Source organism: Thunnus albacares, chromosome 9 (assembly GCF_914725855.1).
Source record: "Thunnus albacares chromosome 9, fThuAlb1.1, whole genome shotgun sequence".
Lineage (NCBI taxonomy): Eukaryota > Metazoa > Chordata > Actinopteri > Scombriformes > Scombridae > Thunnus > Thunnus albacares.
In genome coordinates this window covers 867,601-930,298 of record NC_058114.1, presented here as the reverse complement: position 1 = coordinate 930,298, position 62,698 = coordinate 867,601, and the positions used below count along the sequence as shown (strand labels likewise).

General features: G+C 41.8%; 2 protein-coding genes and 1 long non-coding RNA gene across 4 annotated transcripts; 1 reads left to right on the top strand and 2 right to left on the bottom strand.

Moving 5' to 3' along the window:
- Positions 1 to 4,701: 4,701 nt before the first annotated feature.
- On the bottom strand, positions 4,702 to 6,069 carry LOC122989399. The gene is made up of 3 exons (XR_006405041.1): positions 5,615 to 6,069; positions 5,264 to 5,443; positions 4,702 to 5,177 (listed from the first exon to the last, which is right to left on the bottom strand). It is a non-coding gene; the product is annotated as an uncharacterized LOC122989399 (long non-coding RNA).
- A 5,403-nt stretch (positions 6,070 to 11,472) lies between these two features.
- Positions 11,473 to 13,066, bottom strand: LOC122989396 (growth arrest and DNA damage-inducible protein GADD45 beta-like). Its single transcript, XM_044362256.1, has 4 exons — positions 12,832 to 13,066; positions 12,535 to 12,636; positions 12,204 to 12,426; positions 11,473 to 12,094 (listed from the first exon to the last, which is right to left on the bottom strand). The coding sequence occupies exons 1-4, from the start codon at positions 12,873 to 12,875 to the stop codon at positions 11,981 to 11,983; spliced, it is 483 nt and encodes a 160-aa protein (XP_044218191.1). The 5' UTR covers positions 12,876 to 13,066; the 3' UTR covers positions 11,473 to 11,980.
- Positions 13,067 to 18,866: 5,800 nt separating this feature from the next.
- wdr18 (WD repeat domain 18) lies at positions 18,867 to 53,961 on the top strand. Of its 2 annotated transcripts, XM_044362237.1 has the most exons (10): positions 18,875 to 19,172; positions 21,182 to 21,292; positions 22,717 to 22,850; positions 24,853 to 24,994; positions 30,192 to 30,335; positions 34,308 to 34,372; positions 36,973 to 37,097; positions 51,646 to 51,809; positions 52,110 to 52,178; positions 53,775 to 53,961. In XM_044362237.1, the coding sequence occupies exons 1-10, from the start codon at positions 18,963 to 18,965 to the stop codon at positions 53,901 to 53,903; spliced, it is 1,293 nt and encodes a 430-aa protein (XP_044218172.1). In that variant the 5' UTR covers positions 18,875 to 18,962; the 3' UTR covers positions 53,904 to 53,961. The 2 variants fall into 2 exon arrangements, with proteins under 2 accessions (XP_044218173.1, XP_044218172.1); XM_044362238.1 differs by lacking the exons at positions 51,646 to 51,809; positions 52,110 to 52,178; positions 53,775 to 53,961 and adding an exon at positions 49,579 to 50,992 and having other exon boundaries at positions 18,867 to 19,172.
- The last annotated feature ends 8,737 nt before the right edge of the window (positions 53,962 to 62,698 follow it).

Sequence of the window (62,698 nt, the reverse complement as noted above, 5' to 3'; positions counted from 1 at the left end):
GCTAAGGTGTTTCCATGTGTTGTTCAGCTCCAACATGTACGGATGGATTTGAGAAGTTGACATTTGGAGTAAAGAAGGAGAAAAAGAAGTGAAATCCTGCTACTATAGTTTGTTTACGTAGCCTCCGGAGCCGGAGGAAGCTTCCTGAAAGCTGACCAATCAGAACAGAGTGGGCTCATCAGGAGGCGGGGCCTTAAAGAGACAGGACCTAAAACGGCCTGTTTCAGACAGAGGCTGAACTGAGGGGCTGCATAAAGGACCAGTAGAAGATCAATAAGGAGTTTTTATTCCAGTAGAATATAAATATAGAGGCTGGACATGTGCAGAATATGAGTCCTTTAAAAAATCTTACTTCACAGATTTGTCCTGAAAGTTTTTTGTATGTTTTCAAGACCTGGAAATCTGCTCTTCTATTGTTTCTTTGTTGTTTTTTTATTGTTTTTTTGTTGTTGATGTTTTTCCAGAGCAGTCGGTCAGCAGGTCTGAGTCGCTCTGGTTTGTGGCCTGCAGGGAAAAAGCAGCAGGAGGAGGAGGGAGGGGACGTTTGGTTTGAGATCAAAGTGTGGTTCAGGGTGGGTGGGGTTAGGCTGGTGGTGGGTGGGTGGGGGGGGGGTTACCTCAGCACACGGCCTGTAATTGTGGGCTCGTCCACACAGAGAAAGGAGGCTCTGTGATGTTTAGATGAGGCTCTCTGATTGGTGGAAGAAAGGAAAGTGTGTTTTCACTTTACTGTCGAGTCAGCAGAAGAAAATGTTAACAATCACGTTGTTTCTGTTCTTTTAACCTTTAAAACTCCTCAAACTAACTCACAAACTTTCATTCAAACCCACACCAGTTTATTTTGGAGTCTGGTGGAGATCCCAAAGTTTCCACAGTAGAAGTCCTGAGATATATATTTAGAAGAAGAGACTCCCGGAACAATACCAGAAAACTGAAACAGCAGATTTAATATTGTGAAAGGGTTGTGTGTGTGTGTGTGTGTGTGTGTGTGTGTGTGTGTGTGTGTGTGTGTGTCTGTGTGTGTGTGTGTGTGTGTGTGACAATACTGTTAATCCACAGAGAAGAAGACACATCTGACTGTTGTTTAACTCTGTTTGTCTTCTCTGACTGACAGATGAGAAATTATTAAAATTAATGATTTTGTGTGTTGAAATATTCTCACGACACTAAAAGTTTTGTTCACTCATTTTAAGAAAAATCAGTTTTTAGGACTCAGTTACTTTGATTTTTATTTATTTACTGCAAAAAAAAAATCTCCTCATGGACTTTATTTTGTATAATTGAGTCTTTAAAGTCTTTAAAGTCTTATTTAATGATCAAACCAGTCGCTCAGTGGGAATATTCAACTGGTTTTCAGTGAAAATCCAGTTTGTTAATCAGGTTTTATTTTATTTTCTTGTTTCCAGACATTTCTACAAAGTTCTTGAAGTAAATAAACATTTATTCTCAGATGAACTTCAGACTTTCTGCGTCCTGAAACAAACAGTTTGACTCTTTTTTCTCTAAAAGAATGAAAACTCAGCTCTGGTTTGGCTTCTGGACAGCGAGGAGAGTCTGGGGAGGGGGGAGGAGGGGAGGAGGGGAGGAGGGGGGAGGGGGGGAGGGGTGGGGTTATTCTGCGGTGGGACAGGCGGGGGGGAGACGCCCGGCTCAGTAAATTTAGCCTCAGCTGGGATAAAAATAACCGTCGGCGTCCAGAGAGGAGATATTTATAGTGGAGGAGAAGAAACGGCTCTCTGTTCCTCTCTGACTCCGTTTACTCGCCGCTGATTCTTTTCACCAAATATTAATGACATCATGTTTTATATTTACAAACAGTCTGTTTATTGAACGTGTCTCTCTGGGGTCAGATACTGTTTCATACAAACAGCTGTGAGATCAAATCTTCCTCTGAATGTTTCACTGTTGTTGTTCAGTTTAACCAGGATGAAGTTTTACTCCTGAAGTTCTGAGAGACAAACTGGTCACTAAACTAACTTCTCCAGGATTTACCCCGAGCCCAGACCAAACAAACCTTTGTGTTGTCTTTGACTCAGAAGCTAAAAGGCTCCTGTTTGTCTGACTGTTTCTGTCTGTGAGCAGCGTTCAGGCTGAAGTTCAAATCAAAGTAGCTTCATGTCGGTTAAAGAAAATGATTCATGAATTCAAAATATCAAAACAACAAACAGTAATAAAACATTATTAACAAACTTAGAAGCTTGTGGTTGAAAAAACTGCAGCGTCTCATTCAATGAATCTCTGCACATGTGACCATGACGACATCACTGGTATCAGTCTCAGCCAATCAGCTACGGCCAGAATAAACTCAAACAACGTCTCCAACGTCAGCAGTCGGAGGCGTCGAGACATTTAAAACACTGTACAGCAGTTTGTAAAACTCACAGACAGGATTTAATGACTCTAATCTTTGTCATGACGACGGCGACGTAAACAGTTCATCACCAGGGATGTGAGCTTGCATGTCTGTGATTGGTCAATGCAGTGTCTCACGTTCATCTGAACCGACAACACGTCATCCAGCAAGGTGCTGCGTCAGCCAGTCACATACTGGTACCAGAGCACACTACTGGTGTATTACTGTTAACATGAATACCATGAACACGGACCAGTTAGTGGTTACTGGTTTGGCTGTCTGGCTTCCTCCCAAAGACCAAAAACCCTCCCCAGACCAGAGGCTACGTAGCGGAAGCGGAGGGACCACTTTTCAAACTGGAAATGGTGGCCGGGTACGTTGTAACTACAGTTATACATGTGTTTTTAGCACCACTGTACTGTTGTTGGATTGAAGCCATCAGGATGTTTTTTGGGTTCATTTAGCGGTCTGTAATGATTTGGTAGCGCGAACGATAACGCGAATGCTAACGCTAGCTAATGCTAATTTGTGATCGTCATTTCCGGTAAGTGCACAACGGTCATGTTTGATTTGAGACAACACTACCCTGCGCACTACACCAGTAAGTACACAGTGTACACAGTGTACACAGTGTACTACATGAACATGTACTAACAGCAGTATGACAGTCTTACTTTGGGTTTTGTGTCAGTTTGCATATTGATTTTTAATCAATCTGTTTTAATCTGTGCAGCAGCCTGCTTGTTGACATGATGTTGATGTTTGAACCAGTTTCACCTCCAGACAAATGATTATAATTGATTGTTTTCCTGATATTCATGAACTACAACTCCCATGAGGCTTCAGGACATCAGAGATACTTTGATGTTAAACAGGTAACTCTCACCTACAGTTGGACTGTAGATCCATTCAAACAATGTGTCAGCCGCCCCGTTACCACGGCGACAGTCAACAGAGCAGCCTTGTGTCACAGACACACCTGCAGCTCAGAGAGGTTGATATCAGGACGGCAGTAATAAAGAGCCTCAGAGTTCCTCCTGCACAGGAGCCCATAAAGGAGAGAGGAAGGCGCCTGATTGGCTGCTGCTGTTTGATCTGGTTTCAGGTGATGAGGCTGTAAAACTCACCTGCTGCCTCTAATCAGCTGTGCTGGTGTCTGTAGGTCAGGAGGCATCTGACACTCTGTATGCTGCCTAATAAAGACTTCTGATGACATTCAGAGCAGCGGAGATCTGACTGAATATATAAAGTCACTTTATATGTTTAGATTCTTCTCGATGATGCAGCAGCATCGAGGCGTCTGATGCTGCTGCTGCAGGACAACGAGAGTCATGAAGAAGCATCTTCATCAGCCAGAAGAACGAGGAGTCCTGCAGCAGATATTCTGATATATTGATCTTTATAAATAAACTTGACTTGATTCATGTCAGCTGCAGTGTCGGGCAAGTTACTGATTACATATTACTCATCGTAAAAGTAATCACATGACTTTTCGTATTATTACTCGTTACTTTTGTTAATCAATAATCCTCCTCAGCAACACGCTGCAGCTTCTGTATCAAACATGTGGAAACAGAAAATGAGACGTTTACGGTTTAACAAGCAGACAGGAAACAGTCTGGAAGGATTTACTGACCAATCAGCAGCTAGCGTTAGCGTTAGCATTAGCATAGCCTCAGTGATGCTCACAGACCTCAGCTGCATGTTTCACACACCTGAACTCTCAACTAAACCAGCGTCAGGTGACCGCTGCATGCGGGTGTACCGGTGGCTAACGTTAGCACGCCAGCTAACAACACACATCACGTCTGTCAGCTGATCACAGAGACCACAGTGATGCCGACGGTAATCTGATTACTGAGTCTCCAACTGTAATCCATTACACTACTGTTACTGAAACAAGTAATAAGATTACAAATACCTCACTGCTCAGGTTAATAAGAGACCTGCCTGAGATTTTATATAGAAACTAAAGTGCAGGTGTTTTTATAATATGGTTGATGATGATGTTGGATACATATCAGTTTACAGAGCAGCTGTTTTAATCCACACAGCAGCAGTAAAAGCCACCAGTTCAGTGCTTTATATGTGAGGAAGCAGCAGTGAGAAATGTAACATTAGAGTAGTGAACAGGAAGCTCTGAGGCTGAGATCAAATTACAAACTCTGCCTTGTTTCCCTCCTGCTGGGAAGATAATCTGATCCCAGCGCGGGAACTAAGAACTGAAAGAACTATATACAGGGAATGTAATATATTGGATGCAATATATTTAATGGTTATTGTTGAAAAATGCAGACCATAAAATAGCCTCAACAACAGGATTATGGTTTGAATTTCTCCTCCAGTGAGCAGCGTGGAGTGGAAGTGGTCGCTACCTCACAACGGCTGACGACACTTCCTGTTTCTGAAGAATGCATGAACAAATCTCTGGGATAATCTGTGCAAAGAAAGAGCTGTGCTGCATGCAACGTTTTTTAAAATCTACTCATATATGTGCTCATGACACATGATATTTATTCTTTATTGACTGAATCTTTCAATATGAACGTTCTGTGTTCTTCAAACAAACAAACATCAGACTGAACACAAACAGGAAAAGCGTGAAGTGAGATAGAGAAAGTGAACTTCTGGTTTCTCTTCCAGTAAAGCCCCCCGTACACACACACACACACACACACACACACACACACACACACAGGAAGTGGTGGTTTGTGTGTTCATGTTGCTGCAGTCTGTGTTTCTCGGCTGCTCTTCGTCTCTGAGGCTGAATCCAAACGTCCAGACTTCAGAATCACAAACTGTGACGTCATCACGTCTGTCAAGTCTGCGAGGAGATAAACATGAGATGTGACTTAAAGCAGGTTCCCAGTGTTCCCAGTGTTCCCAGTGACTGTTGGTTTAATGACTCACTTGATAAACTGTGAACTCGTCGTTTCAGACCTGAAGTGTTTTCATGAGGATGAATTGAAATTTCTGACTCTGAAACTCTTTTCAATGTGTTTTTCTGAACAGTTCTTACATGTGCAGAATGTTTCTGTTCACATGAGCTGAAGAGCTTCACACTGCAGACATGCAGGACGCAGCCTTCACCTGCAGATTATAATAAACAAATGCAGGTTATAAAGTCTGAGACAGAAACTAACTTACACAACAAGAATGATAAAGCATCATTATGATGCAAATGATTGTTTTTCTTTTAAATGTTTCATGTTGTTGTGGATTATGATTCACTTCCTGTGAGTCACTGCTGCAGCGCCACACCTCCGACCTGCTGGGAGGATCAGGGCCGAGGTCAAAGGTCAGCGTTTAATCTGCATCGACCGGCGTCCTCGCAGCCTCCTGCCCCTCTGCTGTGATGACATCACACGGTTACAGCCAATAGGGATGTGAGGAATCAGTTTGACATTGAACTTGCTGATCCATATGTGTAATGATTGATCAGTTAATCAGTTAGTCATTCGACAGAAAAATAATTGATTGAAGTATAAATGTTCGTCATGTGTGAGGATTTTATCTTCTGTAAGAATAAATTCAATATTTTTTATGTGACTATGAATAAAATAATCTGCAGAAGTTTGACAAATAAGAATTTAAAGGACAAAATATTCATCTGATCATTTTGGTAGAAAAGAGAAAATAAAGTGAGACAGAAAAGTCTGAACATGTTTGTCTTCCTTCTCTTCTCCTCTCTTCCTCTTTTTCTCTCCTCCTCTTCTCCTCTTTCTCTTCTCTCTTCTCCTCTCTTCCTCTTCCCTCTTCTCTTTCTCTTCTCCTCCTCTCTTCCTCCCCTCCTGCCTTCCCTCCTCCTCCTCCTCCTCCTCCTCGGTGACTCATCTCTCTGATGCTCGGTCCTGATCCTGAAGCAGCCTTACATGGTCAGTGACGTGGCGGCAGGATCTCCCCACGTAGCGCGCCGACGTGTCACTCCGGCTCTGCCTCTGCTCGTTATCACATAAAGACGAGCTCGGCTCCCACCGGCCGCCCTCCAATCCGCGGGCTCCGTCTGTTTCCATGACGACGTGACGCACGGCTCTGAGAGCAGGGGAGCCTCGGTGCGGCTTGCGGGACAGGAATAGCTGCCGGAGTGACACACTGAGCTGCTTCTCATTCCTCCCAGAGTGTTTCCTCTAAAAATAAAGCTGCTATTCCTGAAGTGGCTGTGATCTACATCCTCTGCTGGAAACACACACACACACACACACAGAGGATCATCACCGTCACCGAGCGCACAGCCAACAACACGACATGCATCCGTTACAGCTGAGATTTTACACATCAGCTGTTTGAACCGTTCACACTGTTTTTACAAGATTATTTCAGCATCTTTGAACAGCTGTTAGCTTCAGTCTGCAGCTTCAGGGAGGAAAAGTGACCTGATGAAGGTTCTAGATGTCGATCATCTGGAGAACATAAACACATGAAACCATCCAACAGTCAGTGAGATATTTCACTCTGATTATAGAATCTCATATCATTCAGGAGGTGAACTTGGAAACTGTAGTTTACAAACTTGTACATTGTACAGTAGTACTGAACATTTTTATCACACAGTTTACCAGCTTGTGTCTGAATGCACACAAACCTTCTACCTGACTGACAGCATCTGTAGCAACACAGTCGCCAGAAGAAAACCACAGAAACGTTGAATATCTACGTTTCAACATGTGAATTACGTATCATATCAACATTTCTACAAACGTAGCATATTAACATTTCTACTTGTTGAATAATGATGTTTTATGGTGTGATAACGCTGTGGTTAAGGTCTGGTTAGGGTTCGGGGGAAGCGGACATCGGTCTCTTACTCCACCTGCTCCTCCTCCTCCTCCTCCTCCTCCTCCTCCTATACCGGACAGATCAACTCATATAGATCACATGAACTAGGTCACTTTAGAAATGTTGAGATGATACGTATTTCACGTGTTGAAACGTAGATATTCAACGTTTCTGTGGTTTGCAGAAACGTAAACTGCCAACGTTTTATTCTGGCGAGTCTGTAGCGGCTCAAAACACTTCCTGCTTCCTGCTCCAAGTCACTGTTGACTTTTTTAGTATTTAAAGACTTTTCCTCAACTTTTACCAAGAGCTGAAATAAAGTTCATCAAGCTATATTTGCTATGAGTGGATATTATAGCAAAACAAATGTTGTCAGTGAACGTTTTTACATGAAAGTCAGATTAGTCGTATAGAAACATAATTTGTAGAAGACGTTTTACTTGAGAGTCTTAAGATCTTTAAATCAAGTTTTCATTGTATCATCAGAGTGAAATGAAGCTGTTTCCAGTCCTGTTAGCAGCACGGCTGTCAGTCTGCTGGTTGGTTCAGACTGAAATATTTGAAGGATTGATTGAAATCGATTAGCTAGGTTAGCAAGCTAATGTGGTAGCTGCATAATATTAGCTCAGTAGAAAACAGAGGTCTGAATTCTGTGATTCTTGTAGCCAGAATTACTCAGTTTGCAGCAGATTGTCCAACTTTTTACTTTTGACGTGTGCAGCTAGCAGTTTCCCCCTGCTTCCAGTGTTTATGCTAGGCTAGGCTAAACATCTAACTCACATCCCTCAATTGGCTCAGTTAGCAAGCTAATGTGTTAGCAAAACAATGTTAGCTTTCAAGCTATCAAATGATAGCTCAATACAAACTGAAGTCTGTTTTTTTTAAATCACCATGGCCATAAAATTACTAAATTAAAAGATATTAAACATGGTAAACATTAGCTTTTAGCTTCAGAGCAGCCTCACCGAGACCCAGAGATACAACAGACAACAGTCATATTTACCTAAAACTAAATGTAAAATATGAATCTGCAAAGTGACCTTTAACTGCAGCTGTCTGAGGAATGTAGAAAGTATCAGAACTGTAAACTGGAGTACTGCAGTATCAGTACTGCAGTATCAGTACTGTATCAATACTGCAGTATCAGTGCTGTATCAATACTGCAGTATCAGTACTGTATCAATACTGCAGTATCAGTACTGTATCAATACTGCAGTATCAGTGCTGTATCAATACTGCAGTATCAGTACTGTATCAATACTGCAGTATCAGTACTGTATCAGTACTGCAGTATGAGTTCCTTCCTCAGGACTGACCTGGTTTCTCAGGTTATTACACTCCCTGCACACACAGAAAATCATTATGGTGTGTGTATGTGCGTGTGCAGGTGTGTCTGCAGGTGTGTGTATAGACGTATGTGCAGGTGTATATAGATGTGTGTGCAGGTGTGTATAGATGTGTGTGCAGGTGTGTATAGATGTGTGTGCAGGTGTGTGTGCAGGTGTGTATAGATGTGTGTGCAGGTGTGTGTGCAGGTGTGGTTCATACATTCCTTCCAGAGACGGTCTGTCTGTCACATTAAAGTCATGTGACGTCCATGTTTCTGTTTCTGCGTCTGCGTCGCTGATATCAGCTGAGTGAGGGTGTGAGGTGTTTATCTTCAGCTGTTGCAACTTTACATCCTCACATTACAACTGTTGATATTTATATTGTGTTACCGTGACAACCATCTTTTACTAGCCTTAACCAAACAGCAGGTAGCTGCAATACTCAAACGTCCACGAATAACAGACACATTTATTACTTTTCACTGCGTGTTTCTGATATTTGACCACAGAAACATCTCTCAGGTGAACTACGACCAATCACAGGTCTTATTTATGTTTGATTCTGTCTTTGATCACCAGGCAGGTTTATTTCTAAAGCACCTGTCAACAACAAGGCCAATAAAAGTGCTTTAGTTGAAACATAAAAGAATCAATGCAATATGAAAGGAGAACGAAAAAGACATAAAAACAGGATTCAGGAAAACAAGATACAGAGCAGATCATCTGCAGACGTCGGCTCCTCGTTATGCTGCTGAACAGAAAGCAAGAACTGACTTTATGGACGTCACGAGTGTAACTGTGAGCAGGTGAACTGCTGCTCACAGCAGATATTGATTAACTGTCTGCTGTTTACTCAACTTAACTGATCAATAAAAACTATTCATGAAAGATTCTCACTTTACTTTCACTGCCTAAAACCTTTGCACACTCCTGTATTTCTTACATTTTATCTACTTGACATATAATTATGTTTTGCACGATGATATTTTGAATTGCACAAGAATGCAGAAACAGAAAGTCTTTCCAGTAATAACAAAGAGCTCGTTTCTCCTCAACGTGTGAAGACAGGAAGCCGCCAGAGCACCTGAGAGACGTCAAACCAGAAATGTGTGAAAGAAGCTTCATCACGAAGCCTCCATGATGATAAGAGCAAAAAAAACCTCAGTGAGAGCTCAGATAACGTTGTTTTATTGACATATTGTGATATTTTTTCCTTCATTTCTCATTCCAAACCCTTTATTACGTTCAGGACAGTATCCTGGCAGCTGATTGGCTGAGCTGAGCTGTCCATCACCTGGAGGAGTTTGTGGCCTGGCCTTGACAGCGAGGACGGGCAAGTTGCCAAAACAAACGCGCCCGTGGCGTCAGCAGAGCGGCGCGGAGTCCCCATTACAACAGGATGTGACATCAGGATGTGACATCACGGGCAGAGGCCGCTGGCTGCAGAGCGTCAGTCCCACTCACACACAGACCTCAGTGTTCTCTCTGTTCTATATTAATATCAATATTTAACCCCAAACCTGTTCAAGGAGAACAAGACCAGAACCTAAAATAACCTGCAGAGGTCAGAGAACGAGTGGAGAACTCAGAGGAACCAACAACAAGCTGTTAAATGTCTGGATTTCAGATTGAGAGCAGAGAATAAAAATAAAAAACATCCCAGAAATCAAACAAAGACACAACATTATTTTTAAAAAAAGCAAACATGAGTCAGTTGAAGTGAAATGTTGAGCTGGTGACAGCTGGGACTCTCCCTCCAGTTTCCCCGCCGGAGTTTCACTTTCACCAGCAGCTGACTGGAAAGAAAACTAGACTCTAAATCCTCCGAGCAAGGCAGCACGACTGGAGGTTCAACTCCCACATGATGAGAATAGACTGCCTCCACACACACACACACACACTCCAGGCGTTACCATGGAAACCGAGGCGGTGTGAAGATGTCCACCGACACACATTCCTCATGTAATCATCTATTTTCCTCCAGCAGAAACTCCGACATGATCAGAGATCTTCTAGAGCTGCTAAATGTGACCATCTGCAGTTTGTGTGTTAATGTTCACTAAAGCAGGTTCCCAGTGTTCCCAGTGTTCCCAGTGTGTTAAACCAGCAGTCAGGAGTCTGTAATCATTCCTCCTGTTCATACTGGATATTAAAAGATCCTTCAAATGTGCTTTCAATGTTAGTGATGGAGGATAAAATCCACAGTGTGTCCACACAGTCATTTAAAGTCTGTGTGAAGCTTCTATTCAGCTTCATCAGTCTGAGTTAGTCATATCAAGTGGATATCTGACACATTTACAGTCTTTTTAACTGTAACGTTGAAAGATATCTACTTGATTTGACTCATTTGGACGCTGAAGCTTCATATTAGCTTCAGACTGTGGATTTTGTCCTCCATCACTTCCATTGTAAGGTCATTATGAAGGGATCTTCTAATGGTCAGTATGAACAGGAGGAAACAGCTTTAATGTTCATTTGAAGACTGACTGTTGGTTTCAGTCTGTCCTCATTCAGCAGCATCAGGTCGAGTTCTTCTGCAGCTGATTGTTGTTTTGACCAACAAGACTTCTGAAGACTTTCATACATTTTTTAGACCAAATGATTAATTGATGAATTGTGTCTCAGTAATAAGACACATAATCACGTCTGTGCTTCAGTTCCTGCAGTGAACCTTTGCTGTCACTGTCTGATAGACAATAAAAAACATATGATTTAAAAAAAAACATAACCTTTGTTTGAATATAGTTATTTATAGTTAGGTTGAATAAGGACACTGTTTTTCCTTCTAGTTTTGGTTGTTTTTTTCTTCATCAGAAGTAAATGGACTGAGGTGTCCACATACTTTTGGACATGTGATGAATTTAATCACTGAACACAAAGTCACTGCTGGTATTAAACGCTGTGATGTAACTGTGACTCATCACTGCAAGATGATGATTCACACACACACACACACACACACACACACACACACACACACACACCTCCCGGATGAACCACTCAGAAATCAATAACTTCTTCATCAATAATTTATTCATCAGATCATTCAACAGGTAAATTCAGGTGTTTTTTATATTATAAAATCTCTTCAGTTTAAATAATCAGTCAGTGTGTGACGTCACATAGTCTGTCAGCAGACAGGTGAGCAAACACCTGCCTCACCTGCAGCTCAGTCCGGAGCTTCACGCGCAGCTCCTCACTTCTTCCGGCTGCTGTCACTCAGTCATGTGACACCAGTCCCCCCCCCCCACCCCCACCCGCTACCCCCCCATCTCTGCAGGACCAGGACCCTCCTGCACGGGCCTCCAGAACCCGCCAGGTCCCGGCGGTTCACGCGCCCCGCAAATCAATCACGCAAATCCGGCGGCGAGGCCGGTTCGGTTCGGTTCGGTTCGGTCCGGTCCCCTCTCTTCATTCAAACACCGTTAGTCCTCTTCTGCACGAGGACGGCTGTTTGGACTGTTTCCACTTCTTCGCTCCGCTCCGCAGCGGTCTGACTCGGCTCGGTTCGGCTCGGTTCGGCTCAGCGGGCCTGCAGCTCCAGACAGGGGACCCACTGGTTCCTGCAGCGGCTCTCCTCACAGAAGCTGCTGACGTCCTGCAGGGCCTGGCACTGCATCGGCTGCACCGGAGGGTTCTGCAACAGGACGGTTAACGTTAATGACGTCACATGCTTTCATCACATTACAGCTGTAACAGTCATAATTATATAATATCTGGATATCTGGAGCGGGAAGTGGACTTACAGTGACCAGGATGCAGTGCAGGTCTCGGGGCTCGTTGCCGTTGCTGTCCGCGGTTTCTTCCTCCAGCAGCTGCGCGAGCCGCCGCATACCGGACACCCGCAGGATGTTGATGTCGTTGTCGCAGCAGAAAGCCTGAAGCAGCGTGAAGTGGATCTGCAGCGCGATGTCATCTTCATCCTCCTCATCGGTGGCCAGGACGCACAGAACCACACTGTCCGGGTCCCTGCAGGGCGAGGAGAAGACCCGGTTAACATCATCATCATCATCATCACCATCATCATATTGAGTTATTATTTGAGGTTATTATTAATAAACGCAGAGATGTACTTACACATTCATGAGTTTGGCGGACTCGTAGACTCCCACCGTGAGGCAGTCCTGCCGCTGAGCCGCGACCAGCAGCTCCTCCAGAGCCTGACTCACCGTCTCCATCCTGCACACACACACAAGACGGTTAGAAACGTGACACTCACACTGCACCAAAACCTCACTACAATCTACCAAACATATCAAGAAACTGTCAGAAATACATAAAGAGTCTTTAAGTGAAGATTCAGGATTATAATCTGCACTATGACGAGACTCGTGCAGCCTCGTGCCAGTGCGTAATTACGCGTAAGAAACTTACTTTTTCTCGGTGCTGTTGGATCCAATGACTTCCTCCAGAGTCATGTTGAAGTCAGTAAAATAATCCACAAAATCCAGGATAGTAAAATATATCCACAGCGGAGAGGCTGCTGTCCCGTTATATTCCCGGAATAAAGTCCCAACAGGCGGTAATCCAGCTCGGTACAAAGATCCGTCAGAGTCCGTTTCAGAGGGTCCGTGTGTGAGTCTGAGTGGATCCGAGATCTGTGCTGCTTCACGAGAAACTCGCAGGTTTTATTCTCGCTGTCCGCAGCGGGCGTCACCACGCCCGGCCGCGCGCTCTCTGATTGGTCCGCCGCTGTCAATAGATCCCCCGTACTCTGCGCCCATTGGCTGAGCGGGCAGCAGACGCCGGAGATCCCACGTGGGTGGTTTCGGAGAATCCCCCACTCTCTCCCCCCCTCCCTCCTCTCTTCGTTCTCCTCCTCTATCCTCACTTTCCCAGTTTGTTTACTGGGAGTTTGTTGAAGGAATTTCCAGATCCTCCTCCTCCTCCTGCTCCCAGAAGCTGCTCCTCTCAGGAAAAACTGAGAAATTCACCTGAATCACAAAAAACCCTCCAAACCGACTCTGTGTCCACATGATGCCTCACAGCAAACACACACACACACACACACACATACACACACACACACACACACACACACACACACACACACACACACACACATACATGAGCTCTGTCTTTCATGGAGTCTGATTCCTGCAGAAACTGGAGGGAAGTTGGAGCAGGTGACCATCCGCGTGTCTGAGCACGAGCTGCATTGTGTAACTGAGATCTAACTGCAGCTCGTGCAAGAAACAGTTAAAAAATTAAACTAATTCATCAGAAATTCAGATGATAGTTTTATTTCTCTTTTCATTTCACAGGTGAGTTTGTGTTGCAGAAGCTGCAGCTGGATGATCACAGCTGATCACCAGCTGATCACCAGCTGATCACCAGCTGCAGATCAATAATCAATAACAGATCAAACATGGAAGCTTCATATTCATGGCTGCAAACATGTGTGTGAATGAATAAATAAATGCAGAATCACGCTCATCCTGCTGCTGCATGCATGTTTCATGTGTTCACGCCACATGTTACACACACACACACACACACACACACACACACACACACACACACACACACACAGCAGACAGTCTGCAGGGTTAACCAGGTGTTAGTCGCCCCCCGGCGGCCGCGCGGCGACACTGCAGCAGTGAAACCTGCAGGACGTGTCTGAACATACCGGGACAACCGGCCCGGGACTCTCCGCCAAACCGGTTCCTCGGAGAGAGGGGCTCATGCAGGGCGGGGGGGGGTCCTGGAGGGGGTCCAGGGGGTCTATAGGGAGGTTTCAGGGTTCAGTTAGGGGGTCTTCTGGGTGCTTCTAGGAGGTTTAGTGAGTGATGAAGGAAACAGTTTCTGCTCTGAGAAGAGAAATGATCCAGAAACAAACCTGCAGGTTCAGTTTCCACATTTACATTAAATCACTGTTGACTTTGTTTACATTTAATGTTTTTTTTTTACACTTGAACAGATGAAATCCAACAAATGACAACAAACTAAAGTCTGAAGAGGTTTTTCAGAGACTTAAATTCTGAAATTAAAGTTTAAGGAACTTTTCAGCTCAAAGACTGAAGTTCAGTTTAAACCTTTAAAGTTGTTTAGTCAGACATGCAGGTAAAGTTCAGGTGATATTTAATGTTTCAGATTCATGTTGAAGGAACTTTCGGGACATTAAACAGTGATGCAGGTTGTTCAGTTTAGTTCATGTTGCCTGTAAATGAACTCAGAGGTTCACAGTTTGTTTTTATTTATGAAAACAAACTTTATTTTTTTGCAGGTTTTGAGTTGAAGAAACGTTTTGTTCCTTTCAGATCATTTGTTTTTTAAGTGTCACCAGCTGCTGCCTCAACAGGACATGTTGGTGTTTTGTGGTGCTGCTGCACCGCCTGCTGGTCTGACCTGCTCACTGCTACAAGACTCTTTATTCTATTTAGATATTTTATGATTTTATATATTTTTAATGTTTTATTTTTATTTTATTCATTGAAAGACAGATGAGTGAAATATGGAGACTCCATCATGTTTACTGATATTAAATAACCTCATATTCAGATTAATATCTCCTTAATGAATGTTGTGAAACCTTAAAGTCAGTTAACAGAGTTTATTACAGAGAAATAAAAGATATTGATTTGTCATTATTTTCTTCTCTTTAATCAACAACAAAGAACTTTTAGTTTCATTAATTCACTTTTATTAAACTAATTCAGCAGCTTTAATAGTAACATGAGTTTATGTAAATCTAAAGAGTTTCACATTCATTCAACTTGAAAAACCCTGAAAACCTTTTAAATCTGATCAGGATTCAACGTTGAGCTCATTGAAGTGTTTTCATGCTGATTGATTATTGATTAGAGGATCAGAGGTTAATCAGGGTCAAACAGCAGACTGATGAGTCTGTTAGCAGCCAATTACAGCTCGTATTTATTGAAAGTGTGAAGTGCTGATTGGATATAAACTGATCACATGACCAGAAGCAGCTTTTGATGAAATCAATCAGTGATTCTAATCGATACTTAAATCTTGATCCCTTTAGACTCTCAGTGTGAAACTGCTGATCACATGACGTCGTTAGCAGCTGATAGACTGTCGCACGCTTTATTGATGAGTAACTTTATTTATATGATATAAAGAAGAAATAAAGAAGAAACATAAATACAGAAAAATGACACAAAGACGAGTCCTGAGTGTGCACACTGCTCACTACAGCTGTTCACTATACTGTGCATACTGCTCACTACAGCTGTCCACTGTAGCGTGCACACTGCTCACTACAGCTGTTCAAAAGCCGTTTTCTTATATATGCATGCTGGACTCTGGTGTCTGTTTCATGATTTAAAAAAATGAAGCTCAAATGTTTTTTTCATGCCTGAAGAGGAATAAAAACACTGAAACTGACTCATCATTCATGCATGAAAGGGTTAAAGGCGTCCACAGATCTTCCTCCAACGTTCAGGAGCCACAAACTCAAAAGTTTCCTTCAGTCTGAAGAACAAGACTCAGAGATCTGCTGGAGCCTGAACATGCAGGTTGATCACAAACACTGTTTAAACGGACTCTGATCAATCTGATCAATCAATCTGATCAATCAGAATCACAATCAGTCACGTGAGAAGCTGCCGGAGGTTCAGCAGCGTTTTGACTCGTAAACGATCAGCTGAAGACAGAATTACTGACGATATAAAAGCATTAATTAACATCTCAACAACATCACTAATAGTGTCAAATACAACTTTGAGATTGTTAAATATAATAATAAAGAAGCAGCTCAGTTATTGATTAATTAACCAAACGAACATCAGAGTTTAATGAGCAGATAGAAAAGTCAACGTGATGCTTTTAACATCAGTATTAAAGTAGTTGAAGTGTGTTTTCCTTTTAATCTGACTCTGTATTGATCACTGCTGTCATTAATCAAGTGTCAATAGGTTCATTGATTATTGGATCGTCAGTCATTGATTTATTAAAGCTAACAAATAAAAGTTTAATGAACAGAAAATAATCACATGATATTAAACCTGACCCTGAACCAGAAAAACTACAGAAGAGAAAAATATTCACATAATATTCTTCAAATATCTGAAAGTGTTTCTTGTTCTTCTGTTTAAGACTTTAAACATAATCAGATTCAAGTTTAACGTGTGAGTTTCATGTGATTTTAAGATGTAATATTAAAGTAAGATGTAAAAATACATTTCAGGCATTTTTCACTTTTTAAGGTTTAAAGTTTTTTGGGGGTAAAATTCAGAGTTTTGAGGATTCACGTCTTGAGTTTGTTCACTTTTAAAGTTTAAAGAGGTTTTTAAGAAGCGTTTAGTTGTGAAATTAAACTTTAAGGAACTTTTCAGGTCGAGATGAAAGTTTAAGAGACTTTTAATGCTTAAAAGTTTAAAGATATATTAAAGTGTAAATCAGTAAAACGATCCCTTAAAATAAAGCAAAGTCTTCCTCGTGTTGCAGAATCTACCAGTTATTGTCTTCATTCACTGTTTCCTCATTTTCTCCATAAAACAAAGAGAAATCATCAATAAATCATCACATTTCAGACGCTGGAACTGATTATTTTTGACATTTTTGCCTAAAAAATGACTAAAAAGATGATTCAGTTATCAAAATAGTTATTGATTAATCTTCTGCTGATCAACTAATTGATTAATCGACTAACCTGCAGCTCCAGAGAGAAAATTACATGAGCAGGTAAAACGAAGAAAGCTTGAAAAAAAATTACAATTTTGTGTCCAAAATTTCAGTTTCCCTCCCGACCAATCATCTGACGACCGCTTGTGGGGTCCACTGCTGTAAATCAGGCGTCCTCAGGAGGATTCACTTCTCTGACGCGTTTTTACTTTTAATGTGAAACTTCTCATCAGTCAAAAAATTAAATTTTAAAAATTTTACAGTATAACATACAGCAGAAGGTTTTAAGGTTTAAGAGGGTTTAAATATAACAAATTAAAAGTTAAAGACATTTTCAGGCATAAAATTTAAAGTTTAATAAGATTTAAAAGTATAAAATAGAGTTTTAAACAACTTGTATTTGGTAGGTATCAAATTAAAGTTTAAGAATATAAAATGTAAAATTATATTATATGTGTTAGTGTGTATGTGTGTGTGTGTGTTAGTGTGTGTGTGTGTAAGTGTGTCTGTGTGTGTGTTAGTGTGTGTGTGCGTGTGTGTGTTAGTGTGTGTTTGTGTGTGTGTGTGTGTGTGTTAGTGTGTGTGTGTGTGTTAGTGTGTGTGTGCGTGTGTGTGTTAGTGTGTTTGTGTGTGTGTGTGTGTGTTAGTGTGTGTGTGTGTGTGTGTGTGTTAGTGTGTGTTAGTGTGTGTTAGTGTGTGTGTGTGTGTGTGTGTGTGTGTTAGTGTGTGTGTGTGTGTGTGTGTTAGTGTGTGTGTGCTGGTCGTCACTCTTCTTCGTCTGCAGGTTTTCCTGCAGCTTTCAGTCTTCATTCGTCTCATTAACATGTGATTTCCTTCTCACACGTCTTTAAATGACTCATTTCTTCTTCTTCTTCTTCTTGTCTGGAGGATCATTTAACAGACTGTTGGATTGTTTCTCAGAATACACAGTAAATCTTTGTTGTTGTTGTTGTTTCCATCAGGTTCATCTTTCTCCTTAATGAAGCGTCGACACGCTGCTCTGCTGACTGTGAAGTTTGTCGCTCAGCTGCTTCTTCCTGAACCTCCAGTCAGAGAACAAACACAACACTTTAACACTGAATTCACAAAAGCTTCTGATCCAAAGTTTGAGCTGAATGTAGCTGCTTGTTTCTAAATGTTTCAATAATACATTAGTTGTTAATAACCAGAACTTCAGAAATATAATATATACATCCTCCTGAATATCTGAATATATAAACATGTAAATGTCTTGTCATATATTTTTATTTTCTCATTTAATTAATCAGTTGTTTGGTCTATAAAATGGTGAAAAGTGTCGGTCAGTGTTTCCTAAATGATCCTTAAATGTCCACAACTCAAACATCTTCAGTTTACTGTCATCGAGACTAAAGAAACCAGAAAATATTCACATTTAAGAAGCTGAAATCAGAGAATTTGGATTAATTGATAAATCAACTAATTGTTGCAGCTTTAATACAGTATTTATTATAGAGTGAAGTTCAATGACTGGTACTATATTTACATGACATGTTACATTCAAATGTGACACTACGGAGGTAATAACATGTATTATATATGAAATGTTGCACCATATACTTATTTAATGTTATTTTAATGATATTAAGGTTTGTATTCTACTTTAGTCTTTATTTACGGTCCTCAGACATGTTCTTACATATTTATGAGGTTAAAGATACAAATATTTCACATTTATTCTTTTCTATAATGTAAAATACATCTAAACTATTTACACAAAAACCAAACAACCCCCCCCAAAAAACCGAAAACAAACAAACAAACAAAGACTTCTTTGTCGGCGACTCCGCTACTACATTTCCCACAACTCACTCGGTCCAGGAAGTGACGTCAGGAAGCGTCCAGCAGAACGCCGGCTTCCCGCGTGCAGCGTGTTGCTGTTTGTTTGTAGCGGAGCCAACATGGCGGCGCCTCTGGAGGTGATAGTGAGCTGCGACTCCGGCTCGCAGCTGTGGAACAGCACCGTGTTCGACCCGCACAGCGGCTCCAGCCTGCTGTCCTACCGGGGAGGGAACAGCTCCGCCCGGACACTCTGCGTCCTCAACGGGGAGTACATGCTGTCCGCCCAGCTCGGCAAGAACTTCATCAACGTGTGGGAGATCCAGAGGAAGGTACCGGTGAACACTTTCAACACACCTGGAGCCAGTTCCAGTTCCAGACTAGTCCTGGTCTGAGTCTGGTCTCAGATGATCAGCTTAGACTAGTTTAATTAAACCTGGCTGTTGCAGATTTATTAACTGAATTGCCTGAATTTGAGGAAGGAAAGTTAGCTTCCTCTCCTCTGCTAAACCTGAGGAGAGAGCTGTGTTGCTATGGCAACAGTCTGATAAAACGTCAATTAGGAGACAAAACACACGTTTACTGATATTTGCACCAAAAGAAGACAAGAGAGGAGCTGATTTATATCAGTGAGAGTCCTGCTGTCTGAGGACGCAGTGATGAAGACAGACAGTCTTCCGCCAGCAATCATTAGACATGGAGGTGTTGCTGTAAAGACAGTTCAGTGATATTTAGCTCTTTTCACAGTAAACTGTATGTTTGTTATTGTTAGTTATTATTTGTTGTTTCATATGATGTCATGTCTTTACAGACAGTAATATTAACGTCCACCAGCAGGCTGCTGTTTCAGTTTTTCAGCAGGTGTAAAACGTGTCGATCTTCCGCCACTAAGTGTCGCTGTCGCATCCTCCATATTTCCTCTTCTGTGTCTTATTTCACCCATAATGCAACAGGCCATGTGTGACATGCTTAGTCAGGCCATGGATGTTTTATAAGAGCTGGATACTAGGGATGCACGATAAAATGAAATATCAGCATCTGCGAATTCTGCCGATTATGAGAGGCCGATATGTCGCCATCTGCTCCGCCGCCTGACTGTGCTTCCCTTGATGGACTGTTTCACCCTGACGGTCCCGGTGTTTCCTCCGCAGGCTGCACTTCACTCAGCTGCTTCTTCCCACTTTAACCTGAAACAAACCAGGGCTCGCTGTTCCACATAGAGAGCCGGGGCTAACGTTAGCTAGGAGGCTAGCTGGCTGTGTTTCCCTCCGGTCATGCTGCGGCTAACGCTCCGCTTGCCTCCCAGCTAACGTTAGCCTCGGCTCTCCATGTGGATCCAACCGGAGCACCGAGCCCCGGTTTGTTATTCAGGTTAAAGTGGGAAGCAGCAGCAGGTCTGACGGGCAGCTGAGTGAAGTGCAGCCTGCGGAGGAAACACCGGGACCATCAGGGTGAAACAGTCCATCAAGGTGACGCGATGTTCGGCTGCACAGATAAGAAATCCTTCGGCTGACAGGATGTACCACTCTGTTTGAAAAATAAAAAAACTTCATCTTTTTGGTTTATAACGGCGGTTGTCAACCAGCGTATCAGGTGCATTAGCGCCACCTTCTGGTCCGGAGTGTGGACCAGAGATTAAATCCTGCACATTAATCCTGTCTGTCTAATAAACTCAGTGAAAACTCTACTGCTGCTCCCACTTGGCAGGTTCATTAAAGTTTTAATGCTGAGCTCCTGAACTCCAGTCTTCCTCAGTTCTTCCTTCATATATTGTCTTTCCTGATCATACTTAGTACAATCTATGCTTGCATGTATAATAGTCTCCTCAGCCAGCTGGAAAATAATATGAGCATATATCGATATCGGCCACAATGAGTGGGAAATATCGGCATATCGGATATCAGCAAAAAATCCAATATCATGCATCCCTACTGGATACCTGACTGACTGGGAGGCTGAAGCACCGTGAAAAACACAACGTTAGAGATCTTTGATGTTATTATGAGAAGTGTAAGTGAAGAAAAAGACCTGCCGTAGTCTCACGCCGCTGCTAGCGAAAGCAACAGGATGTTGACTGCAGTTCACTTAACGGCCACCGGTGTCACTAGTGAGAAAGAGTTTCTGACTCTTACATATAGAAGCTTTAAGTGTCTAAAACAAATCTGACTAAAGTTTCACTGAATGTGTTTCGTTTTATTTTATTACGTCATCATTGATTCTCGTAGTTTCCTCTTTGTGTTCTTCTCACTTGTTTACACGTCGCTGACTGTTTTCATCAAGTGGAGAGAAAAAGTCAACAGGAAATGAATGAATTAAATGTGACTTCCTGTTTGGTGTCCAGGATCAGTTGCAGCAGAAGATCGTGTGTCCAGGTGTGGTCACCTGTCTGACCGCCTCACCTGACGGTCTCTTCCTGGCTGCAGGCGTCGCCGAGGCTGTTTACCTGTGGGAGGTGAGCTGCTGCTTCTTCTTCTGTGGTTCCGATGTTTTTTCTGAACGTCACATAACATATAAAACACATCAGAAACAGGTCACATGGTTTTCATCTTCTCTGATCATTTATAACCATATATTTTTGTTGTTTTATCTGATCAACAGTCTAAAACTCCAAAATATGATTATATATTCATTAATATCAAATTATTAATATTTAATATTCTGTGAATTAAAATGTAAAAAACAGCAGTGTCACTTTTGAGAAGCTGAACATTTTCTTCTGATTGATTGATTACAGCTGTGAACATGTTTGTTTTCTCTGTTCACAACAGGAAGTTGATCAAACTATTAAACATCAAATATCATAAATCAGCTTCATGTTGCTGTGAACAGACTTTACTTTGGTTAAAACGTCACAATATTAATGAAACTTTCCTGAAATACTCCGATTAGTGTTGAAATGTAGTAAAAACACTTCACACCTGATCAGCTGATCAGCTCAGACTGTATTTCAGCTGCAAAGAACAAACAGTAAAAACATCTGGAACAAAAGCAGCTTTCATTTCCTGTTCACACCTGCTATTAACATCCGTCTCTGCTGATCTGATCACAAGTTAACAACTCTAAAGTCCAGGTGTGAACCTGTGCACCCCAGACACATTGAGATCTGACCACTCAGACCACATTGGGAGGTGGTCTGGGCCACATTGGGAGGTGGTCTGGGCCACGTTGGGAGGTGGTCTGGGCCACATTGGGATGTGGTCTGGGTCATACTGAAGGACGTCTCCTCAGCTGTCGTCCTCTAGTTTCCTGCAGACTAGAACAAGAAGTGCATCACTGCCCCAACTACCTTCAACTTGTTTAATAGCAGGATAAATAAATTCATTATTATGTTTTTCTGTTTTTCATGTGAATTAAAAAAACGTCCCGTCTTCCCCCGACTGGTTTGACCTGTTTTTCTCATCAAATTGACATTTGTAATAGAAATTAAACCAAAACCAGAAAATAACTTGTTTTTCGCTTGTCTGTCTAATAAGAATATTTCATAAGTTAAATGTTTAATTCTGTTTGTGGAATCGTTTCCCGTCAAGCTGATAATTACAGTTTCTGCTGCGCTGCTCAACATCAGGAGGATTAAACAGCTGATCGACTGGATGTTTAGAAGAAGATAAAACATCATTAATATGAGATCCTGAATGATTTCATCTCCCGCTGGTTAAAAACAACCACGAGTTTGATCTTTGCAAACGGAAATCATGTAGGTGGTTATTTGCATATAGAGCAGGAAGGTCCAATCACAAGTAGTTATTTAAGACACATGATAATGCCAAATGTGAAGAGGACCATTCATTCATTCATTTATTCATTCATTCATTCATCTGTCTGTTCTCTGATTGGTCAGGTGTATCTGATGTCTCTCTCTCTTCTCTGATTGGTCAGGTGTCCACAGGTAAGCTGCTGTCTGTCCTCAGTCGTCACTATCAGGACGTCACCTGTTTGAAGTTCACAGATGACAGCAGCCATTTTGTGTCTGGAGGAAAAGACAACCTGGCTCTGGTGTGGAGTCTGTGCAGGTAGGACACACCTGGTCCTGGTCTAGGTCCTGGTCCTGGTCTAGGCCCTGGTCCTGGTCCTGGTCTAGGTCCTGGTCCTGGTCCTGGTCCAGTCAGACTGGAATCTGTGTTCTTGTCTGTTCTTGTGTTCTTGTTCTCGTCATCAGTCACAGCACGACTGCTGTTCTCATTCAAAGTCCACATCCAGCCAAGTGTTCTTGCTCCGGCTGTTTTACCCAGAATGCTTTGGGAGCTGACCTGTGTGGACTTCAGACAGCCAAGTATCCCAGAATGCATTTCTGGGAGATTTTGAGGCTCACGCTCTTGTAATTGTGGACTAGGACTATTAATATGTCACTTTATGAAGTTTTAATGTGTTTTCAGGTGAGAAACATTTAGATTCCCAGTATCAGTCGCTTTATACAAATAACCAGTTTGGAAATCTGCTCCGATGTTTTGGGAGCCGCTGGCGGGGTGATCAGCTGCTAGCAGCCCGCCAGACGATCAGCTGGTCAACATGATCTGATGAACTGGTCTGTGCAGCTGTTTGGTGATTCACTGCTGGCTCTGAAGTTGTGTTGATGTTTAATCACCAGAGGGATCTGAGCTGAACTGAGCTGCTGGATTCAGCAACGACGCTGCTGTGTGCAGGAGGATCTGTTCATTCTGACTGTATTTCTGAGCAGCAACTGATTGTAAAACATATTTTAGTTGATCAGTTAAAGAGACTTTTACACTCTGGATGTTTGACACTGAGAGTCCAGCAGGTGGAGCTCTAACACTGACAGTTCACAGGTAAACAGCTGAGCAGCTTGTTTACAACAGTTGCTGCATGAAGAGTGAAGAGTTTTCACGTCCACAGTGGAAACAGAAGCTCACAGTTAAAGGTGCATTCAGGATCTTTCTGTCTGATCTCTTCAGGTTTTCTGTTGATCAGCTGATTATTTTTCAAATCATGACTATAAAGAAGAAAATCTTCAGATCAGAACCAGTTTTATTGTTAACATGTAAAACAAACAGCAGCAGTAGTGTGGCACCAGAACCAGAACCAGAGGCTGAACCCAGACCAGCTGCTCCTCTGAGCTGCTGCTGTTGTGTCGAGGAGGAGGAAGCTGATTGGCTGAATCCTGCCTTGTTCTGACAATCAGGAAAAAGTCACTGACAGTGACAGTGATCACCTGATCATCTGTAGATCTGACCTTTGACCCCCTGAAGGTAACTGAAACCGTCTGAACCCTCAAACAGTTCTCTCCATCAGAGGCTGGTCCTCACAAAGACAGACATCCAGCGTCACACTCAGCTTTCTGATGTTATGATGTCAGCGTGCAACAAAGGATGATGGGAAACCTGAGCTGAATGTTAAACATGTTTTCTGAGTTTTTCTTTCAGATGGATGTTTGTGAAACCTGCAGTCAGAAATAAAACATGTTTCTGCTGCTGGAAGCTGTTTCATCTTCATCTGACCTCTTCCTCACATCTGAGCTGATCTACTGTCAGTAAAACATCTGTCAGTAAAACATCTGTCACTAAAACATCTGTCAGTAAAACATCTGTCACTAAAACATCTGTCAGTAAAACATCTACTGTCAGTAAAACATCTGTCACTAAAACATCTGTCACTAAAACATCTGTCACTAAAACATCTGTCAGTAAAACATCTGTCACTAAAACATCTGTCACTAAAACATCTGTCACTAAAACATCTGTCAGTAAAACATCTACTGTCACTAAAACATCTGTCACTAAAACATCTGTCACTAAAACATCTGTCACTAAAACATCTGTCACTAAAACATCTACTGTCACTAAAACATCTGTCACTAAAACATCTGTCACTAGCGCGTCTCTCCTGATTGGCTGCTGACAGCTGAAGAGTCGATCACACTGGATGGTTGATACACGTCAGTTCAAACAGGAGTTTAGTCGACTTCACTGTATTTGAACCTGAGCAGAAACACAGTCACTCTGATGGGAACCAGTCTGAGGACATTTTGACTGACTCATTGTTTTGTGTGTGTTTCAGTGTGATCCAGCTGGATTTAAACCACACCCCTGAGCCACGTCACATCCTGTCCCGTCATTCTCTACCAATCACAGACCTGCACTGTGGCCTGATGGGAGCTCAGGCCAGAGTCGCCACCGCCTCCTTAGACCAAACTGTCAAGGTAAGACTGAGTATATAATGTCTGTTCTGTGTGGTTACTGGTATATAACGTCTGTTCTGTGTGGTTACTGGTATATAACACCTGTTCTGTGTGGTTACTGGTATATAACACCTGTTCTGTGTGGTTACTGGTGTATAATGTCTGTTCTGTGTGGTTACTGGTATATAACGTCTGTTCTGTGTGGTTACTGGTATATAACGTCTGTTCTGTGTGGTTACTGGTATATAACGTCTGTTCTGTGTGGTTACTGGTATATAACGTCTGTTCTGTGTGGTTACTGGTATATAACGTCTGTTCTGTGTGCTTACTGGTATATAACACCTGTTCTGTGTGGTTACTGGTAGTTTTTAACACACAGCAGCTGAAAGTTCCTTCAGATGAAAAGTGACCTTACACTGACTCTTTCTATCTATTTCATCAGCGTTTCCTGTTTACAAACAAACATGTGTGTTTGGTGGAGATAACACTGAAATATTCTGCTGATAATCTGAGGAGAGAAAACTTTTATCTGATTGTCAACAACCAAATATTCATTGTAAAGCTGTCAGTGTTTCACGAGTTCACTGTCTCGCAGATGACTTTATTGATCCCAGAGAGGAAAAACAATCAAACTCACAGCAGCAGCATCATAAACGGTCCAAAGAGTTATAAAGTTGATATTTAATGGATTCATCCAGCACTATTAAACATCTGGAAGCTGCTGATGTCCCACGTGACGTGAACGCAGCGTTAATTACAGTTTGAGTTTATGTGTTGTTGTATTTTAGTTTTAGAAACGGTCACAGTGATTTTGTGCAGAGTGACGCCTCGTTGTTGGAGAGCAGCTCGTTTCTGCTGTCAGAGTTTCAGATACAAAAGTCTTCCGAGACACTAACGAGCCGCTCGTTTCTTTCAATGTGACGTTTTCTTAATGAGGTCTGGTTTGTTGTTTCTTTATGTCGGCTGATCGTCAGCTGTTTCCTGTCTTAACGACCAGCCGAGTGTCAGAGAATCAAACTGAACTGAGGATAAAAGAGAAATGGAAACAGATCAGAGACATGAAACATGACGTCTTTGTGTTATTGCAGCGTTAGTGAACAGGAAGTGAATTAAGCCCAGTGCTGATAATTCCTCCCAGAGGCTCTGAGTGTAATTGGTGGACGCTCGTGTCTCTTCAGTCTTTGATTGGTGCGTCGCCTCGCTGGGACGGACGCCGACCGGCCAAACGAACGCTCAGAACGCTTTTTTTGTAAAACTCATAATATCACTTTGTTCTATAAATAGAATCATTCATGTTGTTGAGTTTGGATTCAGGTCACGGCGGCTTCAGCGCGCTGTTTACAGACCCACAATGCTTTGCAGAAAAGGAACAGCTGGAAGACTTAACGTCTGAAGCTTCATATTAGCTTCAGATAAACTTTTAAATACAGTTTTGTACAGAAGGACGACTGTGTTTGTCCTCCATCACTTCCATTGTAAGGTCATTATGAAGGATCTTCTAATGGTCAGTATGAACAGGAGGAATGATTACAGCAAGAAAAACATGTTTGTTGGTTTAAGACACTTCAAAATGTGAACTTGTCCTTTAAATCAGCTTCATGTTGAACTTGTTATTGTTACTGTTATTAGTTTATCTGTATATGTATATGTAGAATGATTTAGTCGGATAGTTAAAGGAAGCTGATTAAATCCTTCAGTTGGAGTTTTTGTGTGGAACGTCGTCGTCCGGTTTGAAATGAAGCAGACTGAACTTCCTGCTGGGACTCGTTAGTGACGATCCACATTAACGAGCGTTGAACGTGACTCTTGATATCTCGTGTTACCGAGCGTTAGAACCGTCATGGCCGACCTCGTGTCCGCTCGGGTGTGATGGATGAGGTCGTTACGGAGCTGCTGGGTGGCGGCGGAGATACTCTGACGGTCGTCATGGCGATCAGAAAGGTGCGGGCAGGTGAGGGTGTCGGCCACTGACGTCTCCTCGAAGATAAAGAATGATTCATGGTTTTTACAGCTCAGACTTTCACCTCTTTGACTTTATTCACTTCTCACTTCGCCTGAACGATGTTTCTGGAAGCTGCAGAGTTTTGATCCGCTGGAGACGATGAAGCTGCTGATCTCAGAGCAGATTCAGACTCCTCTGATTCACAGCAGCACGTCACCAGGAATGTGACAGCAAAGCTTTTCACTTCCCTGATGGAGAACGTGATGTTATCAACGATGTAAAGTTATTGAGACGTCAATGAGAATATGACTGTGATGTTATAGATAACGCAGCGTCATCGAGAGCACAACGTTACTGCCAACGTGTCGTTATCGAGAACAGGGAGTTATGGAGACCATAAAGCTGACGAGAACAACAACAACGACAGATTGACACACAAAGAAATGAAATTTAAACTCCACTGAAACTTTAAATGTCCACTAAAAGTGTTTTTGCCACTGACAGGCTGAGATTGTTATTAGAAGTGTCTGGCAACATGATGGAGGAATAAATGTAAATGAATGATGTTTGTTATCGTGTCTCACCAAGTCTCGCTCAAGGAGAAGTGTCCTTGAGAATATTATTATTATTATTATTATTATTATCAGCTAAATATTCAACCATGACTTCTAGCTGTGCTTTCTGTACTCGGACACAACAACCTCCTCTGTCCGACTCTGTCATGGCTCCATATTCAACTGATTTCAACAACAACTCAACTCTGCTGGGATTTCAGAGACTTCTCCTTGATTTCTCCGTGTGGTTCTTTCCAGAATGTTGTCAGACACTTATAATAATAATCTGAGCCTGTCAGTGGTCAAACCACCGTTAGTGGATGGACGTTGACATTGCAGCCTGTTTCACGGCTTCTGGCTGCAGCGCTCTCACTCAAAAACTGTCCCCGTTAGTCACTTAGACACAAAACGATGGGAAATGATGGTTTCCCTTTAACTGCCTGAACTTCCTGAATCCCTCGTTTCAGCCTGATGAACGCTACCTGTTCATGAGGAGGTGAATGTTCCTGAGATGTGATCATTAGCATAATCCACGCCCCTAAAATGTCCATATAAGGCAGCCAGGAACATCTGGCTTCTGTTTATTACCGACACGAACATCTGGCTGCTGTTTATTACCGACACGAACATCTGGCTGCTATTTATTACCGACACGAACATCTGGCTGCTGTTTACTACCGACACGAACATCTGGCTGCTGTTTACTACCGACACGAACATCTGGCTGCTGTTTACTACCGACACGAACATCTGGCTGCTGTTTACTACCGACACGAACATCTGGCTCCTGTTTACTACCGACACGAACATCTGGCTGCTGTTTACTACCGACACGAACATCTGGCTGCTGTTTACTACCGACACGAACATCTGGCTGCTGTTTACTACTGACACGAACATCTGGCTGCTGTTTACTACCGACACGAACATCTGGCTGCTGTTTATTACCGACACGAACATCTGGCTGCTGTTTACTACCGACACGAACATCTGGCTTCTGTTTATTACCGACACGAACATCTGGCTGCTGTTTATTACCGACACGAACATCTGGCTGCTATTTATTACCGACACGAACATCTGGCTGCTGTTTACTACCGACACGAACATCTGGCTGCTGTTTACTACCGACACGAACATCTGGCTGCTGTTTACTACCGACACGAACATCTGGCTGCTGTTTACTACCGACACGAACATCTGGCTGCTGTTTATTACCGACACGAACATCTGGCTGCTGTTTACTACCGACACGAACATCTGGCTGCTGTTTACTACCGACACGAACATCTGGCTGCTGTTTACTACCGACACGAACATCTGGCTGCTGTTTACTACCGACACGAACATCTGGCTGCTGTTTATTACCGACACAAACATCTGGCTGCTGTTTACTACCGACACGAACATCTGGCTGCCGTTTTTATTACCGACACGAACATCTGGCATCTAAAGGTTGCTGCGCCAAAATATGTCCATAAACATCATAAAATCTAAAAACCTTTTATATAAATTGGCAGCCATGATGATGAAAAGATGGTAAACAGAATATAAATTTTGCATTGTTTATTTTAGTTATATATTTAATTTTAGTTATTTTGGCACCGTATATATAAACTCCATATTAATTAAGATTTGGGGATTATAACTGTAAATCCAGAGACGATCTGTTCATTCGACACGTTCGACAGCTCTCAACTCGAAACGTTTGTTTGTACGTCAGAGAAAATTCTAAGTACGAGAAAAATGATGAACATCGTAAATGTTAAATAACTGGTATGTGCTTTAAAGAAGGAATCTGTCAGTACGACTGCTTCCTGCATGTCGTGGCTTTTGTTTGACAGAACAAACCTTCATTTTCATCTTTGCTTTTTTTTTTCTTTTTTGGACCAGTTGATATATATTATATAAACTTATATTAATATTATATAAATTATAATTATATATGTAATATATAGAGTGTATATGAAGGGGCACATGTAGTACAGATATGAGTTAGTGTAATATATAGACTGTAGTGTATATTAGTGTGTGTATATACTGTATATAAATGTTTAGTTTGTTCAGCAGGATCAGTTTTAACCAATCAGATGGTGTAAATGTGATGTCATTGATCACCGCTGATCACTGATTAATATCTTCCAGGGAGCGTCTCCTCTCACCGTCCTCGGATCCTTTTTTAATTTTGGTAAAATCCCCTCTGACATAAATCACAGGAGGCGGAGTCTCGGTAATGACACGTCAGCTCGCTGTGACATCACATAACGGATGGTCGGGACGGTGTTGAACGCGAGCCGAGGCGTCGCAGCTGCTCGCACTTCAAATTAGCAGATTTTTAAGTGGAGTCTGGAACAGAAACACAGTCTGTGTTCTGCAGAGCCAGCTGTATTCACTGAGCTGAAGGGGGGGGGCAGGGGTCAAAGGTCAGCTGGCAGCAAAAACACATCACATCCAGTCATCAGGACTGTACCTCCCTCTCTCTCTTTGAATAAACTTTATTTACATGCAGACAACAGTGGCTGTAAGAGCTCCCTGACACAACATATAAAAACACAATGTAACACACAGATAAACATGTTCCATGTTCTATACATGTTCTATGATATATGATATGTTCTGTGTTATATGTTCTTTGATATATGTTTCATGTTATATGTTCTGGAGGAGGACAGTTAAATTTGGCAGCCATGTTTTCATCTGACTCTGCTGTCTCTGTGTCCAGCTGTGGGAGCTGTCCTCAGGTGAGATGCTCCTGTCTGTCCTCTTTGATGTGGAGATCATGTCCGTGACCTTTGACCCCTGCGAGTACTTCCTGTTCTGTGGCGGCAGTGACGGCAACATTTTCCAGGTGTCTCTGTGCAGCCAGGTGAGTCTTTACAGCATTTATCACAACACCCTCACATCCTACTGCCCCACTGTCCTACCATCCTTCATCACTATATCCTACTGTCCTACCATCCTACATCACTATATCCTACAGTCCTACCATCCTACATCACTATATCCTACAGTCCTACCATCCTACATCACTATATATCCTACTGTCCTACCATCCTACATCACTATATATCCTACTGTCCTACCATCCTACATCACTATATATCCTACTGTCCTACCATCCTACATCACTATATCCTACAGTCCTACCATCCTACATCACTATATCCTACAGTCCTACCATCCTACATCACTATATCCTACAGTCCTACCATCCTACATCACTATATCCTACAGTCCTACCATCCTACATCACCATATATCCTACTGTCCTACCATCCTACATCACTATATCCTACAGTCCTACCATCCTACATCACTATATCCTACAGTCCTACCATCCTACATCACTATATATCCTACTGTCCTACCATCCTACATCACTATATATCCTACTGTCCTACCATCCTACATCACTATATCCTACAGTCCTACCATCCTACATCACTATATCCTACAGTCCTACCATCCTACATCACTATATATCCTACTGTCCTACCATCCTACATCACTATATATCCTACTGTCCTACCATCCTACATCACTATATATCCTACTGTCCTACCATCCTACATCACTATATCCTACAGTCCTACCATCCTACATCACTATATATCCTACTGTCCTACCATCCTACATCACTATATCCTACCATCCTACATCACTATATCCTACAGTCCTACCATCCTACATCACTATATCCTACAGTCCTACCATCCTACATCACTATATCCTACTGTCCTGCCATCCTACATCACTATATCCTACTGTCCTACCATCCTACATCACTATATCCTACTGTCCTACCATCCTACTGTCCTACCATCCTACATCACTATATCCTACTGTCCTACCATCCTTCATCACTATATCCTACTGTCCTACCATCCTACATCACTATATCCTACAGTCCTACCATCCTTCATCACTATATCCTACTGTCCTACCATCCTTCATCACTATATCCTACTGTCCTACCATCCTTCATCACTATATCCTACTGTCCTACCATCCTACATCACTATATCCTACTGTCCTACCATCCTACATCACTATATCCTACTGTCCTACATCACTATATCCTACAGTCTTACCATCCTTCATCACTATATCCTACTGTCCTACCATCCTACATCACTATATCCTACTGTCCTACCATCCTTCATCACTATATCCTACTGTCCTACCATCCTACTGTCCTACCATCCTACATCACTATATCCTACTGTCCTACCATCCTACATCACTATGTCCTACTGTCCTACCATCCTACTGTCCTACCATCCTACATCACTATATCCTACTGTCCTACCATCCTACTGTCCTACCATCCTACATCACTATATCCTACTGTCCTACCATCCTACATCACTATATCCTACTGTCCTACCATCCTACATCACTATATCCTACTGTCCTACCATCCTACATCACTATATCCTACTGTCCTACATCACTATGTCCTACTGTCCTACATCACTATATCCTCCTGTCTCAAACACCCTTCATCCTACCTTCTATCTCCTATATATATATATAATGAAATCCTGTCTCCTACAGCCGGTGTCCTTTCTTCCCACCTTCATTCATCCTTCGTCCTACGTATTCATCCTCCGTCCTACGTATTCATCCTCCGTCCTACGTATTCATCCTCCGTCCTCTGTAGACTCTTCAGTCTGATCAGATTGACGTTATTCCAGCAGAATGAAGTCAGTTGTGTGTTAATATCTGTATCTCAACTGTTTGGAGTGTGATGAGTTCATTGATCAGAGACGATCCTGTCTGAGTCTGTTCTGTAAGTAAAACAGAAGATAGTAGTAAATGTCAAGAGGAAGCTGTCGGGTGTAATGATGTGGATGAGGAATGACGATGCGTTTGTGATGATCCGACTCTTTATTCATTCACCGTCTCTCCATCTTTTCTTCTTCCACCGACTCAACATGCTGTTGTTTCTTTTTCACAGCAGATTTGCATTTTAAAGCTCTGTGCTTCACCGAGTTAATCCTCTGAACAAACGAGTGAGCTCGTTTCCCATAAACACCCCCGTCCTCCCCCCGACCTCATGATACTGTCTTCAGTCTCTGAGGATGTTTAAAGCTGCTCTGTACTCTGAACTGGAGCTCTTCATACAACAAATATTACTTAAACTGAGAAAACAAACCAATTTTGTCTTCAGTCTGTGATGACGTTTAAAGCTGCTCAGCTCACAGCTGACTGGTCTAACTGTCTGTCTGGTGCTGAGCAGGAAGTGTACAGCGGCTTTTTTTACAGCTTCTTCTCTGAAAACAGCTGCCTGCTGCGGCCAAAACGACGCTATGAGACGCTGAGAGTGAACCAAAACAGTAAAGTTACAGCTGGACAGATAAACAATGAGCTGAAACTCACTATAAAGCTGCAGAGTCACTGATAATTCTCTGAAGGTTCATCACTACGAGCCACAACCAACATACTACTAACATAGATCAGACTGAGGACTCTTATAGATGTGTATGTGACATAACTGATTTAAGGTCATATATTTAGATGATGATGTAGGGCAGTGGTAGGCAAATAGTGGCCCGTGGGCCAAATCTGGCCCTCCAGCAAAAATATTTGTTGTTTAAGTTTTGACTTACATAGTTTACATCAAAACTTTAACATTTATCTACTGTAGATAATAAATTAAACACAAGGCTAGTGTAAATCCCACCTAATATACCCTTGTTACATCTCAGCACACGTCACCCCGCTGTTCATCTCCCTCCACCGGCTCCCAGTTGCTGCCAGCATCGAATTCAAAACCCTGACACTCGCTTACGAAACAGCAACTAAAACAGCTCCCGCCTACCTGAACTCCTTCATTTAGGTCTACGCTCCCTCCCGCTCACTACGCTCTGCCAGCGAAAGGCACCAGACTCTTCTCCTCTGTGGTTTATCTTTAAGAAAAAAGCTGAACACCTCCACAGTCAAATCATTATTTCTTTCCAGTTTAAAGGCTCATTTTTGCTCCGGAGTGAAAGTTGAAGAAACCGGACAGTTAACGGTTTTAAACTATTCCTAATGGTCGGAACATGACAATGTGACTTGTTCACAAATCTGATGTAGAACATTCAAAACGTTTTCAACATCAAAATATGTATGAGGAAGATTAAGTAAAATCCCTTTTCAGTCTTTTTTCCTCAACAAAAAAATCTTTCTCAAAGTTAATTACATAACATGAGCATTTAAATTACAACTAAATCATACAAATGAAAGCAGCCACAGCACATCGCTACAGAAATCACCTGCCCAGGTGATGTGCTGCAGTAAGCGTTTTGTCTCATTTCTGTACATGTAATAAATGTAGTTTATTTGGTGTGATGGAGGCGAGGCTCCACAGCGGGTAGCAGCAGTTAGCCAGCCTCAGTTTAATCATATCCAATATTTTTCAAACATTCGTTATATTTCTATTGAGGACAATTATATCAAGATAATTATTGTTATTGTTTTATCACCCAGCAATAGTCTCGTCCTCGCTGAGAGATGTGGACGGAGAGGATGTGATGAGCAGCAGGACGGAGGACTGTGTCCTCTGTGATTGTTGGTCAGCAATCAGGAGACGCTGCCAAGATGTTTGTTGGTTTCAGACTCGTCCAATGCAACTTAATCTTAAATTGATGTAATTAAAGGAATCGATCAAAGCATTCAGAGACGGCACAGAGCCAGAAAACAGGAAGCAGGCTCTAAGTTACAGAAATAGAAGAAGAAGAAGAGAGCAGCGGCGTACCTGAGCTGGAAGCTAATGAGGCCAAACTGCTGTTTGTGTCACTCTGCTGCCATCAATGAAGATTAACTGTTTGAACTGTTTGTGTTTCATCTGCAGAGTCTCAGCCGGGACAAATCCTTCCAGTCTGACAACGATGGAAACCAAGTGTTCAAAGGACACAGGTGAGCTGAGGCCAGACCAGGTGTTTGTTTTAAATAAAGATCTGCTGAATGTTTAACTCAGGTGTCACTGCTCTGAAGTAACTTTGTAGATAACAGATAATTTTTACTTCCAGGAAACATCACAGATGTAAAATATAAAGAACTTTATTTATCTCGCTTTCAGCAGGAAAAATTTAGAACAAAGATTCATGTTCTGTTGTTTCAAAAATCTGAACCAACGAGAACAAAAGAAACTTCAGGCCTTCCTCGATCTGTTCTTGTGTTCCTGTTCCCGTCATCAGTCAAAGCCGGACAACGAGCCAAGCACAGACCAAATGACCCAAAGTGTTCTTGCTCTGGCTGTTTTACCCAGCATGCTTTGGGAGCTGACTGTGTGGACTAGGGCTGAGAATTAAGAACTGGTTCCTAATTGTCAGATCCATCAGAATCGTATGCCTCCGAGCTTATCAGTTCCTATTATTGATGTCCAGGCATATGATGTAGATGATGTTGCGATGGCAGCGCAGCCTCCAGACCGTCTACAGCACACGCTACAGTTATCTTCAGCTATCTTGTAATTCATATGCAAAAAAGACATCGGTTGTAAGCTTTTTTTTTTGATTAAATGAGTAAATAATTACCTTTGTGAGTCACTCAGAGACTGACGTTAACAGAGCAGAGCAGCGATCAGCAGCAACAAACGAGACCAGCTGATTAACACACACTGCAGTATTAAACAACCTAAACTGACTGAGTTGAGAAGAAGAAAAGAGAAAAGAAAACAAGAGGAAAATAACACAGTGTTCAGTCTGTTTCATCTCAGAAACCCTGCGGCCGCTCAGCGTTTTGGACAAGCAAAGAGGCTGCTCTCCACTGCTGGAGACATGATGTTAATAACACAGCGGAGCAGAGAGGCTGCTCTCCACTGCTGGAGACATGATGTTAATAACACAGCGGAGCAGAGAGGCTGCTCTCCACTGCTGGAGACATGATGTTAATAACACAGCGGAGCAGAGAGGCTGCTCTCCACTGCTGGAGACATGATGGTAATAACACAGTGGAGCAGAGAGGCTGCTCTCCACTGCTGGAGACATGATGTTAATAACACAGCGGAGCAGAGAGGCTGCTCTCCACTGCTGGAGACATGATGGTAATAACACAGCAGAGCAGAGAGGCTGCTCTCCACTGCTGGAGACATGACGTTAATAACACAGCGGAGCAGAGAGGCTGCTCTCTACTGCTGGAGACATGACGTTAATAACACAGCGGAGCAGTCCTCCCCTCATTTTGTTATTCTCATACAGGCAGGAGACTGTAAGATGTTTTCAAATTAATTAATTCATTAATTAATGCAGTTAACCTTTGGTTGCAGACCATTTATCTTATCTACTAGTTATGTTTCATATATTCATCAACATGCAAGGTCATTGATAAACAGTGGAGATGATAATAAAACAGTTGCGTTGACACTGAAACCTTTTGATAATGGCCATAAATCATAGAATGTTTCATATCGTTTCATTATAAATTTCATTTATATTTAGTTTAGACAGTAAAAGGTTACGAAGCGTGGGCTTAATTGTTAAAAATAAATAAATAATATGTGAGGTGAATGCGGCTTTCTTTCTGACGAGCCTGGTGGCGTCTGGTTGGGGATACTTCTGTGTCAGACACATAAGCTCCTCACACAGGACGGGTTTTTTTTTTTATTGATTATACTGATTATTCCGCCAGTTAAACCCCCGCTGTCACCACTGCAAGTGAAGAAAATCCCTCCAGACGACATCAAGTACCCCAAACGCGCCAAACACACATCAACAAACAAACCTCCAAACTGTCAGGAGGGAAACTGACAACAAATAAGGAAAGTAATAACACCAAATCTCCATCTGGAAGCAGGTGAAACAACAGGCAGGAGCTCCGGTTTGAACTAATATCACAGAAAACAAGCAGGAGTCGAGAAAAGAAGCTCTGTGTGTCACCGACTCTCCGTGCCGGAGTTCCCCGCCAGAGAGGCCTCCTGCCCTGGCTGCAGCACTCAGACTGATCACAGTGGTGACACTTCATGTCTGTGACATATTTTGACGTATACTCTATGTCAATATGACTGTCAACAGATCATTTTCTCTGTCTGTTTTTGCTGAGAATCACGTACGTCATGCGGAAAAAATAGGCAAGACCCCAAATCTCTATATGGCTGCTCTAACCTGTTAACATGGGCGCCGAAATGAAAAGCAAGAGGCTTTTGGAAGATAAATGTTGGTCTCACTGATGAAATATAATAACTGTAGCTGCCACATTAGTTTATCTGAATGTTAAGTGAAGCTTCATGTTTTTACTGGACAGTACAACAGCGCTGTCTCTGGGGCTTTATATGTATAACCGCATTTCAATAAATATCTGTGAATATAAATGTATTAGACTTGTGAGAGTTTTGACTCTAAATTTTCGGTAACGTGTGAACTTCCAGGTGTGTCAACTGTTGGACATTTACATATAAAACATCTCAATTTGTACTTCTTAAATTAGAAATGGTCCCCTCAGGGTCAGGGTCCCCTCAGGAACCTGGTGTCTGTTTACTGATGAGGCTGTAGATGTTCTGAACTGTCTGGTCCCCTCAGGAACCTGGTGACCTGCCTGTCGGTGTCGATGGATGGGACTCTCCTCCTCTCGGGTTCCCACGATGAGACGGTTCGACTTTGGGACATCCAAAGCAAACAGAGCATCCGCTGCCTTTCCCACAAAGGTAAGCTCCACCCCTCGCCTTGACATCAGTAGGGCCATAGTCTTCCGGTCGATTGATTGGTCCATATGCTCCTGTACAACCAAATTCTCATTGGTTGGACAATCTCTGGTGTTGTGCTAGGACCCACCCCGGGCGCCATGTCCAGGGCTTCCAACTCCCAAAAGTTTAGCGAGGCAGGAGCAACTCGGGCTTGTCAGACTCCGAGATAACATTATCTTCTGCCTTCTGCTTAGAAGTGGAGAGTTCACAGCTCACAGCAACTTAATGCGATACAGTCTCTGGCTTTTGTTTGATATCTAGTGTTGGCAAAAATGTTTCTAACACTAGATATCACCCACCAACGATGTAGCGTGCTAACTATGCTACGTCACTAGCGTAGTTAGCAAATATTAGCTCAGAGGGCTAACTTGGCTTGTTTATTATATTAGATGAATGTCACTTTTTTTCCCCATCGACCAATCGATTGGTTGAAGAGTAGGTACGATTTCAGTCAACCAAGATTTTCTTTGGTGGACCACAACGGTCCAGCGGTCCAGTTCTTGACCCTCCTGGAAGATTTCAGCTCTGATCTGGTTTTTCTGTCTTCAAAACATTTTCTAATCAACAAAATTGGTCAGTAACAATCATGATGATGGGTCTGCTTTGCTGAAAGGCACCTCAACATGGCGCCAAGTCCTTCTGGTCCTGCTGGTCATGTCTAATAAAAGTTATGACTCTGTTGATGTTCAACTTCAACACCAGAAAACAATAAAAACAATAAAACTGTCTCTCTGCTCTGATTGGTCACCAGAGTCTGTCAGATGTCGAGTGTTGTCCTCTTTGTTACCTGCTCAGGTGGTTTTTCAGAAGCTTAAAAGAAATCAATCACAAAGTCCAATCAATTCATCAGTTCATTGATCCCTTGGTTGATGTTTATCCTCTCAGTAACCACGACTGGTTAACAGGTTTGATCATGTTTTTTTGTGTTTGTATTGATTGTTTTAATCTCTTGTCGTGCTGCTGTTGTTTGTATAGATCTGTGGAATTGATTTAAAATTGCTCAGATTAAAACTGGATTGGATCAGGTCAGAGCCTGTTTCACTGGGCTGAGTTTCTTTTGGAGGTGAAGGTGAATTTAACCTCCGAATTTGAAATGATTCCTCCTCTCTGCTGGTTTATTAATGAAGCGTCGCAGCTCTGACCCAGCTGGCTTTTAGTTTTGACTCTCATTCATAATAAGTGATCCTGCGGCGGCTGACAGGAACATGAAGAAGAAACGCCCTGCGGTGATCATGAGTGGCACTTTGTAATTAACCAAATCCTCTCTGTGCTGCGGCGCTCTGAAGGCGTTCACACTTCAAACGGACTGTCAGGAGGCGATAATCCCTTCTTTGGCTGGACGGATGGAGTCCTGGTCATCCCCCGCCTTCGTGACGTTTTCGGACATTCTTCCTGCAGCCGGCCAACGCTGCTCAGAATGAGTGAGACTGATTTGTTAAAATAAAAAGCCTCATCCTCCATGACAGCAGCATTTCAAACCGATTCGTCGCAGCAGAGAATATTCAGCTGCAGACACCAGTCTGCATTTTGGGAAACTTCCAGAGGAAACATTAATGAGAATTTATTTAGGTCTGTTATTTTAAAATCAGCCTGATTATCTAAAGATTAAACCTCTTAACACAGAACAATAACTTCTTTATCCAGGGACCTAAAAACCTAAATATGATGAAATTTCAGTGCTGGTTTGAAGTCAGGTTTGATTTTTTTGTTACATTTAAAACAGTAATAACAATCTCACCACAAGGGTCATTTAGTTAATTTTCTGACTAATGAATAAGAGAGGAGAAATCTGTTAGAACGGTTGATATTATGGGTGTTTATCTCTTCCTCTCCTCAATAAACCTCTAGATAAATTGCCCCCGATCCATAAATGATGAGGATAAATCTGTAACACAAGATTCAGCTGCAATGGAATAATTGTTTCAGCTCAGACTCAGTAGGATTTGATATTTTGCTTGGTTATAAATTAAAAGAATAGTTCTGCATTTTGCTGACAGTAAGATGAGAAGATTGAACACACTTAGAAGATCCCTGTTTGACAGCCATATGAATTTTTGATGAGTTTCACTCAGAATTTGGGTCGAATCGATGCACAGCAGTTGTATCTTACTTTTAGTTTTCTGATATGTATCCATTAATCTTTACATCTCTGCTTTGCATCTGATTTTGCTTTATTATATGAGGACAGATACCCTCCCTGTGTGGGAAACACTGCCTCTGCTGCAGTTTCTCCACTGTGAAGAGTTTCTTCTTTACTGTTTCATTATAAACTAAATCTTTGTGCTATTGGACTGTTGATTGGACTGAAAAAACAGCTTGGACTCTTTTCATATTAGTAATTATTTAATCAATAATATAGTTTGTACATTAACTAAATATAATCAGTGATTTCAGCCAGAGTTGTTTTGTCGTCTCTGTATGTGTAACTTCAGCTGTGTACTGATTTTAAACTATGAGGTTCAGTCAGAGTTCATGACAATGAAGAGGAAATGAAAGATATGAATCTGTTCCATAGTCTTTCTGCAGCGCTGCAGAGCTGAATGCTTCGGTCTCCTCGAGGCTGTCAAATCTCAATGTGTCAAATCTTCCCGACCGTTATTAAGAAACATCCGTCTGACAGCAGAACGGCTCTCCTGGAGGCGTCAGAGCGAGACCTTTTCACTCTACAACCAGGTCTGACATCATCTGATCAACCTTCATCTCAGGACTCATTAACCTCACTGAGTGGAAGATGGAGGCCAACAGCACCTGAACACAACACACTGTATTAAACAAGACAGCACTGTGGACACTAAGACACCTGAACACAACACGCTGCATTAAACAGGACAGAACCGAGGACACTAAGACACCTGAACACAACACGCTGCATTAAACAGGACAGAACCAAGGACACTAAGACACCTGAACACAACACGCTGCATTAAACAGGACAGAACCAAGGACACTAAGACACCTGAACACAACACGCTGCATCAAAGAGGACAGAACCAAGGGCACAAGGACACCTAAACATAATACAAGACCCTCTACCTCTGCAACTACCCCCTTTACCTCTAGAACCAGTCCCTCTACCTCTAGAACTAGTCCCTCTACCTCTGCAACCAGCCCCTCCACCCCTAGAACTAGTCCTTCTACCTCTAGAACCAGTCCTTCTACCTCTAGAACCAGTCCCTCTACCTCTAGAACTAGTCCCTCTACCTCTAGAACTAGTCCCTCTACCTCTAGAACTAGTCCCTCTACCTCTAGAACTAGCCCCTCTACCTCTGCAACCAGCCCCTCTACCTCTGCAACTAGTCCCTCTACCTCTAGAACCAGTCCGTCTACCTCTAGAACTAGCTCCTCTACCTTTGCAACTACCCCCTCTACCTTTGCAACTACCCCCTCTACCTCTGCAACCAGCCCCTCCACCTTTAGAACTAGTCCCTTTACCTCTGCAACTAGTCCCTCTACCTCTAGAACCAGTCCATCTACCTCTAGAACTGGCCCCTCTACCTTTGCAACTACCCCCTCTACCTCTAGAACTAGCCCCTCTACCTCTGCAACCAGCCCCTCCACCTTTAGAACTAGTCCCTCTACCTCTGCAACCAGCCCCTCTACCTCTAGAACTAGGCTCTCTACCTTTGCAACCACCCCTTCTACCTCTAGAACTGGTCCCTCTACCTCTGCAACTAGTCCCTCCACCTCTAGAACGAGTCTGATACCTGAAATTAAGGTTTCTGTTGGTACTGAATTTCCCTTATATAAGACTATGTAACTATGTAAACTCTGTACTTTGGCAAATCCACTTAATAATGTCAGTATCAGCACTGAGACTGATTTGGTAGATCTGATAGGTGTAGCCCTACTCTTCTGTAAAAACAGGTTTCATTAAAAAATGTTTTCCTCTAACGCAGATTCAACATTTGGCATTTAGTGCTCAAGGTGAGTCCATATAGCTCTCTCCAGGTGATCAGTGCGTCCAGGTGTACTGTTCAGGTGAGTGCCTGTGAGTCAGATCAGTGTAAACACAGTCAGTATGTCACTGCAGATGAGGGTGTTTTCTGTCTGAGTATCTGCAGTGTGTTGGCAGGACTTCAGCCTCCAACACACACTCAGTCTGATTTATGTCTCCATGTTGGACCAGATTTGAACCATTAGTGTAATTCCAATAGCCTGAGCCAAGCAGCCAATCAATATTTGTAATTGAGAGGGAGATAATTAGCCAGTTTCTATTACCACAACAAGCAAGAAATATACCTTTACTTCTCAGTGCAAACATCCGTCCTCCATCACTGACCGTGGTTTTATCCAGAGGGGAAGACTTTCACCGCTGAAGGATTTGATTTATGATTTACAAGAGTGAGTACATGTTAAAGTGTGAAAAGCTTTTAATGATGTGTTAAAAACCAACCTGAACAGCCTATAAAGAATTATGTAAGACAAATGTTAGCCATATATCTTTAAAATTCTTTCAAATTCTCTGAAAACATCACAACAGGCGTTTCTGTTTTCTTCAGACTCGGTTTGATTTCTGTGTCCATCTGTTAAAGTCTGAGTCACCAATAAAATATTTATAATTATTCACATTGAGTATAAATTTATTTCAGACTGTGTGAAAACACTATAAAGCAGCCAAAATAAGTATCAAAGTGTATATGTGTAAAAGAACACAAATACAAAACAGTAATAACCAACGTACGCACTTATTCACCACACTTCATGTGATAAATGAGTCTTGTAGCATAACTGTGGTCTAGTTTAAAACGGGGTCCCACCATGTTTTTATGTCCTTGAACCCATTTAAAGGGATAGTTTGGATTTCTTGAAGTGGTGTATGATGTAGGCATCTACAGTCAGTGGACGGGACGGCAGCTAAATGTATTTTAGCCACCTAAAAAAAATCACTATCAGTTAAATTGTACGCTATATTTAAAATATTTTCGTCACTTTACCTTGCCGTCAGACAGCTATTTCCTTTGGCACTACATTTTCTCAACGGTAGAACTTCCGTATTCCTACACATGCCGCATACTGTCTCATGCTGCGGATCAGCTGTTTGGGTCAAAAAGTGCTGCTGTGGCAGCGCAGTGACTCAGTGTTTAGCAATGTCGCCTCACAGCAACCCGGCTGGGTCAGGACCTTTCTGAGTGCAGTTTGTGTGCTTGAGTGGGTTTCCTCCATTTTCCTCCACCATCAGAAACATGTATATTAGGTTAATTCTTCTGTCAGTGCAGCTGAATAAGGCACTGGCTTAGTTGGTCCCCAGCCGCCACACAATGGCTGCCCACTGCTCCTCAGGGATGGTCTCAATGCAGAGATCAAATTTCAGTACATTGTACTGTGTGTATGATTGTATGTGACAATAAAACCTGATTTAATTTTTTTAATTTACTGTAGAATATAACATTCACATCATAAAAGCTGAAACCAGAGAATTGTTTTTCCTTTAAAAATGAGTTTTTCTCATTTATCACATAAATGCCGATTTAATAATTCTAGTCAGTTCAGAATCAGTTTATTAACTCAGTTCAGCTCTAATCTGAACTGAATGAAATCAAACTTCACTGTCAAGAAGCACAAAGTCTTTCCAAGCTGAACAGTGTTGAACCAGTTTAACTGAACCAGTTTAAATGTCTTGTTGGACCATTTTAATGTCTTGTTGGACCAGTTTAATGTCTTGTTGGACCAGTTTAATGTCTTGTTGGACCATTTTAATATCTTGTTGGACCATTTTAATGTCTTGTTGGACCAGTTTAATGTCTTGTTGGACCACTTTAATGTCACGTTGGACCAGTTTAATGTCTTATTGAACCAGTATAAGTGTTGTAATGAACCAGTTCAGAAGTAAACCAGTATAACAGTGTCTAGGTCTAATGGACAGGAAGTATCTCGGGGTCAGTGACATCACAAAGCAAGGACTGACCCGTCCTCATTCAGCAGCTCGTCTCCGACTCTCTCTGAATTATTCATCAGCTGTCGTCATGGTGACCTGAGCGGTGTTTCATTGACCCGCTGTGATTTTAATGGAGGGGCGTGTTTGTTTCTTTGATGTCTCTTTATATTTATATCTCAGAGTCGCAGCTCTGTCCTGCTTGAGGACACTTCAGCGGGACGGACGGCTACTGACGGACTTTTTGGCTCTGAGACAGTTTGACCTCAAAGCCTCTCACTGCTGAATCTGTAATTAACTGGATGTAGCCGTTCACTCTGTAGTGTCATCAACGTTAAGCTCCGCCTCCCTCCTCTTCACTTCAGATGACCTCACACTAGAGGCGGGGCTTATTGATCCGTGTGTCCGACCTTTTGGTCCTGATCAGCAGAAGCCTTCCTCTGACTGGTTCAAAGTGTTTTGTGTTTTTGGTGCAGCAGGTCGTCCACTAATCACAGGGTTGGTGGTTCGACTCCTGTCCACATGTTGAAGAGTCACCTGATGGTTCAACCAGAAGCAGGTGTGGTAGCTCACTGCTGGTTCTTTACTCTGCGCTTGATGTGATGAAACCTCATAAAAGACATGTTGAATTAAAGCTGCGAGCAGCGTTGGTCGGGACCTCGCACTTTGGCCCGTCGGGATCAGATCATTTTGCTTTTTAAAAATAAGGGATATTTCTCACAAGTGTGGTGTGCTTTTATTTTGAAAGTTTGATTGACATGTGTACTGTCAGGTGTGTAGAGACAATAAGTAACTGCAGCTGGACACAGAAAAATACTCATATATTTGAATGGAGAGTGTGAGTGAACCCACACCTTTTTGAACATTTACTGCTTCCACATAGTTTTAGATACAAACTTCATTTGAACTTTAAATGAGTCACGAGACTTTGACCTACAAATCTTGGATTGACATGTGTTTTCTATCTTTTATTGTTTTTGAGATATTAGAGTGTGAGTTTTAAAGTCTTTTCTTGCTCCTCCTGTGATTTTATAATGAGTGTGTATTGCAGAATGTTTCACAGCACTGAGGGAGTGACATCACCAGGAGCAGTTGGAGAGGAGGATTTTAGAGTACGCTTCTGGTGAAATATCCTCATAAATCCCATGACTTTGGCCAAATCTTACATTAAAAATCATAGTTTTGTAGAAAATTTCGTGGTGAATCCATTGATACAGGTTTTAAAGTGGTCAGACTTATAGTTTAGACGTCAGAAGCCTCTGTTTGACACAAAGTTCATGCCCATAGATTGCCTCCCCATTGGTTTACATTGTAAGTGTGATGTGGCACTGCAACTTTCAGGGCTTATTAAATCCAAACTGTTCGAGTTATTACAAAGTTGCTGTTTTCTGACCAAAACTGTTCCTCCGCTGCTGCGCGCTGCTGCGGGGGTCGCTGCTGCGGCGTCGCTACACATGTGTACCACCATTCAAATGAATGGAAGGACTGACCTTTTCGCCACAAAGCCTGATTTGGTGTGAATTCAGTTTTAGACCTGAAGTGAAGAAGGTGTTAGAAGACTCGTTAACAGACAAAACACCTTGAGTTATTAACTTGAGACAAACAACAGTTTAAACACATGAACTTGTGTCAGAATCAAACATCTCTGCTGTTTTCTAACATTTACTTATCGGACGTGTTTCCCTATGTAAGTGACTCCCGCCTGCGCTGATTTATTGAGTCGCTGCTCTGAACAGCAGCTTCAGTCTGAAGGAGACGACTTTCATTTTCTGCTTCTGATCTCTGATGATTTGAAGCGATTGCTGCTTTCCTGATGTTCTCATATTTGTCTTTCGTAGCTTCAGCAGTTTTGCTCAGAAACATCAACTGCAGAGATTTTATTTCTAAATGTGAAAGTTTCCTCTCTCTCTCTCTCTCTCTCTCTCTCTCTCTCTCTCTCTACCTACCTGTGAGGTCACCTGGCGGTCATTTTTTTTGTGTGTGTGTGTGTTTTCTTTTCCTCGTCGTCTCCCCTGCGTCTCTGCAGCTCAATGATTTATTCAGCTGCTCGGTTACAGAAACAGCAGCTCAGTGGAAAATAAAGACACAGATCCAAAGACTGCAGGGCGATGGTTCGACTCCCGACATCAGCAGTAAATACTGTCTTTATATCAGTAATAAGACATTTATATACACTGACAATAGAAAAGAGTAGCAGGGAGGTCATGTAGGGAGTTTAAGGTTCAAGAACATTTTATTGAATCATGTGCAAACATCTTGAGATAAGTGAAGCTGTGACGAAGAGGAGCTGTGATGAAGAGGAGCTGTGACGAAGAGGAGCTGTGATGAAGAGGAGCTGTGATGAAGAGGAGCTGTGATGAAGAGGAGCTGTGACGAAGAGGAGCTGTGATGAAGAGGAGCTGTGACGAAGAGGAGCTGTGACGAAGAGGAGCTGTGACGAAGAGGAGCTGTGATGAAGAGGAGCTGTGTGATCAGAAACCGTTCAGTGTGAATCTAATGAATGTTGATGAACTGAAAATGATCCGAGCTGCAGAAAATGTGAAATATTGATTGAAAGTGTGTGTGACACTTTGTAATAACAGCTGCAGCTGCCTGATCCAAACACTTATTGATCAGCCGCAGTTATTGATCAGATGCAGTTATTGAGCTGAAACTGGCACGTTGTTCTGTAAGTGACACAATCAGCTGATTGTTTGTTTAGACCGGCGACACTTAAAGTCCCCGATTTATCATCTATAATCAGTTTACAGATGATAAACGGTTTATAACACATTACAATGTATCTATAAGCAGATGTTTGGACATTTTAAGTGTTTATTAATGTTCAGTATTAATTATAAATTAACTGTGAACACAGTAATAAACAACCAGACTGAGACCCTTCACAGGACCTGGTCTGGTCTCGGTCTGGTCTCAGTCTGGTCCCTAATGAACTCCGGAGCAGTTCGTTTGGGGCGGGAACGTGATTGACCTCGATCCGATCCAACTACTAGACGAACTCTGCAAGTTTTAGTGAAACGTCTCTAGTAACGTCTCTAATAGTGTAGTATGTTGTATTTGGCCAGTGGACCTCCATCAGGACCTTCTTCCTGTGTTTATGTTCTTGTTCCCGCCCCCGACACATCTGACCAATGAGTGAACGTTCTCACCTGACTTGTGATGCGTGTGAAAAGAAAAACTGAACCAGCTCATCAACAGATTGGGACCAGAGCAAATTAACTCTAGGTGTGAAACCATCCTGATACATGAATAAACACTTCTGTTTACCTGTTGACACCTTTTATATTGACTGACAAGACGTCTGTGACACTCCTGCAGAAGAGATTTTAATCTCAGTGAGGTTTTCCCGCTAAAATAAAGGTTAAATAAAAATATATTTAAGAACTACATTATATTGTGTTATAAAGCATTTATTAACTCTTTATAGACTGATTATTGATGATAAACAGTGGACTGTCAGGCTGTTGGTCAGTTACAGACTGATGTTTCTTCAGGTCACCCACAATTTAGCATTAAACTCAAAACTAATAAGAGAAAGACTCAAAGAAATAGACTTGAAGCTGCATAAAGAACAACACAAAGCAAACCGAGGACTTGATCCCGGGATAAAGAACCTAATGCAAGATCATAAAACATCATATTATATATCTCTTATAATCCCTCCTAATGTGGAGCTTATTTTCTAGATTCCCCCTCATACATATACATAACATGTATCAGTTGCACCTCGGCTAGAAGTAAAACTGTCTCAGTATTTTCCATATTTCTCACAATACAAAAGGTCTAGTGGCCTTCGATTATTGCACACAGAGAATCAAAATGTGACATTATTGATTGTCCCCCTTCCCAGTTCCCCTTGGAACCGTCTCTTATTGACGTGAATGTTGTCTTTGCACAGTTATTAATATGTTGCACACTTACTAGCAGACATCTGTCTCCTCCACACTGACCTGCAGACAACAGCAGTTGTTTTCTACCTGAAAACAGGAACAAACAAGGAGAGAAAACATTCAGCTTCAGTATTTTGCCGACTGAACCGGATCAAAAATGGAAAAAAAACTATCTTACGTTCACATTAGTGAATAAAAGGTGACATACATGAATCATGTGACTTAAACGTCACTGCCATAGACTGTATAAAAATATGGACGTAGTTACCGTGACGTCACTCGTTGGTTTCTGAAGAGCGGTTTTGAAGCTCAAAGTGAGCCGCTCCGGCCGTCGCCATCTTGGCAGTGCGTGACGCTGACTAACTCCCAGCCAATCAAAAATGGGCAAAGAGGCGGGCCAAATGGCTGAAACAGCCACCTGGCGGCTGGCGGACCTGTCACTCAAAGCAGCCATGTCCTTCATTATGCAGAACTTTACGGCTTAATAAAATTTAAACGGGTGAGTTATAAAAAAAATCACCCCCCGTACAGTTGTCATGAAAGAGGAAATTAGCTACAGAGACCAAAACCGTTGTTTTCCATCGTTTGAGCTTCAACTGTCTCATTGTGTCTTCTTCTTCTGCAGCGGTTTAGTGGCACCGTTTTCCTGGAAATGTTTTCTACATGTAGTGAAACTTGCAGCAGCATCAGATCGTCTCCGGCAGGACGTGAAGGGTTAAAATAGAGTAAAACAGTTTCAGCGGTGGAGAGAAGAAGAAGGAAGGCTTTGAACATAAATCATTTAAAGTAAACAGGTGAGGAAGACACACCTGAGCAGAGCGGAGTCTTCTTCATGTTGGGCCTGGTTAATAATAATCTGAAGTGTTTCCTGCAGCATGTAAATGAGCCTCCTGTTGTCATTATCTGCCAGAGGATTCATCAATAAGCGTAACGCTGGTCCCTCAGTCATTACTGCAAACATCTCCCTGTTTCCCCGAGTGGTTTGTCTTCAACGCAGCCTTTAAATTGATCCTCGAGGTAATCTGACGGAAATTAATTTGAGGAATCCCCCAGACAGGAAGTTGGAGTGACAACAGGGCCGAGGCTCTGCGCCACAGGCAGGAAAACCTCCTCAACTAGAAAAGAGGAAAAGCGTAAAGCCACTTTGTCTCGCGGAGGGATTTTCAGTGTTTTATCGGAGGATTTAAGGTTGTTGCTCTCTGAGCCGCAGTAAATCAACTCCTACATGTTGTTTCCACTGTGTGATTTGGAGCTTTCGTTGGTGTGAAATGAGTCTGGCGGAGCGTCGCCTCGTCAGCTCGTCGGCTGATTTACTGATGGAAGGCGGAGCAGAGACGCCGGCCTCTGTCTCCGGCTTCATTCTGGAAATCAGGAGCTTGTTTTCTGGAGAGAGTGAAGTGCAGGCTGAGCAGATCAAAGCTTCAGGTGTCTGTTGTGTCTCTGCTTTTTATTGATCGTCTCAACACGTCGTGTTTCTCGTGTTTGTGAGGAATTTAAAAACTCGTCGCAGCTGCTCACATCGTTTTCCTGTCAGCTGCAATATATATATTCAACTTCCTGTTAAACAATGTGAGCGGCAGTCAGTGTGTTCTGGATCACCAGTCGATCAATCACTCAATGACAGACCTGCCAATCTGTATTTTGTGTAGCAGGCACAGCCGAGCCAATCAGGACGTCGTGCTGGCGTCGTTGTAACGGGTTCATTCTTACAGTAGCTTTTACTGTCAGTCAGGCTTCACTGTGGACCTTCAAGCTGCTGCAGGAAGCTTCAAATCACTGCAGTCACCTTATTTCCTCCTGCTCCTACACTTGAGTTATTACAGTAATGAGGTTTTTCCACTTGGAAGAACTGAATAATCTGTAGACAAAACGCGCTTCGCCGTCGCTTTCATTGACTTTACAGTCAATTAACGACGTTTGAAGATTCGATTCAGAAAGTGAAGTGAAAAACTACAGTATTTATTTCACTGAATACACAGAGCTGTTAACGAGGTGTCATATTCAATCACTGGTTCCAGTCCTGACGGTCTGAAGGACCGCAGGTAGCTGCTCAGGAAGTCCCCCAACGTCTCACTGTGAAATGAGACAATAAAGGTCCTTAATGAAAATATTAAACACCAAAACAAGCGGCTGGTCGACAGCAGTCCCAGATCAGTAAGACCCATTTATTTCTATTTCAGCCGTCATGCTCTCAGATGTGTCTGCTTGCTTGTGAGATGATATTGACTGTAAAGTCCTCGTGTTTCTGACTGATCACAGGTCTGATATACGTTTGACTGACAAAACAGGCGTTCTAACCATGAACGCTTGTGATTCAACAGCGCTAACGTTAGCTAACGGGTTGTTGCTAACTTCAGGGCTGCTGGTCAGCAGTGGAGAAAGACGCGCACGAGACTTTGACGTCTTAATGCTGAACATGTTTATTGAAGCGTTCGGCCAAGTGGAGAATCAAAGACAGTAAAACACCAGAGTGTTCTGCTGCGACGCCGTCTCTGTCCGTTCTGTCCTCTGAAGGTCCGAGTCCTCGTCTTCATCAGCCTACAATATGAAAAATGAGTCTGATTGGTTTCTAAACGAGGGACTGCACTTTACCCGGGACACTTTAAGTCATGTTGTGTGTAATTTCAGCAGTTTTGGTTCGAGCGTCTGACTGTGTCATCCACCCATCTGTGTTGTTTAGGGAAGCCTCCTCTGACCTTGGTAACCATGGAGATGCTGATATCCCCTCTATCAGAGAGGTTTCTGCCTTCCCCAAAACACCGACAGCTGAAGTCTCAAGGAGAAGAAATCTGAATATCTGATGAAGAATCACAGTGTGACCTCAAAGCCAAGCTTGACCCGATGTGACCCGATGTGACACCTCTAAAGATGGAAAACTCCATGACAACGACCTGTCGCTGAACTGCTGACGGAGGCGTTTTCATTATTTTAACTTTAGCAGCGCAGAGTCACAACAGCCAACAGTGACTTTAGTTTAACCTTCTGCCAGTTGCCATGGTTACACGTACACACAACAGGTAACCTGGTTAGTTTCTCAGGAAGGACACTGAAGTGAGGAGAGCAAGAAAAGTCCCCACAAGGTACTGAAGGAGAGAACGGTGTGTGTGTGTGTGTGTGTGTGTGTGTGTGTGTGTGTGTGTGTGTGTGTAATCTATAACTCAGTCTGCTCTGGGAAATGAAACTCCTTCATTACAAATAATGTAAACAACATGTAATATATGTAATTCATAGTGTGAGCAGCAGCAGTGATTCACATCAGACACGTCTGGTCACTGAAGTTCTCGGAGGTTCCTGCAGGTCTGCAGGAAACACTGATGAAGTGATGAAGTGATGAAGACTGTCAGTCACGTGCAGGTCTGCAGGAAACACTGATGAAGTGATGAAGACTCTGTCAGTCATGGCAGGTTTGACTTCTTCCTCTCTGCTCTCTTCAGTTTTCAGTAAAACATGTAAATTATTTCCCTACTGACAACTTAAGAGGTTTTTTAGAAGCTGAGCCCCAGAACATTCAATTAGGAGGTTTGGTCGGTGACGGCGCAGCGAGCAGCAGCAGAAGAAGAAGAAGAAGAAGAAAGAGAAGAAGAAGAGGAAGAGGAAGAGTTGAGCTGAGAGGTGCCGTCGGCTGATGATCCTCTTATCACTGTGAAGAAGAAGAAGAAACGTTAATGAACGTTCAGCAGCGGCTGCCAAGTCGGACGTCTTGGTTACCATGGTTACAGGCAGAGAGGATGATCCTTCGGCTTCCTCCTCATCCTCAACTGGAACCATCACACCCTGATGAACAGAACGGTTCTGTGGAGAACCTCAGAGAACCTCAACACAACGCTGTTCTCGCTTTGGAACAAAATATCGCTTCAGTTTGAACGACAGATAAAAATCATTTGAATAGAAAACAGGAGAATGTGTTTATTTAATAAGTATCTGTTAGCGTCATGCTAACGTTACGGTTCTTTTACAGCATCAAGTGTTTCAGCTTCGTATGAAATGATACATTTCTCCTGATTACAGCGAGAAATGTTCACACTCGTGTTTTAAGACTGAAGAACTTTCACAACAACTCAAACACGTGTGTGTGAAACCATGTTAATATAATAGTAGATATAATGTAATCATATATATATATATATATATATATATATATATATATATATATATATATATATATACTGTATATGTGTTAATATAATAGTAGATATAATGTAATCATATATATATATATATATATATATATATATATATATATATATATATATATATGATTACATTATATATATATATATATATATATATATATATATATATATAATGTAATCATATATATATCTACAGTATAACTGTGTGTGTTTGTGTGTCAGTGGTTGGTGTGGAGACTCGTCTCTCTGCAGCCGTTTCAGGTTATTTGAGGTTATAAATTGAAGAAATTCTAATTCTCTTTGATCTGCTCGCTGCCTTCAGGCCGAAGCTCAGCTCGTCCTCATCCTCATCCAGCGCTGATGTCACAGGTCAGCTGACGGCTCATTGGTCTGTTCATGTGCAGCTGCAGGCAGTGAAGAAGAGTTACAGTCAGTCGGTCACATGATCCTGCGTCACGCGTTCACATTAAATGACATTCTTAACCACTAAACGCCCTCATTCACGACGGACGACTGTTATCAGACACCTGAGACTTTCTGTCTCCATGGTAACCGTAAAACCACAGTCCTGATACCTGTAACCCTCTGACATCACTTCCTGATTGTGTTTCCAGGTCCGGTGACGAACGCCGTCATCATGGCGGCTCCGGCCAACATGTTCCTGCCAGACAGTCGGCCCGCCATCCCTCTGCCGCGCTTCAGCCGTCACCTGCACGCCTCTGAGGGCGACGGCGGCGAATCAGGAGAGGTGTGTGTCCGCCTCGGACTTTACACACAGGTGAGTCAGCTGGCGAGGCCACGCCCCTCAGACACATGCTACGCTCTGCACCCCCGAAGACCCGCCCCCTACCTGTTCCTCATTCACCTGGATAAAAAGTAAAAGCTCCGCCCCCATTCTTTGTTCCTGTTTAAGAGGTGTGGGCGGAGTCAACTCAGACGTTTTTATATTTTTAAACTGGAAGTATTTTATTTTTTCTTTTTAATTACAATAACTTTTAATTCTTTTATTTTGAAGTCTCAGACTGTAGATCTCATTTCCTGTAAATGTTTTTGAGGTTTTATTTTGGTGTTTTTTTAGGAGGAAGAGGAGACGTACCTGCAGAAAGCTGATAGGCTGAACTCTTTGATGAACGCTGTGACTGACAAGGTGAGAGGAGGCGAACAATCCCACAATGCAACATGCTTTAATTTAGTCATGTGACTGACAGCTCAGCCATGTCCAGAGGTGGAAGAAGTACTCACATCCTTTACTGCAGTAAAAGTACCATTACAGCCATGTAAAAATACTCCATTACAAGTAAAAGTACATAAGTATTATGAGCTTGATGTAGTTAAAGTATTGCAGTAAAAGTACATAAGTATTATGAGCTTGATGTAGTTAAAGTATTGCAGTAAAAGTACATAAGTATTATGAGCTTGATGTAGTTAAAGTATTGCAGTAAAAGTACATAAGTATTATGAGCTTGATGTAGTTAAAGTATTGCAGTAAAAGTACATAAGTATTATGAGCTTGATGTAGTTAAAGTATTGCAGTAAAAGTAGTGGTTTGGTCCCTCTGACTGATATATTATTATATATGACATCATTAGATTATTAATAGTGAAGCATCAGTGTTAGAGCAGCATGTTACTGTTGTAGCTGCTGGAGGTGGAGCTAGTTTACACTACTTTATATACAGTTAGCTAGTTTAGTCCAGTGGTTCCCAACCTAGGGGTCGGGCCCCTCCAAAGGGTCAGCAGATAAATCTGAGGGGTGGTGAGATGATTAATGGGAGAGGAAAGAAGAAAAAACAAAGTTCTGATACACAAATCTGTTTTCAGTTTTTGGACTTTTTCTCTAATCTTTGATTTTTGCTGAAATATTGGATCATTTGAACATTTATTGAAATGAAAGCATGTGAGAAGTTTAGAGGGAAAAATCACTATTTGGTGGAGCTGTTAACAACTCATAGACATGTGAAATGTGACCCCGACTACACACTGCTTTTTGTAAGACGTCAAAAGACAAAAAGGTTGGAAACCACTGGTTTCATCTTTAACAATGTGTTGTATTTTAAAAGCTTGTTATATTATCCATTGTGTCAAATCTTCATCTGAAAAGTAACTAAAGCTGTCAAATAAATGTAGTGGAGTAGAAAGTACAATATTTCCCTCTGAAATGTAGAAAGTAGCATCACATGGAGATTCTACTATAGACGTACAGTTCTAGTGAAACTTGTGACAGTTTTTTCAGTTTGTGGTTACAAAACAGTTTTTTGTGGATGTTAGTCAGAGGTCAGAGGTCAAAGGTCACAGACTGTAAACACTGAAACTAAATGTCAGACATAAAATAAAAAATGTCAGATGGAGCCCGAAGTGAGAACGACGTCAGGACTCGAGTCTCATCGTTTGAATTATTTCATGTCTTTATGAGACGGATACATAAATATCAGAAGCACGGAGCTGTAAACAACACGCGTGTCACATGTGTCATGATGTAAATGTCATGATGTAAATATTTGTTGGATCATTGAAGCCGTACGATGTGTTCTGACGTCTGCTGGTTCTAAAAGGTTCTTCACTGACTCATCAGCTGTCAGAAGGTTCTGCAGGTTCAGACTGAAGAGAAATAAATCCGCTCAGATTCACTTCAACCAAACATTTATTGATCGTTAATAATCAAACTCATCCTGAAGTCAGAGGACAGACATTAGAATCTGATTGATTGTTTCAGTTATTGATTATTGTTTGTTTTGTGTCCTCAGTCTGTGTTTGGAGACGGTGAGAACACGAAGGTCCGAGTCGCAGAGCTGGAAGAAGAAGTTCAAACTCTGAAGAAAGTCAACAAAGATCTTTATGACTTCTCCACCCAGCTGTTAACTAAACCCACATAAACACACACACACACACACACACACACACACACACACACACAACCAGCTGTTAACTAAACCTACATAAACACACACACACACACACACACACACACACACACACACACACACACACACACACACAACCAGCTGTTAACTAAACCCACATAAACACACACACACACACACACACACACACACACACACACACAACCAGCTGTTAACTAAACCCACATAAACACACACACACACACACACACACACACACACACACACACACACACACACAACCAGCTGTTAACTAAACCCACATAAACACACACACACTAACATACACACACACACACACACACACACACACACACACAACCAGCTGTTAACTAAACCCACATAAACACACACACACTAACATACACACACACACACACACACACTGCTGTTAACTAAACCCACATAAACACACACACACACACACACACACACTGCTGTTAACTAAACCCACATAAACACACACAGTCACACACACTCAGTGATGTATTCATGTTGTTAAAAATAAAAGTTGTTTTTGTAGAACTTCTGTGTGTGTGTTTGTTAGTGTGTGTGTGTTCAGGTGTATGTGTGTGTGTAGGTGTGTGTGTGTGTGTGTTCAGGTGTGTGTGTTCAGGTGTGTGTGTTCAGGTGTGTGTGTTTGTGTATGTATGTTAGTGTGTTTGTGTGTGTGTATGTATGTTAGTGTATGTGTGTGTGTGTTTGTTTGTGTGTGTGTGTGTGTTAGTGTGTGTGTTTGTGTGCGTGTATGTTAGTGTGTGTGTGTGTGTGTGTTAGTGTGTGTGTGTTTGTGTGCGTGTATGTTAGTGTGTGAGTGTGTTAGTGTGTGTGTGTGTTAGTGTTAGTGTGTGTGTTAGTGTGTGTGTGTTAGTGTGTGTGTGTGTTAGTGTTAGTGTGTGTGTTAGTGTGTGTGTGTTAGTGTGTGTGTGTGTTAGTGTGTGTGTGTGTGTGTTAGTACGTGTGTGTTAGTATGTTAGTGTGTGTGTGTGTGTTAGTGTTAGTGTGTGTGTTAGTGTGTGTGTATGTGTATGTTTGTGTGTTTGTGTGCGTGTATGTTAGTGTGTTAGTGTTAGTGTGTGTGTGTGTGTTAGTGTGTGTGTGTGTGTGTGTTAGTGTGTGAGTGTGTGTGTGTTAGTGTGTGAGTGTGTTAGTGTGTGTGTGTGTGTTAGTGTGTGTGTGTGTGTGTGTTAGTGTGTGAGTGTGTTAGTGTTAGTGTGTGAGTGTGTTAGTGTGTGTGTGTGTTAGTGTTAGTGTGTGTGTTAGTACGTGTGTGTGTGTATGTTTGTGTGTTAGTGTGTGTGTGTGTGTATGTTAGTGTGTTAGTGTTAGTGTGTGTGTGTGTGTGTTAGTGTGTGTGTGTGTTAGTACGTGTGTGTGTGTTAGTGTTAGTGTGTGAGTGTGTTAGTGTGTGTGTGTGTTAGTGTTAGTGTGTGTGTTAGTGTGTGTGTTAGTGTTAGTGTGTGTGTTAGTACGTGTGTGTGTGTATGTTTGTGTGTTAGTGTGTGTGTGTGTGTGTATGTTAGTGTGTTAGTGTTAGTGTGTGTGTGTGTGTGTTAGTACGTGTGTGTGTTAGTGTGTGTGTGTGTGTTAGTGTGTGTGTGTTAGTACGTGTGTGTTAGTATGTTAGTGTGTGTGTGTGTGTGTTAGTGTGTGTGTGTTAGTACGTGTGTGTTAGTGTGTGTGTGTGTGTTAGTGTGTGTGTGTTAGTACGTGTGCGTTAGTGTGTGTGTGTTAGTGTGTGTGTGTATGTTAGTGTGTGTGTGCAGGTTTCACTTTAACTAGAAACAAATGTTTTTTTTAAATATGATGGATGGTTAAATATCTGATAGTTTTATTTTGATAGGAGCTTTAAAGTGACAGGAAGTCACCTGACACCTGAGCATCTCGCTGAGCTTCAGAAATGACTGAACACGGTTCAGTGAAACCAGCAGATCTGATTGGTTCTTACAGACGCTGCACGCCGTCCTGGTTGTCCAGGAGAAGATTTTGACCCCAATTAACCCTGACAGGCTGAGAGGTCAAAGGTCACACTGTCATCAGATTAAACACTGAAGACTTGAAGTCTGAAAAATAATGAAAAACACGAGTCTCTCAGATTAAAACATTTTTTTTTATATCTGAAGATTTAAAGACGCTGCAGGTTCAAGAAGAGTCTCTGACAGCAGACTGCTGCGTTTGACCTCTGACCTCTGACCTCCTGACGTCAGCAGTGTGTCGACACATTCGGAGAATTAAAATGAAAATCCAACATGTAATAAAACCAAAGTCAGAATGAACTTCTGTTATATTTCATGTTTTAGTGAGTTTACACTTTAAGTCTGATCATTCACTGTTATTGATGACAAACTGACGTCCACAAAAACAAACTCACAGTTTCATATTGGGGGGGGGGGGGGGGTGTGTGCCTGAATACAAATACGTTATTCAGCAAAGCACTAAAAATTATTTGTTTTCGGGAAGAAAAAAACATGTCAAACATGTCAGTGTCTCTCCTCTGCTCCGCTGTGACGTCTATCAGCAGGTCTCAGTGAGGGGAGTCACATCCACCTGCTACATGACGCACATTTCCTTATTTGGACGTCAGTCCTGGAGTCGGGGGTGTTCCCCAGAGATAAAGGTCCCAGTCTGTTGTTCCTCTTCTCCTTTCCACAACGTTAGGTTGTGAAAAAATAAGCAATAAATGAAAAGTCACCTTTGAAGTTCTTCTACACGTTACAGGCTGTGGTGTCTGTGTGTTATTGGTGTATAAACAGGCAGACGTCTGTCTGTAATGAAGTGATGAGTAAAGTTTTATCTCAGTACTTATTTAAGCATTTTAATATCCTAAAATTTAAAGTATTAAATATAATAGAAATACAAACACAAGGCTCTGTGCAGATCCCCACGAGTCACTTTAATAAAGTCAAACGTCACCTCGCTGCTGTTTCAATCCGTCAACCTTTATTTATAGCAGCTGCTCAGTGACACACAGAGAAACTATAAATAATACAAATCTGTAATCCAAATAAAAAGCATCAAAACACGTCACAAAGACTGGATTAAAGGTCTGAGATTAAAACAAATCAGCTTCAACATTTCTCACCTGTTCAGCTTCAGTTTGTTTCTCTAGTGTTGATCAGACGTGTTGAACAGTTTCAGACGTTAAAACGTTCGGTCTGTTTGGATATTTGTCATGTGATGTGTCAGAATGTCACACTTCATGAATTTGAAGCAGCTGAAGGGTAAATGTAGAGGTCAAAGGTCGTATTCACAAAGCTTCCTGGTACAAAGAGATGCTGCAAGTGATGAAATTCTCATAAAACTCTTAGAATGATGATGTTTTCTAAGCATTTCTTCCCTGACAGTTAAGACTAGATCCTGTAAAGATAAAAGTTATTCATGAAGCATCTTCGTCTTTTTAAAGTGCTGCTAAAGTGAGAAGCTGTAGGAGGAGGAAGGAGGAGGAAGAGTTTAAAGAGGCTGAAGAGGCTGCAGATTAGATCATGCGGGGATGTTTGTGGTCGATGAAAGTCATCACGACACTGAGATATTTGTTTGAATTTGTTGGCAGCTGTAAAAAACCGACCAACACTGCTGCTGATAGTCTGACCAACAATCACAGAAACTGATGACAGCTGAGACTTTTACCCTCGTTAATAACCAATAGATGAAGTAGTAAAATGACCAGTATGGATATATTAGCCTCACAGTTTATAATGCTGATAATAGTGACAGCCTACAGTCTCTGTGTTGTGTTGTGATGATGATGATGATGATGATGATGATGATGTTGATGATGGTGGACTAACGGCTGACAGTAACGTCAGTCGACTCCAACGAAGACGCTCTGATGTCGATTCAGTGACGTCTGTTTATTTGAGGATCTGAAGGAAACGAGTCTGTAAAACTATTAAACATCAATAAAATCATAATCAAAGGAAACTTACAAAACTAATAAATGATTTCTGTGACGAAGCTTAATAACCGTTAAATAACAAACAACAGGGCCGACGGTCGAACCTCCACCAGGATCAATAACTCACTATATTACAGATTATTGATACAGATGAATCATAGATAATCACTCTGAATGTCAATATCATTATAATCAGTAATAAAGTCTCTCTCAGATCAGCTGTACATTATTATTATTTACAGGTTTAACAGTCACACACTCACCTGGTCTGACTGGTTCCCACGGTAACAGGCTTTATAGCTGCATCGTTACCATGGATACTATGTAGCCAAGTATTAAATATTAAATATAAGATAACAGCATAAAATAATGAAAATAACACAAATATGTAAACCTTACAACTATTAAATGAAGGTAAAATTATTTTCTATATTAAAAGATTTTGCTGTTCGACATGTTGACCATTTAAAGCTCAACTAATGTATTTAATGTAACATGCAAGAGGCAGATGTTACACTACAGATGTTACACTACAGATGTTACACTACAGATGTTACATTACAGATGTTACACTACAGATGTTACACTAATCAATAGAACAGCGATCAGTGTTTGATTAATTGATTGAACAGATGTTCATTACATCAAATATTATTTATTATGACACCATGACCTCATAAAGACTGAATTCTATGATCAGACTCAGACTGTATCGTTATTTATTGATCAACCAATCACACCTTTTTAAAGAATGAGTCATACCTGTCAGTGGGCTCAACCACACTTCCTGTCTGAGGTAAAAGAACAAAAAAACACCTGCGAGAGAAACACAAACATCTTTGTCAACCACTCACCCACAAATCCCAATTTACCCAATTCAGGACACAGATGTTGTCGTTGGTCAGACGAGTCGTCCCCAATCAGCTGGTCTGTAGTCTGAGATGTGTCCCAGAACGTCGTCTATAACAGACCTGGAGCTGGTTGATGGTGGTTTTCAACAGAAGGTTCGGGGCCCCTTGGGGGGCCACAGGGACTGTATCTGAAACTGATGGAGGTTTTTTATCCCGTCGTTTTGTTTTCTTGTATTTTTATCCAAATAAAAGATATTTTTGGGAGGTTTGGTCGTATTTACTGGTGTTGCTTCATGTTTTCATTCTCATACTGTGACACAGTGTTTATTGATGCAGGTGTGGTGAGTAAATCCTGCACCATGAATCACATTAGTGTGTCAGCAGCTATGTTTGTTTTATTTGAAAGAGACCTTGTACAGTTTTAAACATAAATGTTGCCATTTGATTCAAGATGAATTTATTATTATCATCTTACAACAGGAGGTTGTATAACAAAATGTAGTTTGTGGTCCCTTAACGCTATTCACAAAACCAGAAATTATATAAATGGATTAATAAATAATAAGTCATAAGAATAAAAGTGTTTTTGATATTGTAGTGCAGAGAATGAAGAGAGGAGTCTCACAGCCTGAGGACAGAAGCTGCTCTGTAGTCTGATGAACCAAAGAATAAAATGTAGAATCAGTGGTTACAGAGCTGAGGAGATTTAAATCAACTTTTTAATTTGGTTTTAAAAGCAGTGAAGAAGCTTCAGCTGCAGGTCATCAGGTAGAACTGAGTCCACTGACGATGGTCTGACACAAAGTCACACAGTGAAGGAGGCCAAACTGTTTCAAATGTTATAAACAAGGAACAAATTAGAATATAATCTAACATTCTCAAGTCTCAGTTAGTTGTATTTCTTAAGTACAGTGATGGAAATACATCAGCTGTTTGAGTTTTTAGAGTTTGTTTATATAACGGCTGTTCCTCCATCATGTGATGCAATAACACATGTAGGAAACAATCATAATGTGCATAAATATCTCTGCTGCTTCCAGAGACGGACTGTTTGACAGATTGCACTTTATGGTTTTCACCATTTTTTAACAAGTTTCTTAAAATTCAAATTTGGATCCAGTGTCACACCAAGATATTTAAAATCAGTGACTGTCAATCTGTTGATGAGAATATCCACATTCTGAGGTTGAACCATGGTTTTAGTGAAAAACATGCACACATTGCATACATAACATTTAGACTGAGACATGATTGATCAAGCAAATGTGTGATCCTTTCCATTGCAGCTGTTAGCTTAGCAGCAGCTAACTCAGCTGTTTTTACCAAGCGGCGACCTCCGGCGCTGTGAGATGAAGCCAAACTGCAGTTCCTTGAACGACCACTCGAGGCCACTCGAGGCTCTGAAAGCGAGTCAGTCCTCATAGACCCCCATGTTAAAACATGTTTACAGTCTGGTACAAACAACGGTTTTGGTCTCTGTAGCTAATTTCTCCTTTCATGACAACTGTACGGGGGATGAAGTTTTTTATAACTCTAATGTCTACATTTTATGAAGCCGTAAAGTTCTGCATAATGAAGGACATGGCTGCTTTGAGTGACAGGTCTGCCAGCCCCCATTCGGCCCCGCCTCTTTGTCCATTTTTGATTGGTTGGGAGTTAGGCAGCATCATGCACCGCCAAGATGGCGACGTCACGGTAACTATGTCCATATTTTTATACAGTCTGTGGTTTTTGCATGTGTGTACACAACGGTGTCGTCTGCAAACATTTGTAGTTCTGCATCGTGACACTGTTGAGGGAGATCATTAATATATAAGCTGAATAACAGGAGACCTAACACTGATCCTTGTGGAACACCTGTTGTGCGCTTCATGTCACCAACCACAAATCAGAGAGTTTTGAGTTTAAAACATCACAGATGTAAGAACTCAGAGGCAGCTACTCCTCCTTTATCAAGTCTTGATTTAATTTGCTCCATTAAGAACAAGGCAGCAGTTTTAGTGGAATGATTTGCTCTAAAGCCAGATTGCATGTGATGTAGACAAAAACTGCTTGTTAAGAAAAGTTGTTAATTGTTCAACAGCAACTTTCGCTGCAACCTTTGAGAGTCCTGACAGGCTGCGTCTATAATTACTGGCTTCACGCTGGTGTCCAGATTTAAATAGAAGTGTAACACGTTTCCAGTCAACGGGGAAGGAGCCCAGCTCAGGCATCACGAAGGTTTCTCACTTTTCACAGAGATAAATCACCATGGTAACGTATAATGAACAGCGAGCAGCGGCGTCTCCGTCCGCTGCTTCACCGAACCGAACGTCAGCCGACGTCATGCAGCCGATATCGACCCGATCGGTTGTTAATGACGAGTGACATCATCAACTGATACCGACTGTCTGACAACAAACATCAGGTTCATAAACAATATAAACAATATAAACAATATAAACAATATAATCAATATAAACAATATAAACAATATAAACACACAACAGAATAAGAAGAGATGTGTGTTTCAGTGTGTGTGTTTCAGTGTGTGTGTGTGTGTGTGTGTTTCAGTGTGTGTGTGTGTGTGTGTGTGTGTGTGTTTCAGTGTGTGTGTGTGTGTGTGTTTCAGTGTGTGTGTGTGTGTGTGTGTGTGTGTGTTTCAGTGTGTGTGTGTGTGTGTGTGTGTGTGTGTGTTTCAGTGTGTGTGTGTGTGTGTGTGTTTCAGTGTGTGTGTGTGTGTGTGTGTGTGTGTGTGTGTTTCAGTGTGTGTGTGTGTGTGTGTTTCAGTGTGTGTGCGTGTGTGTTTTAGTGTGTGTGTGTGTGTGTTTCAGTGTGTGTGTGTGTGTGTGTGTTTCAGTGTGTGTGTGTTTTAGTGTGTGTGTGTGTGTGTGTTTCAGTGTGTGTGTGAGTGTGTTTCAGTGTGTGTGTGTGTTTCAGTGTGTGTGTGTGTGTGTGTGTGTGTGTTTCAGTGTGTGTGTGTGTTTCAGTGTGTGTGTGAGTGTGTTTCAGTGTGTGTGTGTGTGTGTGTGTGTGTGTGTTTCAGTGTGTGTGTGTGTGTGTTTCAGTGTGTGTGTGTGTGTGTGTGTGTTTCAGTGTGTGTGTGTGTTTCAGTGTGTGTGTGTGTGTTTCAGTGTGTGTGTGTGTGTTTCAGTGTGTGTGTGTGTGTGTGTTTCAGTGTGTGTGTGTGTGTGTGTGTTTCAGTGTGTGTGTGTTTCAGTGTGTGTGTGTGTGTTTCAGTGTGTGTGTGTGTGTGTGTGTTTCAGTGTGTGTGTGTGTGTGTGTTTCAGTGTGTGTTTCAGTGTGTGTGTGTTTCAGTGTGTGTGTGTGTTTCAGTGTGTGTTTCTGTGTGTGTGTGTGTGTGTGTGTGTTTCAGTGTGTGTTTCAGTGTGTGTGTGTTTCAGTGTGTGTGTGTGTTTCAGTGTGTGTTTCTGTGTGTGTGTGTGTGTGTGTGTGTTTCAGTGTGTGTTTCAGTGTGTGTGTGTTTCAGTGTGTGTGTGTGTGTGTTTCAGTGTGTGTGTGTGTGTTTCAGTGTGTGTGTGTGTGTGTGGTTCAGTTTGTCTATCGGGGGTTTTGTGTGTCCGTCAGACCATAAAAACACAACAACCTCTTAAAATAAACACCTCGGTCTACAGCTGACATCCCATAAACATCCTTAAAGAAACATCTGAACTGTTATCAGCAGGTTTTCATTGATTTTGAGTCTTGATTCATTAATTATTCAGTTTTCAGGTGTTTGTTCACCTGCTGTTGTTGTTTCTGTTTTATAAACCATCAAAACTACAAAATATTAAAGTCTAACTGCAAATCTGAGGTTCATTAAAAAACAATAAATATGTATAATATAATAAAGTAGATTGAAAGATTATTTACACTGTTGAAGGTGTTTTAAAGTTAGCGAGTAATAATCCATTAAAACATCAGATCATTTTAATTCATTGATCCATTATTGATCACCTTCACTACATCATTATTAACAGGTAAATTAAAATCATTGTTGATCTTTGACTCAACATGAAACAGAAGATGAGTAGAATCAGTTT

What these genes read in the sequence shown, in the direction of transcription:
- wdr18 (XM_044362237.1), top strand. Translation starts at nt 18,963, where the DNA reads ATGGCGGCGCCTCTGGAGGTGATAGTGAGCTGCGACTCCGGCTCGCAG. An exon ending in TGTGGGAGATCCAGAGGAAG is followed by an intron (nt 19,173 to 21,181) that starts GTACCGGTGAAC and finishes TTTGGTGTCCAG; the next exon opens with GATCAGTTGCAGCAGAAGAT. An exon ending in CTGGTGTGGAGTCTGTGCAG is followed by an intron (nt 22,851 to 24,852) that starts GTAGGACACACC and finishes TGTGTGTTTCAG; the next exon opens with TGTGATCCAGCTGGATTTAA.
- LOC122989396 (XM_044362256.1), bottom strand. Translation starts at nt 12,875, where the DNA reads ATGACTCTGGAGGAAGTCATTGGATCCAACAGCACCGAGAAAAA. An exon ending in TCCAACAGCACCGAGAAAAA is followed by an intron (nt 12,637 to 12,831) that starts GTAAGTTTCTTA and finishes GTGTGTGTGCAG; the next exon opens with GATGGAGACGGTGAGTCAGG. An exon ending in TCCGCCAAACTCATGAATGT is followed by an intron (nt 12,427 to 12,534) that starts GTAAGTACATCT and finishes CTCGCCCTGCAG; the next exon opens with GGACCCGGACAGTGTGGTTC.